This window comes from Lolium rigidum, chromosome 5 (assembly GCF_022539505.1).
Source record: "Lolium rigidum isolate FL_2022 chromosome 5, APGP_CSIRO_Lrig_0.1, whole genome shotgun sequence".
Lineage (NCBI taxonomy): Eukaryota > Viridiplantae > Streptophyta > Magnoliopsida > Poales > Poaceae > Lolium > Lolium rigidum.
The window spans coordinates 87027326-87099414 of NC_061512.1; the positions used below are offsets into that span (position 1 = coordinate 87027326).

At 42.6% G+C, this 72089-nt stretch overlaps 1 protein-coding gene and 1 long non-coding RNA gene across 3 annotated transcripts; both read left to right on the top strand.

Annotated features, from left to right (window-relative positions):
* The first annotated feature begins 18695 nt into the window (after positions 1–18695).
* On the top strand, positions 18696–41395 carry LOC124651824 (chromodomain-helicase-DNA-binding protein Mi-2 homolog). 2 transcript variants are annotated; one of them, XM_047190855.1, is made up of 21 exons: positions 18696–18948; positions 19117–19808; positions 20201–20426; positions 20547–20604; positions 20723–20871; positions 22534–22706; positions 22788–22930; positions 23037–23324; positions 28883–29023; positions 29556–29807; positions 29974–30114; positions 30187–30507; positions 30628–30801; positions 34312–35290; positions 35370–35458; positions 35749–35853; positions 35955–37079; positions 38314–38392; positions 38462–39036; positions 39137–39332; positions 40244–41395. In XM_047190855.1, the coding sequence occupies exons 2-21, from the start codon at positions 19154–19156 to the stop codon at positions 41056–41058; spliced, it is 6684 nt and encodes a 2227-aa protein (XP_047046811.1). In that variant the 5' UTR covers positions 18696–18948; positions 19117–19153; the 3' UTR covers positions 41059–41395. The 2 variants fall into 2 exon arrangements, with proteins under 2 accessions (XP_047046811.1, XP_047046810.1); XM_047190854.1 differs by having other exon boundaries at positions 38314–39036.
* Positions 41396–63037: 21642 nt separating this feature from the next.
* On the top strand, positions 63038–66200 carry LOC124654745. The gene is made up of 3 exons (XR_006988449.1): positions 63038–63129; positions 63737–64696; positions 65589–66200. It is a non-coding gene; the product is annotated as an uncharacterized LOC124654745 (long non-coding RNA).
* The last annotated feature ends 5889 nt before the right edge of the window (positions 66201–72089 follow it).

A 72089-nucleotide genomic window follows, 5' to 3' on the forward strand; every position in this document is an offset into this window, starting at 1 on the left:
TCTCACTAGATATAATTGAATATATCCCTTGTCCAGATTCTTCCTGGAATCCATTAGGGTTTGTCTCTGAACATTAGTTTCTTGTTCCAGTGCTATGAATTTTTTTTTTAGAATCTAATAATACTTGTCTCTGAACCATGGCTCCTACTTTGATTCATTGATTTCTTCCAACTATTATAATCTTGTTTCCTATCTCATTGAAGATTCAATGATTGGGACTTCTTCTTGTCCTGACAGTCTTAATTGAGGACTAATCGGATAACATTCTCCTATTTGATAAAATAGGTCTTTGTCTTTCCCTTACTACCAAATTGCAGTAATGGTACTTGGTAATGTACTTACCATGGGAATGGTTGTGATGGTTTATTTCCTAAAGAATGGATTAGACTCATTTAGTCCATCCAATCATGGTTTACAGTTGATAGCTATAACTATTTTGGGTTATTTAGGTTCCATGAAAGGAATCTTGCAAATTGACTTTAGTTTTGGTATAGTCAATCTCCTTTGGTCTTTGACCTTCTTGAGCTGTATTTGGTCTCTGATATTTCCTTCGTCCAACTTCTTTATCTTTGACTTACTTGAGCTTAAGTACTTCTGAGTAGATATTACTCACTTTCTCAAGTTATAGTCCACTTCTTACGTCCTCGAGGTATGAACCTCGGCTTCGGTCTGACTTCCTTCTGGAAGTATTGTTCATTAATCTTATGAAAATAAGATCGAACTTCCTCTCAGTTCAGACCTTCATCAACTATCTTGCTCAAAAGATTGAGTTATCGTACATACATCCCAATCTTTACTCTACCCCTTAGAGTTTTCTTATGGTCTTCAAATCCTTTTCTTCCAACCATTAGACTTATGGTTAGAATATTGGTCTGGGTATAGCTTGTGGTTTGTTCTTATTCTAAGGTCTCGCGAAGAATCTTTGTGGTGTATCCACTCAATTGTGGACATCCAATGTGAATCCTTCAACTAAATGATTATAGATCTAGCTATTTGGCTGACAAGATTTTTATTTGTTCACAAACTTTTGTTACAAATAATTAAGTCGTGGACTATTCGTAATACCAACTGATACCAGCTGTGGTTATTATACCAACTGTGGCTATTTGATATCTAAAAATGGATTCTATTATAGGTTCTGATCAACTGGACGAGACATCTCCTACTCCATCTCGCAGTATTGATCTTATACCAGTTGTGGTCTTCTGATATCAACTATGGTCTTCTTATGTCTGCTATGGTTTCATATATCATCTTCCTTCATTCAGGGTTTATTTTGCAAGAAAACCACTAGCTGGTACTATGAATATAGTATCCTAAGTGATTTCCCATGCATTCCCTCTTCTATGATGGCTATGGTTCTGCTTCAGCCTCCCCATAATCACCATATTTCTTACCTTCATGCTTCTCATGTACTAAAGTACTCCTCTATTGAGGTAAAGCATGAATGTTGATTGACACTTCCTTCAGAGTATTGTGGTTGCTTCCCACAACTTTGTTTCCTTTATCTGATGAACCTTCATCTTGTCTTCAAAATATACAGAATTCGTCACTTCCTCACACGTTTACCATTACCCTCTAGATCTATAGCACCAAGTAAGGACTTGATATTGCAACATACATTTGCATATCAAAGTCAAACTTCATGTATGGATCTAGTCAAACAATGAAAATCCAATAAAATCCAAGAAAATCCAGCTTTGTGCTTTTATAATACACATCATCATAAGCCTGGAATATGACTCGTTGAGTAAGACATCTCTAAACATCGGGCTCGATGGGTAGTATATAACACCACACAATATAGGTTTATATCGTGATACTTAGCACGAATATAGGGAACTCTACTATTTGTCTCAACATTTACCTTAATTGCCCATTTGCAATGAGATAAACTTGAAACAAAGTGGTCTAGGATAGTTAAGGTTAACCTAATTTTCTTTGGAAGTACTACTTAACTTAGTATTATACCATATATAAGTGCTATTGAGGACTATTTTGTATGATACCTCTAGTTCTAATATGGTTGCTCTGAATACATATTTATTAGGATATAGTTCCTATACTTCTAAGTGTTTCTACCATAAGCATATGGTCATGATGTGCTTGGCACACTTCCCATATTTTTGGAACACAATTCTTGCACTATTGTTTTGCACTTGGCTTCTTATTGTACTCCTCTTAATTAATTATGAGGTTCTAGTCCATCACATAATGATTCTCGGGTGAATCATATATGATTACTATCACTACTCTGTAAGTAGACATGTTTTATTTCCATCTCTCTTACTTACCTCTCATGATTGACTCATCCTGGTCTATACTACCTCATATAACTCATAGTTATCACTTACTATCAATTGTTTCACATGTCTAGATAATTTTACTTACTCATTACTTAACTGGTCTACATTTTCTATTAGGATATCTTAATTATCTTCATCAATTGATATAACTCCTATTACCAGTCTGTATAACTCTTACTTAACCATAACTTGTGTTGGTACACATCTTCCAATAGGATATCTTCCTTATGGTTGTATCCTCTCTTTGGGCTACCATATATTGTAGGGATTTCTATTTTCGTGCCCCTGCTTCGTTAGTTGTACTCAGTTTTCCCCAGCTCGTTAGTTTTTCCTCAGTTTTCCCCTCCCTCTAGTTTGAAACCCCTCGAAGATGCGGGTTGCCGTCGAGTCGAGGCCTTACCGTTACCGTGAGGTCGGTTCCTCGCCGACCGTCTCGTGCCGACGGGTGGATCCATCTACCGGCCGACGCGTGGGCCGTTTTATTTCTACGATTGTATACGCGGTGCTGCCAATGACAAATGGGGCCGCTCTATGGGGCTGCCGCAGCCAATGACCAGTGGGTCGTCTATTTATTTATAGAAAATTATATATTGCCGCTCTGTGGGGCCTCCGCGACCAATGACCGCTGTGGTCGTCTATTTTATTTAGAGAATATAATATAGAGCCGCTCCGTAGGGGTCGCCTCGGCCCATTTTCGCAGCTTAATCTAAAGTGACTCTTATGCTAAACATTGTGCATCCCGACGTTGACCTAGCGGTGGCGGCGAGCATAGCCGTTCGACCATGCCGATATCGGCATCGGCATCGGCATCGTTTGGAGGCGATGTGGTGCTCGAATAATAGTGGAAATGCGATATTATTTTTTACATGCATAATAAATAGCTAGATCTCTAAATCGATGCATATGAAGCTACATATATATTCTTGGTCATAATCCCCTTAATTATCTAAAGGGGATGGATGCATGGCTTCACGTCGTCGTCGCTTTCATCGTCAGTATCTTCGTCGTACGAGTAGTAGTACCTCCTGCACATTGTTCCGTCGAACACCTTCACTTGTGAGCACATCATCGCCTTCATATTTGAAGTGTACGAACCAGCCGAAATCCACACCGTGCGCGATGGCGAATTTCTCCCAGCCCTTGTCGAGGTACATCCGGCCTTGTCCAGTCAAATAGGACCTCCACGGTCCGGAGACGAGGACCGCGATCAGCTGCTCGCGAGATACACCTTAGCTGGCTCCTTGCCGTCAAGATAGTCCGCAAATTTTTTTGGGAGTTCCTGCAAAGAGATCGAGCGCCGATCGTTTGAAATTAGGGAACCCTTGAAATTAAAGGTTTTTTAGAACATGCCCATAATTAATCACATGCATCATATATGTGGGAACGCGTACGTACCTTCTTGACCAAAGGGTCTTCATAGACGACGATGAAGAACTCCTCTATGATCAATGGCAGTGTTGACGGTGGTGGTGGCAATGATGATGATCCACTTCCCTTCCCCTTCCCCTTCCCCTTCCGGTCCGCGTCCGAGACGTGGAAGCCATGGCAATGGATAAAGTGTATGTGAACGAAAAGAAGAGAGAGGGAGAACCTATTGACACAAGGGATGGCCGTGTGGGTGTTTATAAGGGAGAGATGACCGTTGTAGGGTTTACACAATAAAATAAGGAGGAGATGACCGTTGTGGGGGTTTATACACAATAAATTAAGGAGGAGACGACCGTTGTGGGGGTATAGTTTATCATTTTACCGTGAAAAGTAATGCCTAAAAGGAAAGTAATGGCTACAAGAAATCGGTGATGGTTTATCGTTTTTGCGTGAAAAGTAATGGGTACAAGAAATGGGTGATGGTGTATCATTTTTTGCGTGAAAAGTAATGGCTACACGAAATGGGTGATGGTGTATCATTTTTGTGCGTGAAAAGTAATGGCTACAACAAATCGGTGATGGTTTATCATTTTGGGATCATTTTTGTGCGTGAAAAGTAATGGCTACAACAAAATCGGTGATGGTTTATCATTTTTTGCGTGAAAAGTAATGGGTACACGAAATGGGTGATGGTGTATCATTTTTGTGCGTGAAAAGTAATGGCTACAAGAAATCGGTGATGGTTTATCGTTTTTTGCGTGAAAAGTAATGGGTACAAGAAATGGGTGATGGTGTATCATTTTTTGCGTGAAAAGTAATGGCTACAAGAAATGGGTGATGGTGTATCATTTTTTGCGTGAAAAGTAATGGCTACACGAAATGGGTGATGGTGTATCATTTTTGTGCGTGAAAAGTAATGGCTACAACAAATCGGTGATGGTTTATCATTTTTGTGCGTGAAAAGTAATGGCTACAACAAAATCGGTGATGGTTTATCATTTTTTGCGTGAAAAGTAATGGGTACACGAAATGGGTGATGGTGTATCATTTTTGTGCGTGAAAAGTAATGGCTACAACAAATCGGTGATGGTTTATCATTTTTTGCGTGAAAAGTAATGCCTAAAAAGAGTTTATAATTTAGCTCGTGAAAAATAATGCGAGAAAACCAAACTTTGCGTGAAGCTAACCGACGACGAGAGAGAGAGAGGGTGGTGGCCCCGACCGGAGAGAGAGATAGGGGTTATCCTGCCCGTTAGATCATACGATCAACGGTCGTCGGGCACGATCCGCGTGACATGGGCTAGACCAATCGGGGCAATGTTGGGCGTACGTGAGAGTTTGTGAAGGGAGAGGGCAAAGCCGAGTAGTATCAAGAAACCAAGGGCAAGTGAGTAGTAAACGAGACTAAGGGATTCAAATATGAGATTTAAAAAATGGAAAATGCGTGTTTTGTACAATGAAACCCATCTTGGCCTACCTCAAACTATTTGCAATACAAATCTACATGAGTGTGAAAATTATGGTCTCATTCGGACAAAGTATGTTTTGGGGAAAGCTGTTTTGGGTAGGGCTTATTATGGAAAACCATGCACCTTCATAGCTACTAGGTGATTTGAGAAGTGGCAATTTGTGGTGAAACTTGATTTATCTACGATTTATCTATGATTTGAGAAGTGGAAATTTGTGGTAAAGACTCCATGAGTAAGTGCCACTCCTTTTCGGAATTTTTTGCACATTAAATAACTCATTTAACTAGTTAATCCCATTTGTTGACTCTCCGTTGACCAGCCACTTGAGGGTAAAGCTGAGTATATTGCACTAGCCAGTATTAGCACTCAAGGTGAAAGCCGAGCATACAAAAAATGCTAGTATATGACTCGAGGGTATACATGAGTATATCTAAATTTCCGGGGTTAGACTCGAGGGACGCGTGTTGCGGTGCGAAGTGGAAGAAGTGCCATTGTTGACGCGTGTCGCGGTGCGGACGTGGAAGACGTGCCATTGTTGACTCGGGTCGCATTTAGGACGCGTAAGCCCCTCTCTCCCTCCCTCTCGCACACGGTACGTCTCATTATCGCTCACGCACGAAACCACCCCTCTCACGTCCCATCAACTTCTCCAAAAACCCCAACCGCCGTACGAGCCCTCCCCTGCCGGCGATGGAGAAGAAGAATGCGCCGGCGGCCATCGCCCCGAGCCCGTCGCCTCGAGCCCGTCGCCGCCGAGCCCGTCGCCGCCGAGCCCGTCGCCGCCGAGCCCGTCGCCGCCGAGCCCGTCGCCTCCGAGGGCGGCGCATCCGAGGCGGCGCATCCAAGCGAGGCGCCTCCGTGAACTCGGGCCGGTCTCACGGCTGACGGACCACTTCACAAGATCGGCGAATGCTTATTGGCCAAAGAGGAGTACGTGGACGGCTACTCCGCTATGAGGCAAGTCCGTAGAAATTGGCGCTCGGGTTTACCCGATCCCGACGTGCACACCGCACGAATGGATCATGCTACACCACGCCCTTCCACGCGCCGCTGAGTTCACCTTCCTCCATCTCGGCACATCCCGCTACGTCACCATAGATCTATCTGCAGGTTCGTGCAAGGTTCAAATTCCTCGGCTTTTCCCGTGGCGTCACCATAGATCTTATTTTCAATCTTAGTGCTGAATGTTATCTTTTCAATATATTTTAGATTCTACTTCCTCGGCTTTTCCCGTGGCGTCATCGTGCTTGCCCGGAAGAACCCACCGCACAAGATACGGCTGCTGAACCCACTCACAAAGAAATCGAACACGATGTTTGAGGCGCGAGATGCCATCCGTTTTTCGAAATCGATCGTCGTTATCAAATCCCCGACTATGGTCTTCGTTGCCACACATTACCCGCCGGAAATTGGTTGGGTCGATGAGAGCACTCCAACTAAGGATATAAATGAAGATGGGGATTGGGGAGAAGGAAGATTTTCGATCAAGAACCATGGTTTCCGTTGCATTACCCCGTTCAATGGTGAAGCGTATGCGATAGGCTGCGGACAATTTTGAGATCGGAAGAATAGTGTGCACCAATATACGGTTGCGGCAGCGCGCGAGCACCTTGTCAAGATGGAGACACTAATTTCATTTCCAGAACTTGGACGTCGAAGTTCTACCTTGTGGAGTCGGATGGTGATCTGTTGCTTGTGTTGTTGGTCGGCGCGGCTTTGGCGGGCAAACCATTGGTGTACCGTGTGGACACTCGGAGCCGCTCTCTCCATCCGGTCACTAACATTGGCGGTAATGCCTTCTTCGTGAATTATATCCGGTGTATCTCCGTCGACACCGAGTGTACCCGACACTTCAACTCTGGCAGACATCTACTACACGGATTTGGGTTATATCGGAGCGTACTCTCATGATACAAATGCACGGGATGAGTGGCCACTACGTGTGGATAGAATAGGATTCTACGGTTTGAGAAATGAACACGAGGCCATACCGTTTGGAGGATGTATTGGCCTCACACTGCGAGACGGAAGGAGTTCAATGAATATTTCCTTGGGGAATTGCACGAATGGAGCGACGGAGAAATATATGAGGAGGAATGAAGAACAAATTCATTCATCCTAATCTTCTTGTTGTCCATACATTGCGTGCGTGATCTTGTATATTTTTGCAGCTTAGTTTGTCGTGAACATTAACAATGTTATTGGCTGCTTTTGGCTGCTGTATGCGGTTTACCTATGTATTATACTTAGTTTTCCGATTATCTTCATGTGAATTTATCATATAATAGCTTCTAGATTTGCTACTAGATTTGCTGCCATATTGGGCAAAAAACGAGGGCCAAAAGGCATAAATAACCCCAGAGATTTGCTACTAGATTTGCTTGCCATATTGAAGAAAGACAGAAATAGAAGCTTCTCTAGATTTGATACTAATTTGGTGAAAAAGACGAGAGAGAGAAAGAGGGAAAAGGTGCTCTTAAAAATGCCAATTTGGGCCGAGAGAGACAAAACCCAGCTCCTGCTCACGTGCAACCAAACGCTTCTCGTCTCGTCCCACGCGGTCCCTTTCTACCAGCCCCACGCGACGCGGCCCCACACGACGCGGCCCCACGGACGACGCGGCGCAACACGTCGGCACGAACGTCCAAATAAACGGATTCCTTCCGTCTGAGCTCCTTCTGCGGGTCTTCAGACAAAGGCTAGGGTAAAACTGAGGAAAAACTAAGGGGCTGGGGAAAACTGAGCACAACTAAGGAACCGAGGGCACGAAAATAGAAATCCCTATATTGTATACCAACTGGGGTCTACTCATCTATTGTTTTAAGGACTTAATTGTGTACTACATGTTTGGGATTAGCTAACTATCTTTACTTAGGAAAGATAGGTAGGAAAGGTTGACTCAAGTGTGTCAGGATTATTCTCAAGTGAATATCCATCTCAAGTCATAAGAAGTATTTGGTTTAACTAAGATGACTTCCTATAGACACTACCAATCCTATAGGTCTCCTTTAAAGGGTTTTAATCCTAAGGTCAAAGCATTTGCTCCGATACCAACTGTGCTGACCCGGCATACCACTGCATGGTGTAGTATGCAAGTCTGATATAACACCAATGAAACACCGTTCCACTAGTATTATATCGCTCAGAGTGGTTCAACAGAAACATATGCGGGTCCAAGCCATGTCTATAGAATTACAACTCTGACTCTTTACAAAAGATTCACACAGCCTCCTACTTTACAATGAGGTAAAACTGCAACTAAACTCCAGAAGAACGACTCGTAGTCTAGATCTTATCACGAACTCTATTTGTAGAGTATTTATCTAGCTATAGAGGCTATGAATAGATTCTAGCTAAGTAGGAGCTAGGTTTAGGAAGCTAGTTCCATTCTATGGCTAAACTAGGTTTTCTCCTTGTTGGATGTGGTATCTGACTCATCTGACGAGGTCCTGTCTCTTGAAGTAGTTGTTGACTCTTCGGCCTTCGAGTTGCACTGTAGATCCTCCTTCGATGCCTCCATATCTAAGCAGGGGATTTAAGAGTGGGATGAGTACGAGCGTACTCAACAAGTTCATTATAGGAAAGAGGTGTTTAATGCACTAGCTACGGCATTAGACCGGAAAGTCTAATACCAATGCAGGTTTTCATAACCATTTCTTCAAAAGGTTGCTTTTATTCGGAAGAACTATGTCCGTCAGCCTTCACCGGTTTACTAGAACTTCATGGAGCTCCTTTCCGGCCGTGTTCGCAGCTTCCATATCCCGGAACGAGGAGTGACAGGTCACGGTTCTTTACACTCTGCAGAGGTGTGTTGCTTTACCCATAAGAGATCTTAACCTTGGTGCCAACCGAGTCTAGTTCTCGTCCACACTTCCTTTGGTGTGAGGCCCGGTATAAGGTCTAGCCAATCATGTTCCTCCGCTACCTCGAACACCCACCCTTTGTTGCATACCCCGACCCCGGGTCCTCGTCGGTCCTCTTATACCACTTAAGGATGGACCCCGACCACGACAACGAGTTTGGGACTCGTTAACCAAACTCCTTCGCCGGTAGCTGCAACCCATCATAGACCGCAATACCGTGGGGACTTTAGGCTTCCCCAGCCCACCGCTTGCACTTCGAGCGACAAGTGTCTACGGACTATGCCGTGGGGACTTAAGGCTTCCCCAGCCTACAGCTTGCCCTGACGGATACAAGTGTCTACGGTAAAGCGCATCCGTTGATGAACGAGAGGTGGAAACACTTTTGACTACTCCGTCCCACTCCGGATCTTATGGTTAACACGGATATTACGGCACAAGAATCACTGGCGACATTTGTTGTTTAATCCTAGATGGATACAAGCCCGTGCAATGGAACCTCCACCATATCAACACAATCCATGGTTCCATTGCCCACCACATAGTCATATTCATAGTTATGAAAGTAGTGGTTTTGATTTTTGTGCAATAGTGATAACCATAATACTTTGCAAGTAATTTGATAAAAATACTCAAATGATATGAGCAAGTGATGAATTTGCCTTTCTTGACTGCAAGATTATGCAGGCAAGGTCTTCGATACGCAATAACTCCAAATTCTGAAATAGCATCATCGTCCGGTAAGGACGATGTTTAAAAGATTGGCAAGGATGCATTAATGCATAAGTATGAGATGCAATCGCTCTAAGCGTGATCTAACCCCGATGATTTAGGATCAGTGAGTTGTAATGATTGGTTTATGGTATATTGCACTTTTAGAGTGATTCACATACCAGGTTTTTATTCAGGTGTGATTACTTGGTATTATTAACAGGTAGACAATAAAGAATAATAATTAGTTGAGCACACAAAGAATGATAATTGACATAATGTTATCAAGTAAAGAACAGTGGTCAGTTTTAGTACTAGATGGCATGGTTAATGATTAATTATCATATACTATAAAAGAATAACTTTTGAAGAACATGTTCTTTAATAAAGAACAAGTATGATAATTAAGTGGGTGGTTTTCTATGGTTGACTATGGCTGCATGTAGTTGCTGGAATAGGTATTAGATGGATCCCAACAAAGTTGGATTTATCAACACCTAGGGCTTGTAGGGTTAAGATAAGCCTAGGCAGCCTAAGCAATTCATTATACATGGTTGTTGTCAAGGTTGGTTTATCTTGCTAATGATAACTGGCTAGGGTTTATATGTCCTTATAAGCAGGGTTGAGGATGATTCCTTATTTTCTTCAAAAGAATAACTTTTGAAGAACATACTTCTTAAATAATAAGAAGTATATCAATTCGGTTGAGGTTGTTTAGGTATTAGCTATTTAATTCACTAAGTAAGAAATGGTGGTTTCCTAAATAGGATGTTTAATTATTAACTCACACTAAGAGGGTTTAGTGTGCAAGGGATATAATGATAAATATTAGGTATAGATGTTATTGGAGCTCATCACAATGGTGTGATGCTAGTTAAGGTTAATAAAGGATGAGATCCATGTGATAGGAACTAGGTTTGATTAAGATGAACACATGGGATGCTAATTAGTTGTGATAGGGTTCCCATATATTATGTGAATTTGAATAAGCATTTAGTTGCTAAATATGAATCTATGGTTACTAATGGAGTAACATGATCACATGTTACTTAGGGTTTATGTTTGGGAATAATTTAGGGTTCATATGAAGTAGTGGAGCTAAGGTTCCTAATTGAATTAGGGTTTTAGGGTTTCACATGAAATGATGAATTCTCGTTTTCCTACCATATGGAACTAGGGTTTTCTAATTACCCTAATAATTCTATGATTGATAACTTCAATTTAAAGTTGAAGTTATAATAATTTGGGAATAAAAATAATATTGAATTTGGCATTTTATTATTTTAAACAATTAATAATTAGGTAATTATTAATTAGAGTTTAATTCTCTTTAATAATGATTTACTAAGTTAACAAAATAAAGAAAATTAGTTTTAATGTTTTCTTTATTTGCTTACTGGTTTTATTTATTTTATAAATGTTTTCTTAATTTCTGAATTTTAATTGTATTTAAAATTAAAGGAAAGGACTTAATTAACATGTATTAAATAATTAAATTTTTATTGAAAATAAAAATTTCATATTATATTTTTATTGGATAGATCTTTCTTTTCTAAGAATTTTAATATCTGATTTTCATTTTTTCTGAGTTATTATGAATTTTACAAATTCATTTGAAGTTTCAGATATTATTGAGTTTGAATTAAAACAAAAGGAACTGCTAAATCTACCCGGGTTGGCTACCCTCAGGGACACTGACGAGTGGACCAGGGTCCACGTAAGCTGCCACGGGGGCGCCAATGTGGCGAGGAAGTGGCCGGCCGACGGCCGATCACCGGCGGCGACGTCGATTCGGGCCCCCGCGCCCATCCCGAGCAGCTGGGGAGACGCACGGCGTTGTGCTGAGCCAGAAGGGGGCGGCGCCGTGACCAAATGGTCGCCGGAGCCTTGCCGGCGGCAAGCCAGAGCGGCGGCGGACAGGGAACAACGACGAGGCGGCACTACGGGGCACAATCGAGCAGGCTAGGGACACTGCGAGATGTAGGAGCTCACCAGGAATCGGTAGAGCTGGACGGCGAGGTCTGGGAAGGTCCAGGTCGCCGGAATCGACCATCACCATCGTCGGATAGGAGGAGCTCACTGTGAGTGATTTCGACCTCGGAAGCTCGATTCCTTGATCAGGATGACCAAGTCAAGGGTGTAGATGACGATGGCATCCACGTCGAGTCGCGGGAAGCTCCAATTACCGGCGAGAAGAGTTGGTCGGAGAAGCTAGGGTTTCGTTTTTTCCGAGTATGAAGAAGATGAATGGGGAAATTTAGGGTTAGGGTTCTTGGCGGCGGCTCAGTGACCTTTATAGGCGCCAAGGAGCGGCGGCGAGTATCTTGGCGTGGCTGGTGGCCGGGAGGCTGCCACCGAGCCGCTTGCGGTGAACGAAGGAAGAGGATGACTCCTCCCGTGCGTGTTGACGATGCGAAGGGGTAAGTTGGGCTGGGCTGGGCTGGTTCGGCGATGGACCGGGCCGTGCCGGTGGGGCTCGTGCTTGGGCTGCGGTGGCTCGCAGACCGGGCTGCCACGACCAAATGAGGTCCGGTAAGCCCTCGCTCCATTTTTTTCTCTCGTTTTCTTTTTCTTCTTATTTTCTCGTTTTTGAATTCTGTTTTTAATTCAATTTTGAATGCTTTTGTATTTGCAGGTATTTCTTATTTGAACAATACAAGGATTAGCCTAAGATACCGCAAATACTTTAGTGGTGTATTAGAATGTGAATATAGGTATTATAACATTGGTTGAATTATTATAGTTAGGACTTGAATTTGAATACCCTTATGGACAAGAATTTGAATATTATCTTTGTAAATATTCAATTTGTTCTCCAATGATAACTTTTCTTACTTAGTGATATATAGAGTTTTCTTTGGTATCACCTGGCAAGGAACAATTTCAAAGTAACATATACTTATGGATTTCTTTTAAGAAGTGATTTAATGACATGATTTCAAGTGCTAGATTATTTCTAAGGACTTGATCTCATATTTGGAAATTTGGTTACTTGCATATGATTTTATGTGAGTACTTCTTTATTGAGGTCTTGTAGGTTTGATTACAACCCTATTTCAAGGCTAATACTTAACACCTTGAAATACCTAAAGTAGATGCTACTCTCAATATGGTTTGGTCTTGGTTATAATGATAAGTGGTTGATCACCACTTGTGGGTTTATTTATAGGACTTAGAATTAGATGTCTCTTATGTTCAATAATTAAGCATAGGTTTTAACTAGAGTGCAATTCTGGAGTTCTAATTATATTTACCTAATGGCAATTGGTTTGAATCTTAATTAGGGCATGGGTTTTATATTATGATTACCATAGTGATGTATAAACTAGGGTTGAGATATGATTCTAGTTTATAAGATTGGGGTGACATCATATTGCATTTGCTAGGGTTTATTCTCCCCTAACCAAGGTGATATGGTTACTTGCTTGATAGTTGAAGTTCTCCTTTAGTTACTAAGGACTTGAGAATTAGTTTTGTCTTCTCCCCAATAAAATTCTATTGCTATCATCAACTTATCTTTAAAGTAACTAAAGTGGTTATGGTTCCTTTTTTTATAGTTAACTTTGGTTATATTGGTGAAGGTTTTCTCACCATATGAATTATAGGCTTTAACTCTAAGTTTTTCTTATGTGCTAAAATCCTCTACTTCAAGTTCTTAGGGTTTATGATCACTACACAATTTATAGTGATCAAGGTTTGGCTTCCTAAAGTATTTCTAATGGAATGGTTTTCACTTCCATGATCAAGTGTTGTCTTGATCAACTAAGATATAACACTTCTATTTTACTTTCTAGGATGGGACTACTATGGTTGCCTCAATTAACTTGAGTGTAATACCATAGCTTAGGCTCTCTTATAAATGACTCGGTTATTCTAGGGTTTATGGTGTACTCCTAATATCTCCTTAGGTATCTAGGCTAAGGTTTCATCTCGTCTAGCTTAATTGAGTTGGCCTCTCCCTCACCTTATCAATTCAGGGTATGGTATTATTCCATGTGATATTAGGTTATCTCACCACTCCAAAGGGAAATGGTTTACAACCTAATACTTTAGCTCATTGGTTGTCCTTTATTCTTAAATAGGTAAGACTAAGATTGGTATGAATAGTCTCTCTCATTTGGAATTGTCTTGAATAATATCTTAGGGTTCCTCTTAAAGATGATTATTTGATTACATGGATGTATATCCAAGTTTTAGCTTAAGGTTTATCCTTGCTTCTCTAACAAATAACATAAAACTCTCACCTCTCTAGATTTGATGGATAATAATATGGAATGGAGAAGGATATATATTTATAGAGTTTATCTCCTTGTCTTGTTTCCATGAATGAAGTGAAATGGGTACCATGAGGTTTATGGTAAGATCAAGGATTAGTTTAGGACATGAAAGGGATAAGTCAATAATGGTTTCTCCATTTATTGTTACTTGATTTCCAATCAGATGTATGTTCATATGTTATGGTAAGGATTACCTTATTATGATCTGTTATGAGATCAAGCAATTGATCATTGATTCAAGTGTTGTTGTGTTAATTATTAGTTCCATTTGATCTAACCCCTTAGATCAAATCATCTCTACCCAAAATAAGGTTTTAACAAAGTCACATCGAGGTTTATAGCGCTTGACTTGATGAGCTACTCCAATTCCACCAAGGTCAAGTGAAACTTTAGTTACTGTGACTGTTTTACTTTAAAGCGCGAAAATTCCCCAGATTTTCTATGCATGAATGCAATGCACACATCTGTTTCCTCTATTTTTGTAACCCCAATACCTGGGATATTACATTTGTCTACAATAGATGTCACTTATTAATGCTCTTTTATTAATAGTTCAGGTATGGCCTTACTAATACGAGTCCCACTGAAAAGAATGTCTTGGGTAGGTTGGTATTTTGAATTTCTCTGTATCTTGATCTTGCATATTGGGACTTGCTCCTTGGGTTGCCCGTTGCCCCAGTCATGGGTTTCCCTCTCTACTATCTCAGATGTATCTTGAGTTCACTTCCATTTCCTGGACAAACACTTGCATGTCAGGTAATATGACTACTCTATTTTGTTTCTTTGTATAATTAATCGATTGTTATGCTTCATTTCCAATACTAAAAGCGATTGAAACATACGTCTTAATATCGATTATTCTGTTATGTGTGGCAACTCCTTGCTTTTGGCTCATTATGATCTTTATTTCCATCACAGACATCCAATTCCTATTAATGTATATTTGGTTACAGAGTGAGGTTGTGCTCTTCTTTCAGCTGTCTCCAGATATAGATTTACCTCTTCTTTTGTTTACAACCTCTTGGATGTGCAATCATGTCACATCATTTGCAAACATCGATCAACGGTACATGCCTGGACATAGTGTGCCAGCAGCGAGGAGTATCACCGCCGCGTCTGCGTCATTTGTTGTCCTCGGTATAGAGAATCTTTCTATGCAGCACCACTAGGTGTACCAATTGCTTATGTTGTTCTCCCTAGCGCCTTAAACCATGGTCAATGGTGCACTAAGATGGTAAACTGCAGGAGCATACTTGGGCTAAGGAATTGAGATTTTCTTCAGTATATGGCTAGACTATCCTTTTGCACTGTGCTTAAAGTATTTTCTCAGTTTTGAGTTAATTAGCATTCTTACATTCTTCAGTTTTTTATTTCTTTCTTTGTAGATTGCAGCCCTCCTCTGTGCAATAATTCCCTGGAGGCAAAGGTTGAATTTCCTCTGTCATTTCATGGTGTAACCAAGATTTTGATTTAGCTCATTATTTTGTGCTTGAGACAATTTTATTATCAAACCAAACTGCTGAATGCATGCTTGTCTAAAATGTCGCATACCCAACTAACTCCGTATGAAAATAAGAAAAGTCAATATCAAGTGGCATCCTGAAAACAATCGGAAGGAAAGAATTATGGTCTCTGCTGGTGAGGGTGGTCCATAGTTCTGCATTTTTGAAACTTCAAACTTGGATGCTCCTCTATTCTGTTTCAGGATGTGTAAACTTATCCAGAGTTATAATCACCGATCTTTATTGTACTGAGGAAAGGGGAGATAATGTAGTTGAATATGTTCCTAATTATATAAAAGTAATTTTGTTGACAAACCTACTACTATCTATTTTCATCTGCCTTTTCTTATCCTGGACTGGGCTTCATTTCACAGTGGGTTGATATGAAAATCCATAACTGCATATTGGATAATTCATTTCCGTTTTCGTATTCTTTAAATAGGTAAACACACCAAGGATATTGACATATTGTAGTGCTGCTCACGTGTGGCATAGCAGCAGCGGTGGGACGAGTTTACTTGTGCTAGGACTGAACAATGAAGAGGTTGCTGGATTCAACCTTTGCAACTACGGCTTGAGCGCAGCCAAATGCATTCTATTTTCTGGACCTTTCCTTCATAAATTGAGCATTATGATCAATTCATTCACAAGGTAATTGGTAAATTCTGCCATCCTAGAGGTCCAAGAAAAAGTTTGGTATGGTTGTCACTTCGAATTTATCTTTAATGTATTATCTTAATCAAATAATCATAAACGGAATAATTTACAAAACTATCCTGTGCTGGTGTCTATGTTCTCTTATGCACATCCAAGAGTATTTGGTAACCTCGTCGATTGTTATCACCCCTATAAAAAATTGTACCAATGTAAAGATATATATGTACAGAATAAAATAAGAAAAGAGGGGCACTTACATCCGTAGTAAGTAGATGAGATCATGAGAGAGGTAGGCCTAGCTTCAGGACGATGCTTTTGCGGTAAAAATGAAAAGGCCAATAGCAATGTTATTAGCTTCGGGATGATGCTTATGGGGTAAAAATGAAAAGGCCAGTAGTCAATTTTGTCCAGAAGTAGCATTCATTGCTGACAAATCTGAACCAAGTTTGAATTATATATATTAACAAATATGAGTTTTCAAACTTTGTCGGTACATTAGGAAAGATAACTTCAGTTGGAATAATCCCTGAAAGATCACAGTGAAGTAGAGAATAAATACATATTCCCACCTCAATGCACCTGCCAATTTCAGGTACCGCGTACCACCCCCTCTCTTCCTCATCTAGACATGTCGTAGTGCTGGACCTATTAACTCTGAAACACCTCGTGTATGAAAACCATGTGTATGTAGGAGCTATGTGCTTTTGATTTAGATCTGAGCAATCGTTGGTATGTGTAATATATTTCCCTATGTTATCAATGTTTGCTTGTCAAATGTGTAATCTATTTTATCCATTGTGTGCTTCTGGTAAAAATACAAATACTCAATTATTCCAATAAAAATTTGCTAGGGTGTGAAATGATCTGATGCCTGGATTATATAATTTTACCTGCTGCTCCATATATACTCTGTAATTTCATAGTAGGAGAATCTCTCTGCTTTTGGGATGTTGTAGACTGTTCTTTCAACATTGAATTTCCATTCTGATATATGTGATTGCCTTCTCATATGATTCACAGTCGTATCATGCAGGTTGTTGAGGTTCTAACAATTTTCATGCTTGGGGTGATGCTGAAGCCCAACCACAAGTACATGACTCACGTGGCTGAGACAAAATAGTGGCCATCATCACGTTCTACCCGTCAATTCACCGTCGTTAGTCTACTTATGGGAGTCTTTCAGTGTGTAGAAGTCCTATGGACAGTTTGGTGGACACAAATAGGATACACTTAATGATTATAAAAATACTGCAAGATTATAGCTACAATGAGGTTGACTGCAAAAATGGACTCGTGAGAAAACTCTGCTGCTCATCTAACTCAGCTGACTAATCACTGATTTACATTGATGCTTAATATAGCATTTTACGAATTATGAAAGATGGGGTCATGGGAGAGAAAGCTTTTTTGCTGTCAAACATGTCTTCGTTTTTCTGAACAAATACTGAATACTATTATATTGTATTTTGGAGTGGTCTTCTTTGTAACGTTCACGATTAGGGGTTTAGGTTTAAATATGTAGGTGCCTCCTTGGAGATGCATATAGAGATGAGAATGAACACAATAAATGAATGTTAATTGCTATAATTTATTCTCTCCTTTTTCCTGGTTGTATAAAAACGTTTGAATTTTTTCATCATGTTTTGTAAGACATGAGAAAATTATTATTACTTTTTCATTTATACACGAGTTTTACGGGATCGTGCGCTAAGGCGCACTTTAAAATCTAGTGAGCATAATCACCCCTATGATAAGATGCAATAACATATTCTTCATGGGATCTACATTGAAATTCAAAGTGTCTACAATGTTGTCTAGAGTTTTTATAATAATGGTAGTCAAGCAATTCATTAGCAATATAATTTAGAAGTCTCAAGAAATATTCTAATCTTTTCCCTCTTCTGATTCTCTATGTTTCTTAGCAATCTCAGCAGCATTCAAGTACATAAACAAAGTGTGATTGATATTCATACTTGTGCTCATAACATGAGTATTTTTTGGTATTTTCCATTTTTTAAAATAAAGATACTAAAAGTAAACTAGCAATGCAAGCAAGAATAGAAGCCTAACGCTACGCTCCCGGCAACGACACCAGAAAAGTATCTTGATAACCTTCAAGTGAAGGGGATCACCGCAATACAATTCAATAGGTATTTGAGTGTCGAACCCACGAGCAGATGAATGTAATATCTATTCAATAAGTTTAAAGGTCCCCATAGTTATAACCCCGGTTGACCGGTCGCTGTTGGAAAACGTCGCCGCGCATTGTGATCACGCGCATCGGATGGCCACAGAGCGAGTACTCGTGGTTTTGCCAAATTATCCGAGTACTTTTTAGCACTTGGGTTTCAGCAATACAAGTTCATTGAAAAATGACTAACTTTAACTAGCGAAAACTTTGATTCATTTTACTTTTCATTCAATATTTATTATTTATCACGGAATTTGGTAAGATTTGTTGCAGGGTTTCCAAAAATAAATAGAGTTGCTCCTGCCGGCCGGAGTACATGTGAAACTTTAGGCAGGGAGGATCAGATCCCCTTCCTCTTCTTCTCCGCCCAACCCGACTCACGGCTGCTCAACTCTCTCCGTCTCCGTGTACCACCCCTGTGCTGTGCCCTAGGGCTGCAGCGGTGCTTTTTAGCTTAGGGCATCACCGTTGGCGCCTCACCCCGCCGGCCGCCGCACGTCGATCCCTCCGCTCCGCCTCTTGCGCCGCTACCGCCGTCCCGTTCTACCCCATATCTCGTCCCTGCTGCTACCGCACCGTCCCCAATCTCGGACATAGGTTTTTTCAGGTATGAGGTTTGATTAAACCCCACTAATCTTCACCTACCTTAGCAGCACGGCGCATCCTCAATGCGCCCCAAACCAAGTTACACTGCTTAAGCTTCGCGAAATTCAACTAATTCTCTGTTTGGTACCACCCATCGGCCAATTTCTTACCTCCGTTTGCGTTAATCCAGGTACCCTACCCTAATGCGTTGATTTCTACTGGAGCGGATGGCCCATACCCGGTCAGGAGGGGCGAACAACGATGGAGCAGGGGACACTGGTGCTGCTGCTGCTGCTGCTCCCAGCACAAGGAAAGCCGGTGCCGCTGACGCTGCCAAAGCAAAAGACTCCAATTCTGCCGCCACCTCTAGCTCATCTGCTGCCACTGCAAGGGAGTCCAGAAGCTCGTCTGCGCGCGAAACAAGTGATGCACAGCAGCCAAACCTCAGGAGGTCGAATCGAGAAACAAGGGGAAAGAATCCTAATTTACTAACCACTGCCAGTCCTGCCTCCACACCCCAGAAATCTTCTACAAGGAGCAGGAGCAGCGGCAGCACACCTGAAACCCTAGAATCGTCACCAAAGAAGCTAAAAGGAGTAGCAGGGTCGACAGGGAAGGCTAGTACCACAAGAATGTCCGACAGAGTAAACAAGACAAGGGCTTCAGCTTCTACTGCTTCAAATGATTCAAATGGAATGTCTAGTCCAGTGGCTACCCCTCATAAGACCGCAAAAAGACAAACTGATGAACATAACTCAATGAACAATAAGCATGATGCTACCGAAAGCGGTACCAGGCCATCGAAGAAGCAGAAAAGGCTAACCGCAAAGAGCTATACAAAGCTCTTCAGGCCATCATCTGAAGAAAAGGAAAAATCCCCAGGTACCGGATTTCCCTGTGATTTTGAACTCATGTTTTGCTTGACAGTCGTTTCATTATAATACTTAGTCTGTCTGATGCAAACAGCCATCTCCGAGACTTTGCTGTTTGCCGTATATGATGTAGGTTCATCTTAGATAGCTGATGCTGTAAAGCTTGACATGTTCTTGTGACATGCTTAGTTAAGATGAAGTGTTATTAGCCTTCTGCATGCTCTAAAATTTTTGCATTATGACATTTCAGTCAAAACACTCTTGTTCAAATAGTTACTTAACATTTCAACAGACTTATAGCTTGTTATCAGTTAAATTTTAGTCATATCAATTCTTTTGGTCCTAATGCATTCATCTGCTTATCTATCTTCGGCGATGTATTCCCTTCTACTACTCTCAAAGGCGATGAAGGAAATGCTTTTGAGGTGCACATGGAAGACAATGGTTCTCTTTTGGGGTATGAAGAAAGTGGCGGACATGAAAAAGATAACCAGGCAGGTTATACTTCTGGCCTGTGTGAAGCTTCCAATGTGATACTGGATACACATATGACTACTGATCTGTGCTCACAAAATAATGTGGCTGAAAGCAGTCCTGCAATGGAAGAGCCAACCGATGATTATTCAAAGTAATTCTCTAAGCCTTGCAGAAATGATTATTTAACTTAGCTACATCAGTGCTACCTTTATGTCACTGGGCATGCGTTTGGTAGCTCAAACTGATTCCGTGATCACCTCTTGCTTTGCAGCAAAAACTTTGTACCAGAACCACGAAGTAGTCCTAACTCTACTATCCATTCCAAAGAGGTAGACTTGTAATGTTCTCACAGCAATTTTCTATGCCACTTGAGTGTCGGTTCATCTTTCTGTTTTGGGGGAATAGAATTAATAATTGGAACATAATGTTCGTGGCATCCTGCTCTAGGCCAAGAAGGCAATTGAAGAACATATTTCCATTGAGATTCAAGAGGCTTGTACTTCCAAGCAAGATGAAGTTACCCAATATGATGAAAGCGATTGCGACAAGCACATGTGTGATGTTTGCAGAAGTATGGAAACCCCAGAAATTCTTAAGTAAGTAAAGATACATTATACTAATATATATCTCACTCATCCTTTTTGTTTACCAGTTCCTTTTAGGCTGTGTTTGTTTGGGCTTCTACTTCCGCTTTTGGAGCTTTTGGGGCTGAAAAGCAGAAGCCCAAACAAACACCACAAAGTGGAAAAGCGCTGGCAAAAAGCGCTGTGGCAATGCACTGGATAATCCATCGCGAGCGAAAGCAGCCTGGGAGGTGCTTCCCGAGCTTTCCCCCGCTTCCTGGGTTGAAAATGACCGAAATGACCTCTGCACTTCCTACAAATTACGGGAAAACTGCCATCCCAATCCCAGTCCCGGCCGACACGCCCTGCTCATTTCCCCCTCCTCGTTCTATTCCATGGCAGACAGTTAGGGTTAGCCACCGCCGCCGTCCCCCGCCCCCGCCGCCGTCCAAGGCCTCCTCCCCGCGCCATTTCCGCCTACGCCGCTTGCAAGCTCGTCTCCCCCGCCCCATTCACGGCCTCCTACAGCTCGTGGGACCGCGCAGCGGCGGCGTGGCCGACCAGGAGGACGAGCACGCGGTGCAGGAGCGCCACGAGCGCACGGTGCAGGAGCTAGAGAGAGAGAGAGGAGCGTGACGCAGGGGAGCTGGAGGGAGGCAGGGTTGGCCGCCGGCAGGGCAGGCGGGTCTGGCCGGCGCGCTGGGTTCATGCGGCGAGAGCTGGCACAGCGTTTCTGGATGCAAGATTCCAGGCTTCCAGCTAGTCAACGAAGCAGAGCTTTTTTTTATTATTCCTTTTCTCTTTTACGCGTTAGCACGTGAGTATAACGGTACCATGATAGTATAATTGGCAGTATATTGTTTGGCTGTACCACAATAAATTCTAACCAAACACTTCAAATTTATTTTGATACAAAAACTGTGTCTCAAATTATTTTAGCGAAAATTGGTTAATTGAGGCAATTTTGCTCTTAAACATAGTAATTATATTTAAAACAGTCAAAAATAGCTAATCTGTTTCAAATCAGCACTTAAACAACATCTTTAGCAATCAGGGTCATTGCAGACATTTCACACCTACATTCAACAGGAGCAGAGCTATAAAAAGCACTACTACCAAACATCAAATCTCTGATTCCAACAACTGCTTTTTCACAGCCCACCAGCTACAGCTGCTTCTCAAAAGCTGCAGCCCAAACAAACAGACTCTTAGTAGCGGAGATGGGACTAGCGTCAAATCAGAACATGATCATGCAACAATTTTTTAGCAGCTTTTGTGCTGATTCATTTCTCCAGGTTGCCAATTGATGGACCAATGCATCACTTTCATTTAGTTTAGGGGATCATGTTCATTTAGACACCCTTGCTAAGGATTCTGCAATGATGTTCAGTTAAATTCTTTATTCTTCAGTGTAGAAAACATGTAGTGATTGTACTACTGTCGAAAGAGGAGGGAGGGGTCTTGAACAAGTATTAGGTGTAATAACATGATTTTTTTATATGTATAATCTATCTAATTGGCGCAGTTGGGAGCTGAATAGGGCTGTAGGGCATGAGAGGAGGGAGGGAGTGCACATGTGGCTGTTGGACTTGAGTAGAGAAGTGGCCCAGTGGGGCATCTTTCCCTTGGTTCCCCTTTTACTTAATTTGTAAGGTCTCAGTATCTAAGCCTGTTTTTATGCCAATTTTCTTACAGGTCTTGTGATAGAAATAGCTGTAAAAGAAAGTACCATGTTTCTTGTTTGGGTCTTCCCATGGAATGTGTCTCCCCAGGTATATGGTGGTGCAGTATATGCACTAAAGACAGACTTCTGTCTGGTGTATATTCAGTCAGTGAGGGAATTGAATCTTTGTGGGATGTCAAGGAGGGTATGCTAAACCTGAAACACCTACCATTCCATCTTGAATTATCTCCATTTTTCTGTTAACACCATTGTTTTTCCACTCTAGGAGTGCAGAACTGCAAACAATATTTTGTGAAGTACAAGAATTTAGCTCATGTACATAATCGGTGGATCCCAGAAAGTGATATAATTGCCGCAGGAGGTCATAATCTCGTCTCTAAATTTACTAAGAAAATTCAAAAAGAAAAGGTTGTTACTCTTGTGATATTTATGTTTGTAAGAGGGAGCTGCTAGCTCTGCATAAGTGCTAAAGTACGCCTGCTGATGTGTTCCTTTTTTTAATGTGGTTTCTTAGACAATAATGTGGAGGCAGGAATGGGTGGAACCACACCGGTTGTTGAAGAAACGATCACTTATGCCTCAAAAAGAAGCTGAAGAATTTTTTCATTCAGTTGGTAATAAATTGGTATTTTGTAATGTCGAATGGCTAGTAAAATGGAAGGATCTTGGTTATGAGCATGTGACATGGGAACTCGAGACTTCATCATTTTTGTGTACGCCTGAGGCTGAGGAACTCAAAAGAAGCTATGAGATCCGCCGGGAGGCTGCAAGAAAAGCTTCTGACACTGCAAAAATAAACAAGGTATTCTTAAAGGGTAGTTATGCATATTAACTGACATACCATTACTTTATAGAACAAGGACTATGCTAGTAACCTGTACATTTTGACTTTTTGGCTATATATGCACGATTAAATATAGCTCTGTCTTAATCTACTTGACATAACATTCATAAAATCTAACCCTGATAACATAAACATTATTTGTTGCATCTTCTATTCACTGGCTTTACGTTACCAAGATGGCCATTCGTGACTACAGTGGTGGACGCACAAAAATACCCCAGGGTGGGCACACACCTCTATTTTTCTAATTTTTACTGCTCACGTGTGATAAAAATATGCTGAAATGACTAAATATAAAACGCTTTCTAAAAATTCAGGGTGGGCCATGGCCCACCCAGCCACCCTTCTTCGTACGCCCCTGGTGACTAGTGACAATTCAAAAGTTAAAATTTTAACAATTTGTTTTTTTTGCGAAAATTCCACCGATCTATTAATAATGATCAACTGTAGTCCAGAGAACCTTGGAGACTACAGACCTATCTCACTTCTCAACTCCTGCCTGAAGCTTCTAACTAAGCTCCTCGCCGACCGCCTTCAAAAGGTGATTCTCAACATCGTCCATCAAAACCAATATGGCTTCATCAGAAGTAGGACAATCCAGGACTGCCTCGCCTGGAGCTTTGAATTTCTTCATCAATGTCATCAATCCAGAAGAGAGATCATCATCCTCAAACTTGATTTCACCAAAGCTTTTGACATGATTGAGCATGATGCGGTCCTAGCTATGCTAAAACACTATGGTTTTGATGACCTTTTTATTGGATGGATCAACTCAATTCTTTCTTCAGGCACCTCTTCAGTCCTACTTAACGGCGTTCCAGGGAAAATTTTTCATTGCCGTAGGGGTTTAAGACAAGGAGACCCCCTCTCACCTCTACTTTATGTCACCACGGCGGATCTTCTCCAAACAATCATCAACAAAGCCTGCCAGCTTAACCTACTACACCACCCCATCCCGCCGGTCAATGGAGACTTCCCTATAATCCAATATGCAGACGATACCCTCCTTATTATGCAAGCCTGCTCCCGCCAACTTCTTTTTCTTAAAGGCATCCTAGAAGCCTTTGCACAATCAACAGGCCTTAGGGTTAATTTCGCGAGGTCATGTCTCCTCCCCATTAATCTCGCTAATGAGAAAGCGACTCATCTGGCAGGTCTTTTTGGCTGCAAGCTCGAGTCCTTCCCTTTCACTTACCTTGGACTACCGCTTGGCCTAACCAGACCCCGTATTAGAGACCTTGGTCCCCTCTACTCAAGGATCAACCATCGCCTTACAGCCACTGCCTCTTTTCTTTCCCTTGATGGACGAATCATGGTGGCTAAGGCTATCCTTAGCTCTCTGCCCACCTTCTATCTCTGCACTCTTAAGTTAGCTGATGGAGCTATTGGAATTGTGGATAAAGCCAGGAGAATTGGCGTTTGGGGCAAACTGGAAAATTCCAATAAACCTAAATCCTTGGCGGCATGGGACCTTGTCTGTAGGCCAAAATCCAAAGGGGGTCTTGGTATCACAAATCTAGCTGCCCACAATGAGGCCCTACTTATCAAATTCTTACACAAATTCTTCAATAAGGAAAACATTCCTTGGGTCCATTTGATTTGGAGGAGTTACAACAACTCTTCTCCACAAAGCACCAACATCTCTAGCTCTTTTTGGTGGAGAGACATTGTCAAACTCTGCTCAAAGTTTAAAAGCATTGCCTCCTGCTCCATTGCATCTGGCGATACTGCACTCTTTTGGAGCGATAATTGGACTTCAGATCTCCCAATGATAAGGTTCCCAAGGCTCCATTCCTTTGCTATTAACAAACTTGCCTCAGTAAAGAACATCCTGGACCTGAGCGACCCCATTGATGCTTTCCACCTTCCTTTATCAAACCAAGCTTTTGAGGAATTCCATGAATTTAACCACCTCATTGAACAAACAAGGTCTGCTCGGAATGCGGATGGTAATGATATTTGGTCTTATAGCTGGGGAAATCATTTCTCTGCCAGCAAGTTTTACAAATTGAACTTTGAGCACATTCAAGCTCCAACTTTCTCTCCCTGGATCTGGAAATCTAAATGCACACCAAAGATAAAAACTTTCTTCTGGCTCCTTGCCAATGACCGACTAAACACGAAGGATATGCTCATAAGGAAAAACTACAATTTCGAAGACAATGGGCTATGTCAAATTTGTGACAACAGATTGTTGGAAACCAGGGATCATCTTTTCTGGAGCTGTACTTTCAGTAGGCAATGTTGGGCAAAAATTAACATCATGATCAATGACAGCCTTGAACTCCCTCAGATGATTACAGCAGCTAGATGCAACTTTAGAAAACCTTTCTTCTTTGAAGTTTTTGCCACAGCTTGCTGGAATATTTGGAAGCGTAGGAATGGTCTTATCTTTGATAATGAAGCACCTTCTGTTAGAGCTTGGACCTTTTCTTTCAAAAGGGACCTCTTCCTGCTTTCTTACAGAATGAAGGATGATCTCAAATCCTCCCTTTTAGCCTGGCTAGACGATCTGTAGTTCCTTTGGGCTATGCCCTGGGCTAAGCCCTTTTGTACATTCCTTACCTCTATCTTGTACATATATTTCTTTTTTTAATAAAATTTACTGTCGGGGCCTCCCCTACAGTTTTCAGCTCAAAAAAAATGATCAACTGTAGTACAAATAGCCCAAAAAGTAATAAAAATTAAAAATAGGTAATTGGACCACCTAGCGAGACTACAGACACTAGCGTGAGCCAAAGGCACGCCGCTGTCCTCGACCCTCCATCACCGGAGCCGAGCAGAGCTTGTCGTGGTAGAGCTTGTTGTAATAGTTAGACAAGAAGTCGCCGTGCTAAGGCCCCAAAGGACAAGTGCACCAGAGCAGCAGCCATCACCAATGATGACAACCATAGATCGGAAGAGTCTGACATGAAACCACGCCAACAAACACGAAAACCGACTGGATCCCAGGAGATTTGCCAGGCACATGACTCCACGCCCTCCGCCAGCACACTAGACGCACCACCAGAGCGAGGATACGGCGGGGAGGACCTTATTCTGACTTCAGGATGTAGCCTCCGCCTCACCATCCTGAAAAAGAAACTAAAAAACAACCTAAAAAAGAACCGTTGGCGAGGGGCCGTGGTCCGCCACACCTCCAAGGCCCCAAGGCCACTGGAAACGGAGTGAACCGCCGGCGAGGGAACGGAACCCTAGATGGCTAGAGCCTTTCTTTCCTTCCGTTTTTCCAATCCTGATTCGAGGGTCGCTTTCCGGACCGCCTCTCCTGGCTGTGCTCATGTACCGGTTCGGCATTGTTTAACAATTTGTTTATTAACTGTTGAAATCCTTGGAATTTAATTTTCTATACAGTATCTGCATATTGACCTTATGTTTCTCATTCTATGTTGCCACTTCTTTGCCTTCAATGGGTATAATCCATTCTTTCACTTTAAGCAACAAATGTAGTTCTGAATTGCGTTTTGTATTAGTTTACTCGTAAGCCATACGTGTACGGTGACACAAATACAGAGATATAATATCTGACATAAACAGAATGTATGGATATGGCGTATTTAGATGAAAATATTGAGAGAGCTTCTAGCCTTGTAGTTACCATGTCCTATACCTAACTATGAATAACCATATCAAATATAGCCACTGGACATGACACAATAAATCACTAGACTACAACTTATACTATGCACTAACCACAGAACATGTCACCAAGTTATGTGGATGAGGTAGATGCATTTGGAAGCGAAAGAGAGGAGATGTGGGAGAGCTGCACATGATGAGGGACGAGGAGGCGACAACATTTGGAGGCAGATGAGTTCTAGGGTCAGTGGCATTGTATTTGCATTGGGCTCTTACCAGGTCTCATTTTTAGTTGCTTTGGGGCTTTGGTCTGTGCACTATTGGCGAAATATTGGGAATCCAGTTATTTTCTAGAATAACCCCCTCCCTCCGCCCCCGATGCTTCCAGATACCTGTATGGCCTGTGGGTGGAGTATTGGGTAACATAATTGCATTTAGTTTTTGAGTAAAATGCAACTGAAGGTCCTAAAACTATTTCCTGTGTGTCGAGCTAGCCCCAATAATATTGAAGTGCACACATGGGGGCTATAAGCGCAATGCACAATTAGTGAAGTCACTACAGGTCCTACCATATGCCAAAACAGGTCTGATGCATGCATGCTGGGTTGACCACTTACATGTAGGCTGAGTGTCCACGTTGGCTAACTGATGGGTGGGAAAACTAAGTAAAAAATGACCTTGAAAGTTCTGTCTCTCATTTCACGGTCCTTATTTAATTCCCAGCCTGAGTTGTCTAGTGATTCGAAGGATCTCAGCTAATCGGTGATTCTAGGGCTAGAGTTCCTGTGAGCGGCGAGGGATGACAGCAAGGAGGGACATCACTGTACACGGTAGTACGGCCTGCAGAAGAGCTTTGAGATTGAAACAATCGCAGACGTGAAGCAGTGGTGGATGTAACCCGGAAATTTGCCAATTCGGTGAATGTGAACAATGATGCCGACTGACATCATGCCCTAGAGAAGCAGCTCATGCAGCTCCTTGGTGTTGTCAGGCGTGGCACTTCCAGACGCCCGTGGCGACTGCGTTCGTCGAACTGGTCGGCGACGATGGTGGAGATGTTGGGCTTCATGCTGAGGGAGAATGAAGACCTAATGGGGTTGTTTCACAAATAATCCTGTCATCTGGTATTCTACGGCGGCTGCCATGCTGACTTGCGGTTGGTCAAAGTGCCACAGGAGTGAGCCAGTTGGGCTCAATAGAACCTCCTATGAATCGCTTATTGCACTTCTAGGATTAGGTATGAAGTTTTTAAGTATTAGCACTAGCTGGAACCCTTCAAACTGAATTAGGACCTCCGTTGCGGACATGGTGTTTGACTCCTGGGAATCTGATTCGTAAGGATCAGAAAAGAAAAGAAATCAAAGAAATCTGATTTGTTGACGTTGTACACGATTTTTATCTTTCACATTTCTGCAGAGTTTCATGAAAAAAGACATACGCTTTGTCATAGAAAAACATTTTAAAAGCGGTGCTGCAAAAAAAGCATTTTTTGGAGCACCTATTTTTTTCACAGGTCGCAACAAATATTCCTTATTCCTGAATATTTATGTGTGGGCATGGACATGGTGTACATGTTAAGTTTTTCAGAACTTTTTGACAATTGGAATACCCTTCTTATTTTGGTAGGAGCACGTTCTCCAGGAGCTGTTCTGAATTACCGCTCCGCTGCATTACTCTTAATTTTTATGCTTGTACCTTCTCTGTTATCATTCTGATTACTGGCATTGTGTGTTAATTTGGGTAGGATAAGGGTTCAAACTCCAAACGCTTAGGATAGGGCACTTGCCCTCATCTGGCTGCGGCAGGGCCCAAGCCTTGTCGTGGTGGTGAGGCTTTGAGAACTCACCTAAAAAATCTGAAATTCTGAACTAAAACCATGTGTTGCTTTAAATTCAAGAATTTCGAGTGAAATTAAACCATGTCTCTTGTCTTCACAGGTTAAGCAATGCCCATTTCAGAAACTTCTGAAGCTGCCAGATGGGTACCCTCCTGGTTCAGACAACCTTCATTTGAGTTCGCTTAATCAGCTCCGTGAGTTCTGGCACAATTGTCATGGCGCTATCTTAGTCGATGATAAGGTATATCTATATCGTAATATATTAGAACCTGCCCCAAAAATATGTTTCTTGTGCATCTTCCACTTAAGTTCTCACTTACTATTAAAAAATAAGTAGAACTTAGCTCTCACTGAAAATGTGTTTTTTTTTGCTTCAATTTATTTTTCCTACTCATTTCTTTTTGTTGAGGATGCTATTATATCCTTATTGTCTTAGAGACACTGGCATGACTGAATTCTATTTTTTTTTTGCGGTGGACTGAATTCTACCCCCTCCTTCCCACAATATAAGATGTTTTGGCAAGCTATAAAAATGCTTGCCAAAATGTCTTATATTGCGGGGCGGAGCCGCGGCGGGAGTAGTTAGAGTAGGGTAATTTGCCTTCACTTTCTGACCCTGAATATATTGCGGAAGTAAATTTTTTATCCGTATACACAACAGTTTTAATTGCCAATTCAAACTATTTACTAGTCCACTTTTCAAGTGGTTTTAGAGTTGTTCAATATTGAAAAGTTTTCCCTCCCTTGAAGTTTAACAATCATCTATTATACAGGAGCGTGTAATTAAGACCATTCTTTTCGCTATGTCCATATTGCCTGATGTATGCCGTCCACTTCTCATTGTGTCCACTTCCGCTTCTCTCGCATTGTGGGAGGCTAAGTTCAACCGTTTGGCACCATCCATCAATGTAGTTGTGTATAATGGGGAGAAAGGCGTGCGCAAAACAATTCAAGATTTGGAGTTCTATGAGAAGGATTCTGTGATGTTGCAAGTTCTCTTGTCCCACCCTGATGCTATCATAGAGGTAACAGTATTCTGTTACTCTCAGCTCATGTAGCTTACTGTAAAGGCATGATTAAGATAACTTTGTTTCTTACTTTCTTGAACATTACGTAGTCCTCAAATTTAGCTATCATCTTTCTGTATATATAAACCTTTTACTTTCCTGTATTTTTCCCGCTATAACACAGGACATCGAAACCATGAAATGCATTGGTTGGGAGGCGGTCATAGTTGATGATTGTCAAAGCTCAAGAGTTTTAAAATGCCTCGAACAACTTACCTGTCTTCACACTGATTTTAGGATGGTTCTCTTGAGTTCTCCACTTAAGGTGCTGTCAACATTTTCCCCTGTAAAATGTCTGTTCTATAAATAGCCTGTGTTAACTCTGGTTGTTTCGCAGGAAAATATTCTTGATTACATCAACCTACTATCTTTCCTCAACTCTGAAGGAAATGATATTTCTAGCATTTTAAATGTTGATTTATCTATTGACACACCTGGTACCATAGAGATGCTGAAATCAAAACTCAAACTTCATGTTGCATTTGAGCGCAAAGCGGACTCGTCAAAATTTGTGGAGTATTGGGTTCCTGCTCGCCTTTCAAGGGTGCAGCTAGAAATTTACTGTCATATCTTACTATCAAACTCACCAGCGCTTCAATCACATTCAAGAACTGATAGTGTTGGTGCTCTTCGTGACATTCTTATATCCCTCCGAAAGGTTAGCTTTTGAGATTTCTGAGCATAGTACTTATTTATTTTCACAGTACGGCATCAGCTGAATCTTCAACGATACTCATTGTGCCATAGCGCTGTCTTACTAATCTTACCATGCAAACAGTGCTGTGACCACCCTTATCTAGTAGATGAAACGCTGCAAGTCTCACTTATCAAGGGCCATCCAGTAACTGATATCCTAGATATTGGAGTGCATGCAAGTGGGAAGCTACTGCTTCTTGACAAAATGCTCCGAGAAATCAGGGAAAAAGGGCTGAGAGTTATTATTCTTTCCCAGGTGAGCTTTTTGTGGTGCCATGCCTGAAATAAGATGTTTTACTTTCAGCTTTTTTCTTGGCACAGTTTATGCATAATCTGTTATGGGTGAATCATTACTACTTTTATCCAAAGAGTTTGCAACCCTTAGTATTTTTAGTTTTTTACCTTTCTGAAGGTTCCATTGATTTATTTTTGGCAACTCAAGCATCCATTGATGATTTCCTTCACTTCCCAGTTTGTCACTGTTATGCACAATTGTTATCGACTTCGTACGAAAAGTTTCAAGCTGTCTGTGTTTTTTGCTGTGCACATCATGTCAAATCGTGAAGCATATAACATTTGAGACATCTGACTTGCCTCAGTTGCAAAATCAATAGCTGCATAAAGAATTGAGCCAAGGAGTTTTTAGACATTGTTTATATATAAACCATAGTTACGGAATTCGCTAGAATGAGCTTCAGACCTGATCCTGATCGATCGATCTAGATCAGCGTTCGAGATTGCTCAGATTGGTCAGAGTATGCACCCAGAGTCATCGGTCTGCAAACAGAAAAATAAAACCATTCTCCCCAGGCGCTAGGACCATGCACATGAGAACAACGACGGTGGCAATGGCCTGGTGGATGGCCCGTCTTTTTTTGCGCGGTAGCAGTTCCTCCTGCTCGCTGTGGATGCAAGCACAGAGGACAGGCTCCACTCTATCTACCGGGAGCATGAGCAGGAGGGCTTATACCTATTTCATACCGGAAATGGCGGTTTTGCGAACCCAATCTCCAGTTCGCGAACCACAGATGTATACATATAGCGAACCCGATATGTAGGATGTAGCGAGTTGCAAACCGCGAGTTCAAATTGCAAATCGGGTGCCTATGGGATAAACACCAAGAAAACTCTCCAGTGGCAGCACAGTTGACACTTTGTGGTCTCCAATGTATACCCCATGTTCAAACCAGCGTCCATCTTTTCTTCTAGATGTCCCTTCAGTGTGAACTGTTGGAACTAATTTAGCATTCAGTTGGAGCCGGGCGATGGGTGTCAAAGACATGGTACTGCTGGTTTCTCAGGGTCTATATTCTTAGACATCTTCACCATGGTCTGCTGGCTTATCCTGAAACAATTGAACACACGAATTTTGACACTAGCCCCTATTGTTAGATCCTGGCTCATCTTGAAAGAAATCCATGTTCAATCCTTTGGATTCAAGGAGACGTCTCTGATCCTCTTTAGGGGCTTGTCTGGCTCTTGCTACCACCTAGGCTCTTGCCAGTTGTCTTTTCTTGCTTGAACTTATCCTGTCCCCTTACAGTTTTTCTCTAAAGAAGGCATCATTTTGCTTCCATTTCCTCCTTTTGACGTACAAGTCTATGAATGCATTGTTACCTGCAGAAAACTCACAACTTACTTCATTTTAGAAAAAAAAACAGACCAGGAAAAATGCCTGTGCGTTGCAACAGGAGATACATTGTTAAAATTGTCATGACAGCAAAAGTGGGCAAGGAAGAAATCAGGAAAAGATTATGTGTCCGTTTACCTCCTCGCCACGTCCTAGTCAACGATGTGACGACGCATACGCCATTGCTAAGATCCACCGTTACCTCCATGCTCCATATGTTGATCCATCTCTATAATTAACTTTTTTTTATATATTCTCCTCGGGTTGCTGTGGATTCTAAATTGCAAAATACATTCACTTTTATCATCGGAGAACTCATAGTTGAATCAACCACCAGTTAATCAGAAGAATTTCTTTTGTCTTAGAAAGTTGATTGATGAGCATCTATTGCATTTCTTGTCGTATACTATTATTCCATCGAGTATGGTAAGAAAGCAGGTCCGAAGATGAAGAAACATAACAGTACTATTTACCGAAAAGTTAGTAGCTTTTTTATAGCAATGTGCATGTGCTACTTACAACAAAGACAGAAAAATGTCACGGTTAGCTTTTTAATGTGAATGTTAAACATTACTTATAAGATCACAAAATGATGATGTCACATATCTCCGTGAGCTCTAACAAATGATGATCCTGAAGTTGTTGATAGTTTGTGCCATCTGGTACACGGGAAGTGTTGCCCACAATACTGCAGTACATGGAGAAAAATGTGCATGAGACTCGATGCTTCTCTGAATGGGCAACCTAGTAAATTTCGAGATTGCAACAGTGTACTTACTTGGGCGAAGACAGAAACAAACCAATTGAAGACTTGGTTCGAAATTCTCGGCGACAGCCTAGTAAGTTTCGAGATCAGAAGGCTTACGGCTATGAGTACAAGCTTGAGGCCGGGACCAGGATTAGATCGGCAGGCTGACCTGGACGCTAGCTCAACTCCACCGCGGAGGCCATCTGCTTGTTTGCTGTGCGTGTTGGCCGTCTTCATCCTCACTGATTCTTCACTGGTGGAGGAGCTGGCGGTGCTTCCTGATTCACAACATTGGTGGTTGCTTGCTGGCAAGCTTGACATCTCGTGAGTCAACTAATCCCCCTTTCAGTCAGTTTTGCGCCGGGATCTCGGGGCAGAGGCAATATCAGGGCGGAACCAAGAGGCCATGTAGGGGCATGGAGGAGGCGCCAGGACGGGGATTGAAGGGGGCTGCGCGTGGGGACTCGGAATAGATTGAGGATGCTCCAGGGATTGCAAGCCAAGGGAACTGCGGGTCGCTGGCCTTGTCAGTGCACTGGCTTGATATCCTCTCTTCTGCGCCGGCATGGTCAGCATCACACTCTCAATCGCCGCCCTTCGCTCCCATGATCACATCTGACCAAACAATGGTGCTACTGCCTGTTGTTTCCTAGTTGGCTTGTCGATATCCGGTGAACTTGACGTATATAAAGCGGCGAGATTCCATATAATGGAGCGAGGTGAGACTATTAAACCCAAATTGTACAAGCGTGGCCACATGCGGCGCGATGCAGCTAGCAAAGACGCGATGCTTACCTCGGCTTTGATTTGATGCGTGCAGCCCATAAAATTCAGAGGCCCCAGTTCGGTAAGGCATTGGCTGGGCTGGGGGGGGGGGCGTTATTTCTAGCGATTATTACATGGTTTGTCCCAAGTTGGGTTGTTGATCGAGCAAACAACGTACGGGTGGAGCTAGCGATCGATCGATACCACGAAAATGCCTAGAAAAACAGATGAAAACATGAACTGAAGGACAAAGAGAGAAACCGTAGCTCCTTCATTATTAGGTATAGATATACAACTGCACATACAAAAATTAATGTACAATGCACATATTTTATTGTACTAATATTGTACTGCAACATTATAATATTATTTCTTTTGTACAATGCACACATTCGATTTATGTTTTGGAACAAAGAGAACACATGTTCTAACATATTGTACATGTGATCCTTTTCAAGCATGCTTGTGTGAAACCATATTCCCTTTTTAATTGCTGACATGTGTATCCTTATTAAGCTCATTGTTAGGAGAATATTTGATTTATCATCATTAGAATTCAATATGATCTTCTGTGGTTTCCCAAGCTACCAGTCCAATAAGATGTTACTTTCTTCATTGTGCAGTCTGGTGGTGGGGCTGGCAACCCAATGGGTGACATTTTGGATGATTTTTTCCGTCAAAGATTCGGTCTTGAGTCATATGAACGTGTGGAGCGTGGTTTGCATGACCGAAAGAAACAGAGTGCAATGAGTATGTTCAATGACAAGGCTAAGGGTCGTTTTATTTTCTTGATTGATAGTCGTGCATGTCTCCCAAGCATTAAACTATCATCGGTTGATGTCATCATCATATATTGTAGTGATTGGAATCCCACAAATGACTTGAGAGTCCTCAAGAAGATCAGCATAGAGTCACAATCTGAACATGTGCCCATTTTTCGTTTGTATTCTTCTTGTACGGTGGAGGAAAAGGCTCTTATACTTGCAAAGCATGATCATACTGTTGATAGCAATATCCAGAATATAACTCCTATCTCAAGGCATTCTCTTCTTAGTTGGGGTGCATCAGTTCTCTTCAGTAGACTCGAGGAGCTAAAAAACAATGAGTACTTAAGTAAAGATTCTGATGCCGAAAAACTGTTCATGGACAAAGTAATTTTGGAGTGCTTAACAAAGTTATCCACTGAAGTTGATGCCAGCAGTAAAATGAACGATGCAGCCATATCACAAGCTTATCTGCGTGGTCCTTCTTATTCTAGCGATATTGCTGTAGTAGGTGAGAGAGAGGGCATATCTGCACCTGATGGTGATCTGCCAAAGTTCTGTACTTTCTGGGTAAATTTGCTAGATGGAAAGTCTCCTCGATGGCAATATATAACTGAGCCAGGACAACGATGCCGTAGAAAGATACAAAACATGGAAGAAGGGAAAATACCTGCCAGTGAAACTGATGAAGCCAGTATGAAACGTAGAAAAATTGCTGAAACCTTGGATTCATCTGCTAATGTTTTAGTTGGCAAAGACAAGGACTCCATGTTGCCTGAAATCAAGACGATATCTAGTTCTCAGCAAATATCAGTTGATGACACATGGCAGGAACAAGGTATTACTACTGTAACAGTAATTAACAGATCTGTTTTCGGTGTGAATAATGCATTGGTCTAATTCTGTCCTTTTTGTAGGGGTGGAAAACCTTCAGGGCACACAAAAAGGTCTTCATGTCCAGTTGAAGCCAGAGCTGTCAAAACTATATAAACTGTTGGAACTACCGGTATGGCTAAACATAATAGCTTATTGTTCTCTTGATTCGTTCTCTTTTTTATTTACTAATTTTGGCAAAATATTCAAGGTGGCTACTAGTAGCAAATATTTCTTTGGCCTCAAGAAGCATTTGCTTTATTTCTTGCCATGTCACACGCACCTAGTTATAGTTTCCGCCGAGTTGGATCCAGTTTTAACTTGTTAAAGCTTGCTTTAGTTCTTGCCGTGTCATCTTCAATCCATTGATGGTTACATTGTGCAGTTGTATGCATTCTCTGATCGTATGGTCATATTATGCAGGGGTGTGTTATATGCTTATGTGAGGAACTTCTTGAGTATACATTGAAGAATCACCAAGTCAGTCAGGAGCCGAAGGGCATATTGCATGCGTTCAACATTGCACTGGTTAGAGAAGAACCTCCTGTAATTTTTTACTTCATGTTCAGTGTTTAATGTTACCGTTCTTTTTCATGATTGTTTTCCTTCATTTCATGCTTTTACTTCAGTGCTGGCGTGCTGCTTCTCTCTTAAAGCACAAGGTTAGTCGTAGAGAATCACTGGCACTTGCTGCGAAACACCTGAACTATGAGTGCAATGAAGATCTTGCTGAGTTTGTTTATGAGAAGCTAAGGATCCTAAAGAAGAAGTTTTCACGTAGAGTAGGCGAAACGAGCAAGCATAATCGATCAACTTTAGTAAAGAGCATATCACCAAACCAGCAGGAGACCTCAGTTAAATTGGCAAATAATGAATCAATCCCTAACCAGGTAACATATGTTGATGACAATTTACAAAAAAGATCAAGTCAAGAGAATCCACATGATTCATTGATTGAGACAATTGTACCAAGAGAGAAGGAATTTCCGTCTGTTCCAGAATTTCATGAAAAACAACATTTATCGAAGGATGTACTTGTTAACAGAATCACAGAGAAAAAAATTAATTTAGTTAACATGGTTTTCTCCTTGAGGGAAAAGAGTATCCATGATAAACAAGCAAACGAGGTTGCAGCGTTCACCATGAAAAAGCATAAGGGAGTGTTGAAACTAAGGGAAGCATGTAAAATAGTTGTGGAGCATCTTCGTAGGTCTTACGCGGGCCCAGATGACAGAGATGCTAAAATAAAGCTAATAGTTGAATGGTTCACTATGCTCCTATATGCGTTTCTGGAGCACATCAGGTATCAGCGTGAGAAGCTTGACTTGCAGCAATCAGCAGTGTGGGTAAAGGAGTTGCTCTTGAAGGGAAAATATCTTCAAGAGGCGAAACTTGGCCAACTAGACCATACTTTTGATCAAGACATTTCTTTACCAGATTCAGGTTTTGTTATGGAGGAGTTCAACCACTTCAGTTGCTGTGTTGATACCGCTACTTTGGCAAACTGTCAGCAGTCGATGGAAATTACATTGGTCCGAAGTGCGATTTCATCTGAAGTTGTCAATCCAGGAGCTGCGAGAGATGAGTCTGCTGAAACTTTTATCCAGACTGAAAGAAGGCAGGAATCAGAAGATAATGGTTTGACAGAGAAGAGGGTCAACAATAGTTCTGATTACATTGACTCACGAGGGGCGTCTCTGGCTGTTCAACACACATCTAGTTCTAATCCTGCAATTGAAAGTTGCATCAATCAGGTATGGCATGGATAGTTGCACATACCTTGAAAATGTTAATTTCTTGCTTGTACGATGTGTTATGTTCCCTCTCTGCTCTGTCTCTTCTCTTCTCTTCTCTGTTCTCTCTTGAGTAGAAGCAAAGAGTGAAGAACTAGAATTACAGAGGAGACACGGTAGTTTCATGCAACGGATGCCTTCTTCTTTTATTAGCTTTTGTAGCAATGGATGCTACACTACTACAGAACTTAGCAGTCCATGCTTTGTTCCTTTCTTACATGGGAGGGGTAGTACCCCTATTTATACTTGTACATGACCCTTTAGATTGTTGCCATGTGGCACAATCCAAACCCTACACCATCCTTCTAGAATACTCTACAAACTCTAGAATCTACTCCCTCCGTCCTCAAATAAGTGGACATCTAGCTCTAAACTTTGTCCACAAAAGAGTGTACTCCTATCTTCCCAATGCACTTTAATTGCTTCTCTCTCATTGCACGGAAATCAAACCTAATAATATTAAGCACATATTCTTCTTGTTTTCTACACGCACTTCGCTTATTGGAGGTCAAAGAATTAAAGAGGAGAGATGCATGTTCCCAATGTATTTTTTACTCCACTTCATAATTTGTCTTGAAAACACGCGTGTACACTTATTTGTGGATGGAGGGAGTAGATATTTCATACTACTCCTAAATATCTTACTCTAGAACATTCCTAATCTAGAGTTCTCCTTACATACCTTGGATACTTCTAGACATGCCTACACAACCTATGTGCACTAGTTCTAGAGTTCTCCCTACATGCCCTGGATACTATCTATTCAGTACACAACCTATATGCACTGGTCACTCACACAAGACACAACTCATGCGCCTTGTTCACACACAGAAAGCATACGACCTATGTGTGCTATTCACAGTACAGCCTGCACACAACCTATGTGCAGATCACACCATGACAAGATTACCTTCAGGCTAACACAATGTTCTTATTGTGATACTATGAGGTCTTATATTTAGCATTGGAGTGGCATCACAATTAGCTTTAAGAACTCTATGCAGCATGTCACCTCTTGTAGTGAACACTCGCTTGAGTCATGATGTGCTCGTCTACTTGAATGTTCTTCCAGATAGTCTGCATGTTTTAATACTTCATTACGTATGGTTGACTTAATATTCCTTTTGGCCATGTTTATTGCATCCAATATGGTATAGAATAACAACTAATCATATGTACTGGTAACATATACCAGGATTCTTCAACTGGTGATCATAGAAGCTCGGAACATGTCGAGGGAGAGACTGATGTGAGTTTGCAACCATTACTGGGAGGTATAGACCATCATTTAGGAGATGCTGAAATGGAAGTTAACACCTGTAATAGCGACAGTACTCTTGCAGATCCACCTGACTTGGAACCACAAACTGTGGCTCATGTGTCTAGCCAGGCTTCCGAACAAATGTCCAAAGAAGTTGAAACTTGGAAAAATCTTGTGATGCAGCCAGGCCAATCAAGTGTAGCGCCAGCACAACTTTTGCAAAGAGAGGCTGAACAAGTAGGTCTTTCTGGTGAAGCACCAGCTCAGATATTGCAACCTGAAATGCAACCATCAGTGTCTAGGGAGGTTGATACTCAGACAGATCTGATAATTCAGTCAGCCCAACCAAGTATGGTGCTAGCTCAACTTTCAGAAGAAGTAGAACAAGCAGCCCTTTCTCGTGTACCATCAGCTCAGCATTTGCTATCTGGAATGCAGCCATCAATTCCAGCATCCAGTATTCTGCTTGAAAGAACACACCCTGATCAGAGTCAGCAAAGTAATCAACCTGAGGATGCACCGGGTTCTTCAGCACAACTCTTTTCGGTGGCATCAATGATGTTTAATTATCCACCAGTTGGTGATGAACCATTGAAAAATGAGTTGCACAGATTAAGGTTGTACATTGACTCGCTTAATAAAACCCACGAACTGAAGGTTTGCTATTTCTTCTAGCTCATGTATATCTTGGTTGTGATTTTCTTATAGGAGTTTGGGATTCATCATGTTTTCATTTTTTTTTCTCAATTATGGGTAGCAATCACAACTTCGGACTGAGTGTAGCCAAGAAATAGAGAAGGTTAAACAAAAGTATGATTTGTTACTTCAAGAGCAAGATTCCACTCATCTTCAGCAAAGAAAGACACTAGATGGTTTGTGTGAGAAAGTTCTCCTCAACCAGTCACTAGCTGACGATTTTCGGGCGAAATTCATATCTTCTTCTGGAGCACAAGGTATAGTGAATAAGCAATCACATCTTAGTCACCAAATCAATATTGCTGACATTATTAATGTTAAATTTGAAACATCCGTATGTGCCAATTTTCTATTTTAACTAATCTTTCCTTGTTGCATGAAATTTGCATTCAAGTTGTCCAGATTTTCCATAATATGCCATTTTTTTATTCCCCAGTGTTTGGAGTTAGGGCTAGTATTATGTGTATTCCCTTTTTGGTTGATTTCTATAATTACTGTTGCATATGATTTCTTAATTCCAATGTTGTTCGAATGGTTGTCATGCTATTCATAATGTTTTTTTACATGGAACACATTTATGCCATTAATTAGCAGGCACAGCCAAATCGCTGGCCACACCAGCACATTAACATAGTTTGGCAGGTCATCCATCCACACATGGCTAGATGCCTGAGCACTTTCCTCTATTGCTGCTAGAGCATGGGCCACTTTATTACAGACTCTAGGAATATAAGAAAAGCAAACTGACGAAAAGATCAAATTGACAAAATGCAAAATGTCTCTGTAAACTACTCCCTCCGGACCAAGATCAAGAGTTGTCGATTGGACCTCTCGGACTAGGTTCTTGGCATCACTTTCGATGTCTATTCGTGTCATGCCCCAAGCCGCTGCTTGGTGGAGAGCAGCCGCACATGCCTGCGCCTCTGCGCTCGCTGCACTGGCCACATGCTGCATCTTCCCGCGCCTGCACCACTGACGTGTCTGTACTGGTCCCTGGCGACAAGACCCCATCTGCCTGTCTTGTCTGCTGCTGAGAAGCTGGCGTCAACATTGATCTTAATTCATAATGTTGGATAGGCTTGTACTTGATAATAAAAAATAGTACTACAGCATTAATTAAATTGATTCTTAAAAAAACATTGTCTCTAATACTCGTTTTTATCTGCAGGTAGAGCCCACAGCCCTACGAATCACCAGATACCACAGGTCTCTCATCAAGTTCCTATGAGGCCTTCAGCAGTTGTGTCGTCGTCAGTTGCTCGACCACCAGTGCCGATACATCATGTTCAACCATTACAGGCTGATCGACCATCATCGGCGCAGGTGTCTCGTTCATCATCGCCATCTTTACAAGTGCCCCGGCCTCGTCCCTCCATACCAGGCAACATTGTCAGATCAACATCAGTTCCTTTTAGTCACACACCAGTTCTGCCACGGGGAAGCTTTGGACTACAGAGTGAACTAGCACGTGCTCCTGCTCCTCATCTTCAGCGACGGTTGCTTCCACTGGTGCATTCTTTGGCCCCTGCAAATCAGCAGCAGCTTCCAACTAGGCTGGAGGGCAGTACATCTGCAAGGACACAGTCAATCCCTGTGACCCCAGTACATATAAGACAGCCATCACCATCAAGCTTGCACCCAGGTCCAAACCCAGTTGTACCGGCACCCTTGGGCCCATCAAGTTCACGACAGGTTCCGTCAAGTTCACATCCGACACGCCTGCCATCGCCAGTATCTTCAGTTCCAAATCCAGCTCTGCAATTAACATCACCACCAGGTTTCACTAGAGCATCTAGCGTGTCCCCAGCCACATCGGATGCGCCGCCGAGTAGGAGAGTTGGGCCTTCCGCATCAGGCACGCTGCAGTCAGATTCTGATTCCATATCGTTGGATGAATGGCTTACAGGAAGTCTTGGGTTGAGCAGTAACCCTCGAGGCTCGGCGGCTCCTAAAAATGTGGTATGCTTGTCTGATGATGAATGAAAGCAATGGAGGTAGGGACTAGACTAACAAGTAGAGTTAGCCCCCTTGAACACCTAGACAATCTGACCTGGGATGGCCTGTTAACCAATTGATATGGCTGTTTGGTCGATAGTATGTTCACGTGCTGTTTTGCCAAACCCTGTCCTGTACGTACGTGCATGGTAATGACAGTCAACAGACTGCTGCACGTTTAGTTTGTACGTGCACATGACTGGCTTCTTGGTATGGCTTTCTGTTGAAGCCTGGTAATGATGTACACATGTCATGTTAGTAATGTGATCGCAACTTTTGCTTTTCTGGTTTTGCTATTGGCACAAAGTCCCTATGGAATTGTGAAGCGATAGAGTTTTGTAGAACTTGGAGTAAACTGCGTTACCTGCGTTACCTGACTAATCCATATGATATCGGGAAACACAGAATTTGCCCCTACGAACACTCTAGCATTTTGGTTTTGAACATCTGGTCGATAAGGAAATGATGCATGATTCAAATCGAGCAACAATAGATGTATGAATTCCGGGCTTGCAACTTGCATTCTTGTAAGTACCCATGGACCCTCTGGATCAATCAAATGAAATACTCCCTCCGGTTTAAAATAATTTCGTAAATGGATGTATCTACATACTAAAACATATCTAGAAGGACATTCATTTTAAACCGGAGGGAGTAATGTTTCCAACGTGATTTTTTTTTTGGAGTTTTGGTTCAATCGATTGAGCTAGAGAGGGTCATCCATCAGGGTTTGGAGTCTGCCCCGGATTTTTCAATAATGCGGAATTGAAGGGCTGGTTGCTAAACTGGGATCGACAAAAGTAAAGATGACCAAAACGATGAGGAATGGCGTAAGAGAAACTGTAGCCGCAGGAAATGCAGAGGGTGCTGTGTGGATATTTGGAGTACCCAAAATCTTCCAGGCGCAGCTGCATTGAATTGACGCTCAAGCGCTCATTTCACACGACAACCGACCAACAACCCCGTCTAGTCTGCCCACTCACCACGGTTGCCACTTGCCAGGCCATGGCCCGCACCGCGCCACCAGCCACGATGTGTTTGGTAGCTTTGGCTCGCATGTGGTGCGAAACTTTTGGCCTGAGTTACCTATGGCTGGTGATCTATGTATTACCCTTCGGGTAACTACTATTGTGCTACCTCTTACGGCTCAACCGGGGGCCTATGAAGACCATTTACCGACTAAGGTGGGCCGCTATGTCGGTTCCAACGGAGGATTCTTGAAGGATAAGGCAAGAAGATGAAGAAAACAAGAAAAGTTTAGATATAGAACTCTTTGTAATGTCGAACTCGGACATAACTCTTGAGACACTGCCGCCCAAAAGGTTCAAACCTACTCCTACTGATGCTGCTAAATATGACGGGCAGCAGGAGCCGAGATCCTGGATAGATGATTATTTACAAACTGTGATCTAGCATAAAGGAAATCAAATAGCTGCAATGCAATGCTTGCAGCTCTACCTGAAGGATTCGGCACGGGCTTGGTTGAGAGGTTTGCTAAAGGGTTCCATCAAATCATGGGAGGATCTAGTTGATGCTTTCGTCAAAAAATTTCAGGCAACGTATAAGAGACCTGTTGGAATCGAGGAATTGCGTCATTGCCAGCAAAAACCAAAAGAGTCGATGCGCACGTACATTGGTCGATTTACTAAACTCTTGAACGCTGCCGAAGATGTCTCTGTCGATAGAGAAATTGACGCCTTCAGTGATGGTATTCGACGAGAACCCTATATCGAGGAGCTTGGGCGAAAGAAACCAAAAACTATCACCAAATTGATAGAAATCGCCAATAGCTGGGCTGATGGTGAAGATAACATAAGAAAGCCTCGCCCGCGCAGCGACGATGAAGATGATGATCAGCCAAGACATGACTCGGGTAATCGAAGAGATCGCCGAAAGAAAAGGAAAGAACGCGGATACGATGATACCAACATGGTAGCCGTCGGATATTCTGATTGACGCGATGATCGGCATGATGACAGACGCGATGATCGACATGACAACAATCGTAGTAATTCAGGAAATCGCGGCAACTACAAAGGACGACCTTCAAGGGTCCCAGAACTACCTTTTGCTGAGCAGATAAATGCTCCCTGATATCTACATGCATACATTGATCCCAAGGATGATAAGAAGAAGTCGAGTCATCTGCTCAGGGATTGTCGATAGTTCATTGAGATGCAAAAGTTTATCGAACAACAACAGCAGCCGAATCTTCCGCCACAACCACCAGCACCTCAGCACCAAGTTCAGCAAGTGCAAACTCGTAACCCTAACGAGTTCTTTGCTCCACCAAGGGGACACATGAGCATGATCCATAAAACTGGTGTTTCACGAAGAGAGATGAAGAAGCTCACCCAAGAAATCAACCTCGTAGAAAGTACCATGGCAAATATCCCAGAATATATTGAATGGTCATCACAGAGCATCCTGTTTAGCAGAGCGGATCACCCGATGACCATCCCAAAGCCAGGTCATGCTGCCCTGGTAGTTGAGGCGCAAATAGGAGGATACAATATGAGCAAAGTGTTCATGGATGGTGGAAGTGGATTAAATCTGATATTCGCGAGCACAGTAAAAAATATGGGATTACAATGAGGATGCTAGAAGAATCTGATACATGTTTTCACTACATCTCCCCACTCTACCAGCGTACTCTCTTGGCAAGGTTTACTTGAATGTTGTCTTTGGGAAACCCGACAACTTCAGGAAGGAAAAAATAGAGTTCGAGGTAGTTAATTGGGAATCACAGTACCATGCTATACTCGGAAGACCAACCTATGCTAAGTTCATGGCTGTGCCGCATTATGCGTATCTCAAACTCAAGATGACAGGCAACAATGGAACTAACATCACAGTCTATGGAAGTTTTTCACGCTCGGATAACTGTGATCGCGAGTTTCAGAGGATTGCTGTTAAGTTCGGAATAAAACAGAAGTCATCGACTTCCCTTCTAAGCAATTGGCACTTCAAGATAAAGAAGACGACAACATCAAGAAATTGAAAAAGAAACCAGATGATCTTGCATTGAGAGTTTCAGGATTGGGACCTTCAGCAATCGATAATAAAGTCTCCGCCAAAGACAATAATGCTCTGGCACTTGCTGCAAGTACTTCCGAAAAAATCATCGACACCTCCAGAGTCACCGGCTCCCTAGACAAGACCGAAGATAAGAAGGACCCTCCTCTCACTTAAAGAAGACGAGCAACAATTACACACCTCTATTTCTTTTTCTTTTAGAAGCTTTCTTTCAATAAGTCTTTTTTAGCCATATCGTCCTTAGTTTACTTTATTAATAAAGACTTAAGTTTCGTTTATCTGACTTACTGAAGTAATTCGGAACACCAGAACAAGTTCATCAAGACCTTTTCGCATACTACCGCGAACATTGGGTTGTCAAAAATTATACCCGAAATTGCCATCTAAAAGCCTCTGAAAATACGAGTGCTGCAATGGAAGGTAATATAAACGGGAGTTATATCATTATCCTTTGCTAAAAAGCCTCAGGACTACGCGAGTTCTGCAGATAGCAAGGATAAAATTATATACTTACAAACAAGACCCATGCCGGTACTTTAAACTACAAAAGTACTAAAGAGCAACGAAGTCACTGGTAGGCTTAGTTCCATCGATTCGCTCGGAGGCTGCCGCCAAAACATACATTATCGGTTGAAGCGGGGTTGCAAATTACTACGGGTTCAGCGAATCTGCAACAAGAGCTGATCACTCAAAAATTCTCCTCCGATAACTTACATACAATGGCATCAACAATGCCCGGGGAGCATTAAAAAATGCCCTTTGAACAAATAACAATGTGTCAACGGCACCTGGAGAAGAACTCGTGTTTTGCTGAGCATAACAATACACGATAAAAATTACATCATACACATACTGCACCCGAACAATCAGATGCAGAAAAATATCGAGTGTATAAGTATCATTAATCTAATAAGATTTTGAATGTTCTCAGGATCGTCCTTCTGGGTTTTCTACTTCATCGCCCACCTTCGAACTATCTAACAACCTTTCAATTGCAATGGCAGCGGGAATTTTCACCTTGGCAAAGAGATGTCCCACGTTACCATCGGCATTTGCAATAGCCATTAAATTTGCGGAAGGATGTCTCGAGAGAACAAGAGCAAAAGCAGTTTCGGCTCCAGCGATAAGTTGTGAATGAATTAGACTCTAGATCTTCTTGACATTGCCGAACTTTGACATCAAAGTCAACAAAGTCGAAGGAATCTCATTCAAGGGAAACATTGTCTTCCATATAACCCTCAAACCAGTGTAGCACTTATGAAAGAACCGGTGCACTTGTTGCACCCGATCTTGGAACTTTGCAACAATGGCAGCTTTTGATTGGTTCCTCCAGAAGACTTCATCAAAGGTTGCCAGGTTCGTTAAAGCATTTACACGTTCATGGATCTTCAGCTGCAGTCCTCGGAGCTTCTTCATCCTTCAGCTTGTTCTTTAGCCGTTCAAGCTCTACCTTCAGAGAATCTGCGTTCTGGCAGGCTTCAGTAGCCATTTTTACTGCATTATCAAGCTTTGAAGAAGTAGATTCAACTTTTTTTTGGAGTCGAATCTTATCAACTTCAAGAGAAGTGTATTGAGAGGCAAAAGCCTCCAAATTAGTAATGACCGTCTGAAAATCCTATAAAAGGAGAAGAAGAAAGAAGCATCTATTAACAACAATAGTATTCTTGTCAAAAGTCTACGTCCAGATGTAATCAGCCAAATATAGGCTCGGGGGCTATTAGAGGAAGGACGTCGTTAGAAAGCGGAGAAAACTTACAGGCCTTCTAGAAGGAGGAACAGAAGATGTATTGGCAGATGTAGAAGGAAGCTCTTTCCCTTTAGAAAGGGAAGAATCTATCGAAAGTTGAGTTGCTGGGGCTGCCGCTGGAGCCGATGCTTTCGAAGCTGCCGGAATTGGCTTGCCGGAGCTTGTTTCAGCTTTCTTCGAAGGAGGCTCTATGAAGCCCTCGTCACTATAAATCACACAAGACCAATCAAGATAAGTACTATAATACGAGACACTACTAAAGTGGCGGAAGAGACTTATAGGTCGAACAAATCATCCTCGTCTGCGAAGCCGCCAGATGGTCTTTTCGAAGATTGCAAGTTGGCCTTCTCCGTAGCTGCATCAACAAAGGCAGCATGATCAACATCATCGTCGTGATTTGACTCCTCCGTATCACTTATATCATCAACAAAAGATCTAGGGTCTGTGGAAAGAGCTTTGGGTTTCGCAGAATCATTGTCTTCGTCTTTGGGGTCTGCATTTTCTTCAGTACGAGACTCCATGGGAATGGAAGAATCTCTTTCTTCAAGGTTGTCATCCGATATATTTGGGAACCACTCAGGAGCTAATGGGACATGTCGAAGGAAATAAAGGTCTTAATAAAAAGAAAAGAGTGCGTCACGAAGTACAATAGTTATTATAAGAAGTTATCTCATTTGGCGGATGGTTGGAATCGAAGGGTGACTGGGGAGATAGAAGTGGGATTGAATCATCTTGACTGAAGTGAGTCAGGCGCCTAACTTCATCTAGCAATTCTTTCTCGGACAGTTCAACAACGTTTACTCTGGTTTCATCCATGGGGCCCGAATATAACCACATCGGGTGGGCCTGGACATGACTGGTTGGATTCGACGCTTCAAGAAAACGGCAACTATCTCAGTACCCATCATAGTTTGGCCGTCAGATTCTTTGATTCGAAGAATTCTATCAAATAACTTGTCGACTGCTGGTTTTTCTTCGGGTGACAGGATATTTTTCTAAGATCTTTTGGGCACGGCCTCAAGAACGTCGAGAAACTTCGGCAGACGCATTTTGGCTACTGTTGAATCTTTGATGTAGAACCATTTCAACCTCCATCCTTGAACAGACTCATTGGGAAGTTGAAGTAGTTCACCTCCTCGCGAACAACAAATCCAACTCCGCCAGTGACGAAAGAACCGCTACTACAGTTATAACGTTTTACGAAGAAGATCTTCTTCCATAAACTGAAGTGAGGCTCAATGCCCAGAAAGGCCTCACATAGAGTAATGAAAATAACAAGGTGAAGGATCGAATTGGGGGTCAATTGCCATAGCTGAATCTCGTAAACATGAAGAAGACGCCGGAGGAACTCGTGGGCAGGAAGAGAAAGCCCACGGTATAGAAAGGACATGAACATCACGGTAAAACCGGTAGGAGGATTGGGGCATGAAGCCGAACCTGGAAGGATGACGTTCCCCTCGTCAGCCGAGATTATGCATGGCTACGAGCCTTTTTCTCGCCGCGCTTGGTCGTTGTGGAAGCGGGCCAGTCACCGGGCGCAGGCCCCGCGATGGGCGCCTCCGGTACGGGTGGCACAGCCGCTGGAGCAGAAACTTCTGATGTGTTCTTTTTGGGCGCGCCGGATGCGGTTTTGGCAGCAGTACTGCTGGTCGCGGCGCTGGTGGCGGTCGTGAGGTTCCTCTTCTTCACCATCGTCGGAAGAATCAGAGGAAGATTCAAGAATAGTGGTGGAGGCGCAGCGGCTTTGAGGAAGAAGGGTCGTAGAAAGGGAGAATGGAAAGAGTAAATTTCGCTCTTCACGGTTATAGAGTAAAAGTTATCAAAGGGGATCTGGAATTAGGTCACCACGTGTCGTAGCATCTATTTTACCGAGGGACATCTCCTCCACTACGCGCGGAAATCGAGGAGGCGTCTTGGTCAATGTGCAAAGACTAGTCATTTCTTAAACTGACCGCACAGAAGTAGGGTGGGCCCGTCAGGTCATGTCCTGTCAATCGAACCACCGCAGCAGCGATGTCACTGATGATGTCATGGGAAGTATGAGCGTTTGAACAAAGTATCATAAGAGAACATTCGAAGGAAATTGAAACAATCGAGTTGCTTGACTTGAGTCTACACACACGGTTGCAAGCATCCGTGCCCAAACTCGGGGGCTACTCCCATCGGGAGCGCTGGACGCGCACCCGATAAAAATTGTGTACTCGAGGACTTCGCACAATCCAGGATCATGCCAGGGGACTTGATTCTGAGTAGGGTAACATTGTTTTGCCGTCGGCAGTTAACCAGCATCGATTTATCGAGTAAAGCTGGGCACGTTACTCAGCATCCTTTACGTAACCTTACTCGAAGGTATTGAAGACTCGATATAAAAAATATCGGGTGACCATGACAGTTTGCGGAAAACTTCGGCAGTACAAAAACATTCGAGTAGTACAACTTGAGTCTACACACGGTTGCAAGCATCCGTGCCTAGACTCGGGGGGCTACTCCCATCGGGAGCGCTGAACGCGCACCCGATACAAAAGGCGTTATTATCTCGAAGGAGTCAAGATCTTCCAGCAGTTATGAGCGTTCGACAGAAGACAATTCTAGTCCCTGCCCGAAGCTTGTTCGTCCAGTCACTCGGGGGCTACTGATGTGGGCATTACACTTCGGGTAACTAGTATTGTGTTACCTCTTACGACCCAACCGGGGGCCCATGAAGACCATCTACCGACTAAGGTGAGCCGCTATGTCGGTTCCAACGGAGGATTCTTGGAGGACAAGGCAAGAAGACGAAGAAAACAAGGAAAGTTTAGATATAGAACTCTTTGTAATCTAGTCGAATCCGGACAGAACCCTTGAGACCTGGCCCCCAATATAAGCGCCAGGAGAGGGTCTGCAGAGGGACACACAATCAATCTAGCCATAACCACCATAAGTCGAGAGTTAGGTCATACACAACCCTAGCTTTCTGTCGAGTCTTTAGTCGAAGCCTTCGGCTACCCCATTGTAAACCGATATTCTCAATAATCAAGATCAGACAAGCAGGAAGTAAAGGTTTTACCTCATCGAGGGCCCCGCTGGGTAAATCTCTCTCCCCGTTTGTTTGGTATCCGATGTCTCGTGTCAGCCTGCAGGATTCCATCAACCCTAAGCCCCTCAAGGTGGGCATTGCCGAGGAGCACCCTCGGCAGCTGGTTTTAATGATTCACTGATGTTGGATAAGTTCACCGGTGTGTACCCTAAGAGGTGGCCGATTAACGTCACGCTCTAGCTTACTCATCTGAAAGTGTTTGAAGTTAGTAAGGGCATACCTGAAGGAACTATACCCGAAGAGGATCAGAAAAAGTTCAATAAAGCTAATACTCTTCTTGTTGGATGCGTTCTGAGTGATCTTATTGATCATCTGTGATGTGTACATGCACATAATAGACGGGTAAGAGCTCTGAGATGCACTAAATGCTAAATTTGGTGCAACCGTTGCAGGCAGTGAACCGTATATCATGGAGTGCTCCCATGACTTCAAGATGGTGAATAACCGTTATGTAGTTGAACAAGCTCATAAGATACAATGCATTAGGAAAGAGCTCAAACTTCTTAAGTGTGCATTACCTGATAAGTTTGTGGCTGGATGCATTATTGAGAAGTTGCCCCTTTCATAGGGTAACTTTGCCACAATTCTCAAACACAAGAGACATGAGACAAGAGGCAGAAAACAATATTACACTATATATATGCTTTAAGATTGGTACTTAACCTTACCCCAGCGCTAGCTATCATCGCCGTCCATATGCTTTAAGATTGGTACTTCTTTTCTCTTACTAGTTTCTAGTGTAACCCATAGAAAATGATTGAAAGGGGATTTCTCTCTCCTTATTGCTGCCGCATGTGCATGTGTTGTGCAGGGTTTTTGGAATCTAGTTACTCTTTCAGTACTCGTTATGATGATAGAGTTCGGATTGAATTCAAATTTCACCTATTTCTAATAAAGTGGTGTGCAGAAGGTTGGGCCAAGAAACGTGCAGCCTAATTCAAACCAAAGCGTACATGCCAATGGTGTCTGACTTTTGTTTGGCTGTAGCAGGCCTATCTGTCCGAGCTGTTTCCTATTGTGGAATATTTTCGTTCAAATTGATCTGGCTTCTCGGTTGGTTAGCTAGCTCAGGTTGGATTGAGTAGGAATTGCAGCAATCCTGATGCGGCCCCGTACCTGAAAACAAGTAACTGAAGCGCTCTGTACCACAAGCACAATAAGAGCCTGACCTTGACCAAGGCAAAGGTGAGCTAGCTGCACGTTGTAAATTAATAGCACGCGCCAATCGATCGGACCAGCGAGTTAGTGAGCTGAACGGATTTGTTTTGGTGGCGCGTAGTTTGTGGGCAGCACATAGAATGAATTTCGTAGTATGCCCGATGCCGCGAGTCACCTAGCCGGCTGAAATTGTAAGTACCTATTATAATTTTCCGGTACCGTCAACATAATCATCTCGTACCTTGATGTATTTACACTCCGTTCCATTGGCAAAAGAATCGGTACCTATCCAAATTTTTAGCCTCACAATTTTTATTTTATTTCTTTAGTCATAATTGGCAAAAGAATCGGTACCTATTCAAATTTTCCTGTACCACCAACATAATTATCCCACTAATATAACATTAGGTACTTAGTAATTAGAGGTTTAGATTGATCGATAAGCACCTACGCCAAGATCAGCCGCACCTTTATTGTAAGCCTATCGGTACCTCGAATAAATTTCAACGCTATTCGACATGCTACCGGTTCTAAGTTCTGACACCTACTTTAAGATTATGTCGTACCTCGCTGACGGATCATTAGGTACTTAGGGTTTATAGTCTTGAAAATGTTGTACAAGCACCAACGTCGATGCTTTGTTACAGGGCTATTACTACATGTAAAAGAAAGTACTTAAGGTCACTGTGAGTCGTACCCCACCAATATAACATTCGGTACTTAGTAATTCCGGGGTTTGTATCGCTCTACAGGCACCTACGCCGAGGTCAGCCGCACCTTTGTTACAAGCCTATCGCTACCTTGATTATATTTCAACGCTAATTGGCAGTGCTACCGGTTCTAAGTTCTAACGGTAAAATAGAACCCTCGTGCATCAGCACCTACCTTAGGATTATGTCGTGCCCCGCTAACAAATCATTCGGTACTTAGTATTTAGAGTTTTAAAAATGGTGTACAAACACCTAGGTCTATCTAAGTCGTACCTTTATTACAGGGCTATTAGTACCCATACAAAAAGCACCTAATGTCAATGTGAGTCGTACCCCGCTAATACAACATTCGGTACTTAGTAATTATGGGTTTGGATCACTCAACAAGCACCTACACCGAGGTCAGCCGCACCTTCGTTTTAAAGCTATCTGTACATTGAATATATTTCAAGGCTAATCGGCGGGGCTACCGGTTCTAAGTTGTAGCGGTAAATCGAATCACTCGTTCATCAGCACCTAAGTTATGATTTAGAGTCTTGAAAAATATTGTGCAAGCACCAACGTCTATGCTTTATTACAGGGCTATTATTACCCGTACAAAAAAGCACCTAAGGTCAATGTGAGTCGTACCCCGCCAATATAACATTCGGTACTTAGTAATTTAGGGATTTGTATCGCTCTACAGGCATCTATGCCGAGGTCAGCCGCACCTTTGTTACAAGCCTATCGGTACCTTGATTATATTTCAACGCTAATTGGCTGTGCTACCGGTTCTAAGTTCTAACGGAAATCGGAACACCCGTACATCAGCACCTACCTTAGGATTATGCCGTACCCCGTCGCTAGATCATTCGGTACTTAGGATTCAATGTATTGAAAAAATGTTGTACAAGCACCTACGTCACGGGTAAGTAGTACCTTTATTACTGGGCTTTTAGTACCCATACAAAAAGCACCTCAAGTCAATGTAACATTCGGTACTTATTAATTAGGGATTTGGATTGCTCGACAAGTACCTACGCCGAGGTCATGCGCACCTTCACCATAAGTTTATCGGTACCTTGAATATATATCAATGCTAATTGCCAGGGCTACCGGTTCTAGGTTCTATCGAAAATCGGAACACTCGTACATCAGCACCTACCTTAGGATTATGTCGTACCCCGCTGACATATTATTTGGTACTTAGAATTTTGGGTCTTCAAAATGTTATACAAGCACCTACACCTAGGTAAGTCACAAGAGTTTGCCATGGACAGAATACAAGTCTGATCATGCTTTCACTTGAATTTTACATCTGTAGAACATAGGAACTTAGAACCTTCATTTTTAACGGAAGATATAATACAAAATATACCACAAACATGCTGGCTCTTTAAACTTCAACTAAAAGTACAGTTAACTTCCACTCTAGCGTTGTGGTATGCATTCAAGACTGCCATGACAGATCTCTCTAGGTTCACCTTTTCCACAACTCTTTGGACACAGACCATATCCATAGCTTTCCTAGCATTTTGGCAAACAATTGGACATCCTCAACACCAAGGATGCTAAACTTAAAGAACTTGCATATTGCAAACCTATGTTTCGTCAACAAGTCAACAGTTAGCATACATGCTATTTCACAGCAAGGGATCTGAATTTTACCAGTACAAAACGCTGGGAAGTTCTCTGCTCACAACCAGCAGTAACCTACTAACCTTGCAACATATAATACAAGCATAAATGACAGGAGCTAAGGAAATATAATAACTTTGGGGTCATTCTGGAGGTCAAAAAACCTGAGTGACGAGATAATATTCACAACAATGTACACTAGAGCATGTTGTTTAGCCACAACAACAAAGGGGGATCAAATCTTGTTTTCCTCCCTAACATATCAACCATCGAGTTAATTTTTAACCTCCGGCATGACAGTCGGAGGCCAGTCTCCATTCCCTGCCTCCAGATTGACGGAGTTGAATTAGCACCTCCGCCAAGCTGTCAGATGATGGTGACGCCACAGCAGGTGCAGACTCTATCTGGCCTTCGAAGATGCCAGATGGATCTGCTGCCATTATGCCTGATGACCTTGGTGCTCAATATATGTGTCCTTCCATATGAAGAACCTGCATGGTGAGAACTCCTGCAGAGAAAGGAAAAAATATCATGACACTTTCATATGACAAGACCTAAACCTTAACAGTATTACTGATTTAACATCAGGAAAGACAGAAGTCAATGCATATGTTGGATGGTGATATAAAACCCTCAAAACTGGAGGGTGGTTGTTCAGGTAATGTGATATCTCTTCGCCTTGACTGCTACTAACACTAACTACGATAACACAATGCAATAATGATTATGTGCCGGTGCCGAATAACTTACTTGACAAGGTCTAGAGTTCAATTATATGGAAAAAATAACCCGATGCAGACCCTAATTCCGTATATGTGGTGACATACAAACACCGATTGCTTAAATTAACAAGGGGTATATTCCCACCATTTATATTTCTTGGTCGAACACCATTGTTTGAGTGCTTTTACAAAAAATCAGATTTAAATCACGTTTTTGCTGAACCTGAAACACTTCTACCCAACTGCCATAATTGATGACAGATAGGACCTGGACATTATTATGAACGGGAATCCCTTCTAAGACTACACAGTCAAACATGGAAAAGCTCTGGAGGACAACTTCGAGACTACATGAGACCAAACATGTATGCCATGTACATGCAGAGTTCAGAAGACACTACTAGGGAATGAACAAGAAAATATGATATACAGTAGGGAGTACTAACTACTGATAGCACGAACTAACAGACTATATGATCAAATAGGTTGACAAATCGCCATTGGGTCTGGAGAAAGGCATGAACATTACACGTCTGATAGATCAGCGACTTACGCTTAGGTTCCTGCAGCACTTGAAGTACTAATTTCCAGCGTTCCTTCCGTTCTCGCACCCCCCATGTCAATGAGATGCACCGCACCGTGGACAGGGCGCCATCGGAAGACCCCTTCCATAGGACGCATCTTGAGTACTCCCCGCGGTGTTCCAATCGCTGGCCATGAACGAGCACGCCGATAAATGATGGTGCCTGCCAGGAATAAAGAATTGCAATCAATATAGATGGTCTACCGAAAATCGTCAATAAATTAGATTAACGCTGACAAATAATTAGATACCGAAGGTGTGAAATAAACTGCAGGAGAAGTGGCAAAAGGATTCAGTGGTAACCTTTGATTTTGCTTTGAAAAAAAAGGCTGGGGACTCAACTTCTTCCATGGCGATGTTTCGACGCCTCCGGGACCGACTCCTGCCGCAGGAATGAGCACGGCTATTGTTAGTCGTCTCTGGCGGGACGGACGGCCGGTAAACGGAGGGAGGCCACCACCGGAACCCGCACGATGCAGGGGAACTGCAGAGCGCCGCCGGCCACCGGGGTCGAGGGATTGAGGCGTGGCGGGGAGGGAGGAGGGCCCGAGAGGGGGAGGTGGACGCTTCGCGAAACGGCAAGCCGCCGCCGGAATCCGCTCGATGCAGGGACCTGCGGGGCGCCGCCGGCCGCCGCCGGAATCCGCTCGATGTAGGGACCTGCGGGGCGCCGCCGGCCGCCGGGAAGTGGAGGGATGGAGTCCAGAATCTCTCCTTGGATGCGTGGGGTAGGTGGGGGGGGGGGGAAGGCTGGCCGACACCGGGATCTGGGCGAAGCCGAGATCTGCGGGGTCGACACCGGCCACCGGGAAGGAATGCAGGTGCGAGGAGGGAGGGGGCTCTGGTTGAGACGGGAAGAACCTGCCACGAGGTAGATGCCATGTGCTCTAGACAAAATGGTACGAGTAGGAGTAGATGCCAAACCCAACGTAATAGGAAGCGACGAGTCCAACGAGTCTCCGCTCGGCAGAGCACACAGTCTGGCCGGTCTGCTGGAAAGCCAGCTACGCACCAGAGCATCGGGGCACTAAAAACGAATCAGCCCATTTAGGTAAAAGAAATGCCCATTCTTAGCACTGATCTTGGCGCATAATGGATGGCAACGATAGCTAGCGCTGCAGTTTGGTTACATACGAAAACTTTTGTCGGGGCAGAATATTATTCTGCTCCCCGCCCGGCCCGCCCACCCACGTATGACGTATCGGCAGTACCTCTACCGGCCTGCGCGTCCGCTCCAGGTTCCAACCGCCCGCGCGCCAGGCAACGTAAAATTACGTCGCTCACTCATGCGCGCTCAGTCCGGTTCGTCCGCTCGACTTTTCCACTACGTAATATTTCATTGGTGCAGCGTAAGAATCCTTGCATGCCACAAGGAAAGATACCAAGCCAACCCGTGTATCCAACATCTATGTAAGAGAAAAAACCTTAGCTAATAAAATCTGCTTACGAACAAAAGAATATGGTCTGACTAACTGAAGTTGTACTCCATCGCAAGAAATTAGGCCAACCAGTTGAGGCAACCTAAAAATTTGATAAAAGTCCAGATTACACCTAAATAACGCGAAGAAATTTTCGAGGCAACTTAAAAAAATTGATTAAAAGGATTACACTATAATAAATGTACGCAAAACTAACTGACAGGTTCTGATGTGCCAATGAGAAAAAAGGACGGCCTGTTTACACAATGTAAGATTTACGTGCCTCAGTAGGTAAGAACTTCATGCAAACAATACATATGTCAACATGCACGCATGTCTCTAGGTATTTCACGAATAGCCTCATGTGCCCATAGAATAAAGTGCATATCGAAAATAAATGAAATATGTGAACGTAATTACAGTCAGTGCGAATTATCTAGTTACATCAACAACTCCAGTACACTATGCCTTGATGTTGTATTTCCATCCTACTAGGTGTCTCGGCGCTGAAGACCAGAACATGCGGTGCAGCTCTACATTTCCATGTGTACCCCAGGAGAAGGACACATCCCAGTTCCTCTTAATGTTTTGAACATTACTGGCTGTCCTGAAAAATGGGGTCAGAATTAGCATATGATTCAAGAAACTGAACATAATTTGCAACCAAAGAATTCCTTTGGCAAAAATTGATTCAGTACGAAGGTGACATGGCCTTTAAGAAGATATGAATGTTCATTGTCACATCATCATCCGTATATTTACGATGATGTAGAGACTAGTTGGACCCTGTAAGCCTACATTCGGATTCAGGATAACTATATACTCTGCCTACCAAACATTAACAAACAAAAAAAATAAAACAAAGAGGAATTAGCCACATTCAGAGTATATAGAGTTGCATCCTGGAGTCATGAACATGGATGGGAGAACACTTTTTGAGTATACCGTGGTTGTGGGCATTAGTCAGCTACACCTATCCTTGATATTTTTTCGGCATGACTAGGGGACTTTGCAAGAGAAAAAACTTCTTTGATTCACAGGAACATAAAAACACAAGATTTTTGTTTAATGTATCAGGGTTCCCTGAACTGGAAGAGTGTTCTACAATATTGCAGGGTTAAATACATAAGTTGTTCTTTAGTACTTTTCGTGTTAGTATCTTCGGCCATAAATGATTACGACACAATATGTTGCCGGGAATGATAATATATCAATTCAAAAATTGGAGGCAGATAAATTCATTTGGCATAGAATTTTTACTTACCCACTCATCGCAGTCCGGCCCCACCAAGTGGTGAAGCTTCTCGCATCGGTCGCTGCTGTGCCAGCCACCCACCACACCATGACGCCTCTCGCAGCGCCACTTTCCTTGATGTTGCCGTCAGCCAACGAGTCACCGACGGCTGTCAAAAGTTCCCGCAACATCGATGCGATGCTACCGTCGGCCGACAAGGCCAACTACAGCTGTCGCGTGCCTGCACCCTCGCCGTTGAAAGCTCTCGACGCCTGCCTTCAAAACAGCATGCGGCTACCGATCCCAATTAGAACAGAAAATGCCGAGTCGGTAGTTCCCAAACCGAGCCCCCCACAACGAGAAAGAAATTAACTGTCCCAAGCAACGTAAAAGAAGCGAGAGGATATTATGTCGGCCAGTGATGCGAGTACAATTGGTACCTAAATCACACCGAGCAGGTGCGATGGAGCTGACAAGGGCGACTAGCTGGGTCAAGCAACGTAAAGTAAGCGAAAGGAAATTATGTCGGCCGGCCAGTGATGCGAGCACGGTTGGTACACTAAACCACATCGAGCATATGTGATGGAGCGGACAAGGGGGGCTAACTGGGTCATTCGATGCCCTGGTGACTTAATTGCACTTCGTGTAAAAAATAATGCAATGGCTGATAAAAACAGGTCTGCTCTATTACCGATCTTTTCTGCTCTCCTGCGTAGGCTAGTGTGGCATTACTCTATCTCCCTTGCTAGCTGTCTATGGGCATTTGTAATCTGAACTTTTTAATGTTCCGAGTCAGCTTCGAGTGAATGCAACAAGCTATGGGGTATCTCCTCCCTGCCCCACCCCCTAAGACCTCAAAAAAAATGGTCCATAGGTAAGTGAAAAATGTTGGATTGGTTAATTTGAATGGTCTACAGCTTATGAAAGGGGGTAATGCCTTTAAAAGCAATTGGTGAAGAAAGAAATATGAATAGGTAATGAATAAATATCTATGCAGTTGTACCTTGATGCCTCAATAGGAGGTAAAAATAATCTCAAACATCACTAGCAACCAATGCTTGAATAGTACTCACTGTCAACAAAAGAAGACCTGAGAATGGAAATCATTGCATACTGGAAATGCTTAAGTTTCTAATCCATGGAAAATAATAATGGGTAATTAGAACCCTCTAGTACAGGATGAATCCATTTTCCAAAGCTAAACATAAACACAACAATTGGTGGGTCTGTACTATTATGTCAACTTCAAAGAACAGGACATAATTACCAGCAACATGTTTTACCTTCTTGCTAGTTCTGATTGAAAAATTGACCATAAAGGAACGGGCGGCCACTGCACTTTCCGTGGGGATTTTTCCCTTTCCGTGCAGTGAAAACATAATTATACAGGTTGCTTTATTCAAGAATAGCATGCAATTTGTCATCAATTTAATTCCTCAAAGAGTGTGCAGTGACAAAGTAATTGTAAAGATAACTTACTAAAGAATTTGCACCATATTTGCGTCAATGACTAAATCAGCAGCACTAATCGATGTATAAAATATATGCAAACACAAGCATCATGTAATATGCTGGTGCTATCTATCATTCTACTGTAAAAGGGGCAACATAACAAATAAGGTGTGAGGAAGATGGTGTTGCACCGCTGCCTCCAAACGGAATCACCATAACAGAATACACTAGCAGAAGCAAAGCAACCTCCAAGAGTACCCTCGCACTGGAAAAGATAGAACAGGCAAATTTTATTCAGTGTGGCTGCTAGTACTAGCGGCTAAACCAACTAATTCAGTGCGGATCGATGTAATTGTGGACGCGTTATTCGTCTGCACATACAACGGATGCAGTTTGCCGGAGAAGAGGTCGCATGGATCGTACCGGAAAATTTTAGACTGAACGGAAGATGAACGCGGACCGAGTTCGTGAGACGCCGCTCGCCGGGCTGCCGCAGTATGACCGGCGAAAGGCAGCACAGCACTTGTGGTAGAGAAAGGAGAAGATGGGGGCGATGCCGATGCCGCCCGCAGCTACGACCCGCTTGCTCACCATGCCGCCGATTCGGCCGGCCGGCCACGGCGTCGCCGACTCCAGCGAGAGCGCAGAACCAACCCCCTACTCGCCTGGCTCCCGATTCAGCCGGAGCTACCCCGCCGCCGCCGCCGCCGCCAGACGCGAAACCGGTCGCCGCCGCGCCTCAATTCCGATCTCCAAACCGCTCATCGCTGGACGCTCTGGATTAGAAAAAGGCAAGAAAAAATTTCAGGTAGGGCTGCGTAGTGGGCTAGCTCCCAAACAAAAGGGGAATTTTACTTTTTGCCCTTGTTTTCTTTGAACTTCTATCTTTTGCCCTCTTTTACATTGTACTAGGTTTTTTGCCCCACATTACTTTGCCGCTTGATTATTTGACCCTGACAGCCCATGCCTACGTGGGATGACAGATTTACCCCCTGGCCGTTTGACTGAATGGAGGCTCTCTCGTTTTGTTCGCTCGCACGCACATGAGCATCTCCATGTCCCCTTTCAGTTCGAACAGAGCACCATGGCTGTGGAACAGACGCACGGTCTTGCCGTCCCCGTCGCATCACCATCCCCATCTCAGGCGCTGCCTACCATCACCAGCCCGAGTGGTAGCCGATGCCCACATCTTGACCAAGAAGAGCACATCAAATTGGTGGTGCCCGGCCATGGTGAGCCCATAGGTGATCCAGTTCGATGGGAGCGCGGCTGCGGAGGTCGCCCGCAGGAGCATGGAGAAGACCGCGACGGCCTCCCGGAAACGGCGCGCGCCTGGAGAGTAGCCAGTCCGTTGGTGGCCGCGAGGAGGCCGGAGTCGCGGAGCGCATTGATTTGTAGACCGAGCGGGAGGTGGGACGGGGCGACGCGGACGAATAAGCGCGAGCAGGCAGTAGGTGCATGGCGCAGCCGTTGCCGGCGCCGGCGTCGGAGGAGCGCGAGCAGGCGGCCGGCGGCGGCTTGAAGGGGCGGAGGAATATGATGCGTGCAATCAGATGCAATCAGGGGCAGTTCTGTCTTGGATATTTTTCAAAGATCTCAATAGAAAAGAAAATAATTCAAAAGGGCAAATCATAAACTTACCAAAGTAAAGTGTGGCAAATATGTAAGGTCAAAGTAAAGAAGGGCAAATTGTAGAAGTACCAAGTAAAGGGGGGCAAAAAATAAATTCCCCCACAAACAAAACCGCCGGAGTTTATAAAATGCAAAAGAAAATTACGACGTGATGCGGTACAGCGGTGGGTTGCCAAGCACATGCGGAGGTTCGGTGCAAACGCTACACGATCCGGCTCGGTTGAACCGACCCGGGTGCAGAATTACTTATTCTGCACCTAGGATGTCTAATAGAGTTTCTATATATATATATAGAACCCAACTATTCTCGAACCCCCTTAAGAGGGGTTCTAGAATAGCTATTCTCGAACCCCCTATTCCCGCTTTAGTTTCTACCGACCGAACCGACCCCGACCCCATACACGGAAGAAACCGAACCGGGTCGTCACCCCACCCGACCCGACCTTATCTTCCTCTCCCGACCTTTTCCCCCATCCCCTACATTCCCGGTGGCCGGCGGCGCCCACAGTTCCCCTGCCGCGCGCCCCCACCCTGTCCTCTCCGGCGCGCCCCCACGCTGTCCTCTTCGGCTCGCCGCCCGACCCCATCCCCACCGGCGGGCGGCCCTCACCTACCCTTCTTCCCCGGCCCGCCGCCCGACCCCATCCCCTCCGGCGCACCTTCCCCACAAGCGGGCGGCGCCGTCACCTACTCCTCTTCCCCGACGCGCTGCCCCAAGCTTTCCTCAAGATCCAAACTCCTCCCCTCTCTGCCGCTGCTTGCGTCGCCCGCCATCCGATCCGCGAGCAGCGAGCCAAACCGGAGTGCGCGAGTGATCTCGCTGGAGCCCGTCTAGCCGTCCCGCTTGGGGCGGCGCCGCCCATCGGGGACCCGTGCTCCGGCTTCTCTCGTCGCGCCGGTAAGTAATCCCGTGGTCGATTGTCCGATGAACCATGTGTGCTTGATTTGTTCCTCGGCGGGTGGCTTCAGTTACATACAAATCCGGTGCATTTTTGCTTCGTGGGATCGTTACTTTGGTCCTTAGGGCTAGGACAAAGTGATTTCATCAGAAGTTCTTGGGTGGATACTGTTAGCAAACTGGAGATGCAGGTGCAGCTTCAGGGTGGCTTCTTGTATTTTGTACGGGCAGAGGAAGATTTGTGAACCAACTAAGTCTGTGATGAAATGTACAGCCTTCTAACTGAAATTGTTAGGATCCTTCTTGTTTTGTTTCAGTAGCCGGTGTCTATGGGTGTGATGAAAACTGTAGACTAGGAAATTTAAAGCAAAAAATAGGGACTCTACTGTCACTGAAGTTGTTAGGATCTTTCCTGTTCTTAGGCTTCAGAAGAAGAAACAAAGAGATGTCAGAGATGGTTGTGGCCTCACCTACTGGATTGGGAGAGATGCAGGTGAGATACCAGTCGGCGCCCGCGCAACCTGCCTGCTAGTCAGAGAAGGAAGTTGAAAGAGTGGGAGGGACTGACCTGGGGCGCCGCTCAGGTTCCCCTTCGAGGAGATGCAATGAAGAGGTTGCTTCTGCAGCACTTCATTTCATTTGCATTGTGCGGTTCAGTTGTCCTGCAGTCGAAGTTCTTTTTCCTTCTCTGAAGAATTTCAGTTTACCACACGAGTCCATGGAGAGTGACCACGGGAATCCACCGCGCCGCTCCTGGGAGTCTATACCACGCGCATGATTTTCGAGGACTAGAGTAGGTCCGCGTGTACTCGGTACTTCACGGCGTACCGACATACGTCAGCAGTGGCCATCACCGGCAGGCACTCCTTCAATGGCCCGTATGGTGAACAACAAGCATATTAGTAGCCACCCATGTGATATTTCCTGTGATCGATGGCGATGGGGATTTAATCTTGGTGCCCATTGATTTCTTATGTCTGAGTTGGTGCTTGGTAGTTCATTCTTAATTTCTAGGAAGCTCGTACTGTCTGTGTTGGTGGTTTCAGTTAGATTTGCATAGCAAAAAGGAATAAAACATCATGCAATGCGGTTGAGAAGATCTCTTTAATTCGCCAGGTAATCCAGTCCCCCTCACTTTTTATTCCCAGCACAAGTTCATTATTTTTGGGGCAGTTCATTTTCTACGATGCATAGTTTCAGTTAAAAAGCAAAATACAGTAAAAAGACAGAGAAGTACAGTGCAGTTCCAAAGTCCACTTTATTTCTAGGAGAGGTTTAATTAGTCCCGTGTTGGGACTTCAATTAATGTTGGCACCTTTCCGTGAGGAAAAATAGATCACATTTATCTTTCATGAAGTTTGACTTTTGATTAGAAAAATCAAATTGTTTTGTTTGCTTAGTTCATAGATTTAAAAATTTGTATCGCACTAACCTATTAAGCAAAATCACTCTGTAGGTTTGAAAAAATAAGTTCACTTGTTAAGCGTCAACGGTTCGTTTACTTAAATCCTGAAGTTCACTCTATAAAAAAACATATGTACTTGACGTATAAAGCAATTGAAGTTCTCTTACTAGAATCGAAAATTGTAATAAGCAAATAGAACCTCACCCCGCAAAAAATACAGCGATTCGATTGCTAGCTTGTCCGAAGTTCAGTTTTTGAAACTCTTGACCAGGCAACCTCGCACTTTCTTCCTCTCTGCAAGTTCACGGTAGGGCATCGGCAGCACTTCAAAGTGTCCTTCGTATCCACCTTTTTCAGATTTGTTTGACATAGTTTTGTCTAGGCCATATGTTATTATTAGGAAGATACAATTATGGCACAACTTAATTGACTTAGAGTTAGCATTTCATGGTCAGAACTTTCTTTTAATAAACAAGGAAATATATTTCAGAAGTTCAGAACTTCAAAATATCCAAGTCCAGTTCAACTAATTCTAGCAGTTCATCTATTCTTTTACACGAAGTTCTGACATGGGAGCAATGCAGTTTGTGTGCATCTACGCCTCTCCAGGTTCTGCCTCAAAAACCGATCACAATTGGATGTATTCATGCTTGCGCTCCCATGGGAAGTTGACTGTTGTACCGACCACGGTTCCCCAATGGCACAATTTCTGGAGCAGTTTAGTTTAATTTTTTGTGTGGTTCAGTTGTTCCTGCGGTCGAAGTTCTTTTGCATATCTGAAGAATTTGTGAACATTTGTTGTTTTCACAGTTGTGATGTTGCAAACTTCTGAACATTTTAGCCATAAACTACTTTGTGTTGTAGTCACCCAATCTCAGCAATAAAATTGATAGGATTCATATCATTACCTTTGCGATTTGTCACAACAAAGGGTCCTACTGTGATTATATTAACATAGCCTATCCTCTCCTTGTGAGCATTAAACAGAATGGAAAACATACAAATTTTATTATTCTGAAGTAGTGACTTTACTATTGCCATAAATCGGCGTAGTAAGGAAGTTCGCTTCTATTTTGTGTGGACTTACGTTTATATATCTTCAATAGTTCAGTTTTCCTATTTCACGTATTGCCTTGGTTCTTTGACTATCTAGTTCTTCATAGCAACTTGGATTTTATTGGCACTTTTTAAAGCATAATGACTTAACAGTCTGAAATTGTTGAAAAAGTTCTTATATGCTTATTAATTATTGGCAGGTTTACCTTGATCAGGATGCCATCTCTATCTAGCGACTGTGGTGCAGTTCACATCTGACACTGGTGCAGTTCACTATTAGCCATGGGTCGGTTCAGTTTGTTGTTGTTTGCACAAGTAAGCTCCCTCCTTTGAACTCCTATGATGTGTGTGTCACTGGGAAACTCACTTTACTTTTTTAGGCGATTTTGCTTTGTCGGAAGTTCAGTAAGAGATTGTTTGATGTTTCAGTTTTTCTTAGATTGTGATCTGTTGTTATGCTTGCGCCTCCCCGTTGGCTAGCACCTCCCTGTGGTAACCACCGTGCTGAGTTGGGAAGTCCACTGTGAGCATCCTGGGAGTTAACCTAACACGGTTTAGATATTGGTGTTGTCGAGCGGAGAATGCAGTAGGATTTATTGTAGCAGCGCAAGGCCTTTCCAGCGGTAGGGGTTCTTACTGTAGGTGCTAAAACTAAATTAATTTTTGGGTTGCAAGGTTCACTTCTGCTTGAGAAATTTATATTTTTTCAGTACGTTCACTTTGTTGATATAGGAAGTTCTGCACAAAAAACATTGCAAGATGCAGATATAGAAACCAAACAATGTGCAAAATTTATTTTTCATCATCGGAAGTTCAATTCTTCTTATTTGTGGAGTTAACTTCTCCTAATTGGTGATGTATATGATAGTAGAAGTCTTAAGTATAGTGCAAGTATGAAGAATAATTAGAATTTTGATGGCAGTGCACTTGATTGTTCCCTGGCACTTCACTCAAGTCAACTCAGGAAGTCCACCCACCACCGCCCCGAGAGTCCACTGCTTCAACTAAGGCAGTTGAGAGTCTCCTGTGCCCAGGTCAACTTTCTACTCCCGGTGCTGATCAATATGAATTGTGGTTGCTACTTTGGTTTTCTTATGCGCATATAGTACTAAGTGAATTGAGTTTCTTCTGCACATAATAGTTGTATGGTGCACATAATAGCTCCGTGTTAGCCGGCGAACATTGCTGTCTCAGGTTCGTTTACTCTTGTGAGTAAGTTCATTTTCTGGGCAAGTTCATTTTATTACTGAAGTTCACTTTCTCTCTCCATTGAAGTAAGGCTTTATATTGTCATGAAGTTCAGTTTATCCACGTATAAGTTGAAGGTTTATTGACCACCGGTATTTGTATGAACTCTGATTAAAAATACTTCAAAATAGCAGTTTGCATGATTATTTGAAGCAATTCACTAATGGTGAGGTTCACTTCAAATCCAAAGCTTTAATGTGTAGTCAACTACTTCCATGTAATTTTTATTCTGTGCAATTATTGAGAAGAAGAGAGATGCGAGATTGATGGAACATTAATTGAAACAGGGGAACACATTTAGAAAAAATTGGTCCGCCGGTCTGTGAAGTTCACTATGTTTGGACGGAAAAGTTCATTTCTATGTTCATTTGTCGTTTTTGTCTAGTGGTCTGTAACTTTTTTCCATCATGTGCAATGTTGAATGTGAGAGATTAACCGGATGCAAAAAAAAAAATGATTATTAGGAAGATTGCTTTAGTGCGACATGAAGTTTGGTCTCCCAGGTGCGTGGCTGTGGACTCCTATGAGCGCCGCCGTGGTCCCCTAGGCAGACCACTACCAGTTAACTTCACTCACATCATGGAAGCAATAATGTGTCAGGAGTCCATGGCTTCGGCGAGTCTCTCATGCCCAGGTCAGCCTGCTCCTCACACTGTGGACTATGGTTGATAGGCTGGTTGCTACTATGCAAAATGCTATTGCTTCATGTGATTTTATTCTTGGTTTTACTTGCTTTTTTATCTACAGCATTGAGCGGTTCACATGTTAATTGTGAGCAGCTCAATTAGGCCAAAATAGGGAGTTCACTTCCTGTTAAAAAAAGATAGCAGAAAATGCCATGCGGTCACTTGTTAGTTTTAGGAAGTTCATTCATTCGGTTTAGACAGTGCACTTGCCATTTATTTCCATAACATTAAAATTTTAATGGAAGTTCTGGTCCATTGTTGGCAAAGTTCATCCCAAGTTAATTTCATCCCTAATAACTGAAGTACACTCAGCAAACTACGACAGTTCATTGTCAATATGTTTCAACTAGCGAAATGTAGACCGATCAACTCATCTTGGCCAATGAAACATTGAGAACAGTTGTCATATGTTTACTCATAAATCTGGGAAATTGTAGTTCCTCTAATATGTTAGAAATTAGTACCTGATGTGGTCAGGTCCAGTTTCTATTCTGGCAGCCATACAAGTTTACCTCGTCCACACATGAAGTTTACCAATTTTTAAATGGAAGTTCACTTTGTCCAATAGTTAAAGCCCACATCAAAAAGTTTATCATAAAAAACATTGTTGCGGCAGGGGACGCTGCCTCCCCTGATAAACATAGCTTCATTTTCTTTAACTGAATCCACACATGGTATTATTAGGATATAATTGAACTGAATACCTAGTGATAGCAAGTAGAAACATGTTGTGGTCTTTGTATTTATTTTATGTCTCTTCTAGTCCTGACCATAGCCTTCCCCTACTGATCCAAGTATAATCATTACACTGATACAAGAACACTTTACCTTTTGTTCCAGGAACAACACTTGGAGCTCCCTTAAGATGGCGTTTGGTGTACCTTTGAAGCCATGGTCCTAAGCTTCTCCAAACCACCCCGTTCCCTGCCTCACTGGTCTCACTCCTGTACTCGTCTGGTTGACCGTGCCTTCCACCGATGGGAGTTCACAAAGCCGCGTGTAGGAGTTCATTGGCACCAGCACTTTCGGGCTCATACGCGCACCTCGCCAATGACATGGCTGCCATCCCAAGCTCTCGGCCTTACACAACGGGGGCGGCTCACAGACAACAACGAGTCCAGGCTCATTACACAGCAGCAGCCCCCCAGCAGCATACCAATGATGAGGCAGCACACTGCATATTTTTACAAGTAGCGGACAATCCTATATGCGCACAACTAGTACCTGATGTGGTTAGCTTCAGTTTTTTTATATTTTGGCTCTTGCCTAGAAAGTTCTGTAACACACCCTAATTGATTCTCTCTGTAATTGAATATTTGCATCAATCGGTTCATCGGCTTCAAATAGAAAAAGAAGTTCACCTCGTCCCCATATGAAGTTAGCTTATTTTTATTTTGGAAGTTTGTTTTGTATACTGATATTTTGTATTTTGTGATGCTGCTAGCTATTTGTTTCAACGAATTATTCTGTGAAGTTCCTCTTTATTTGTTAGGAACTTTGGTTTGCATGTATGTGAAGATCCCTTATTATTAAGATTTTTGTAGAATTTGTTTCTGGAAGCTCACTTTATATATGTGTGAAAGTTCAGTATGTACGTATGTCAGTTTACGCTTTGTACTACGCATCCTGGTACCATGTGCTTCATATGAAAATATCTAATGTAAAGCACATGTATCCTTTTCCTATAAATGTTAAAAAACAAATGAAGTTCACTGTTTAGGCTTCCGCTGTTTGATATACAAAACATCGAAGTCCACCAAGAGAAAATAGAACAAAAACAGAGAAGTTAGATAATTCCATACATTAGTATATTTTGAACTGGACTTTTTTGGAAATATTCTATATGAAAATTTGCACTTTTTTCATAACTTTCTAGCGATGTATCATTTGTATCATAGTTTGAAAACTATCACACAAACTGAAAGCAAAATCGATAATTTACATACTCCGTCAACGAGTTCACTAGCATGTCCTGAGAAGTTCACTCTCATATTCAGGGTAGTTCAACTAGTCTGCATTTTCTAGGCGGAAATCATATGCATGAAAATCGTGTGTACAGCCTCCGGTTTCCCAAATTGACCGCCACCCCATGCAATTGGAAATGATATGACTCTACTCATACTCCACGGTGCTGACATGCCACACCTAACCAATCTAAGTGAGACAATTTTAAAATGTTTCGAGTCGGCGTTGCATCCGATTGTGGGTATTTTTGATATTAATTTTAAACAGTTTGGAATTTGGAAAAATGTTCAACATGAAAAAGTTTCTCTTAATCAATATCTATCCAACCACATATCATTTGCAATAATCTGACAAGCGGTTAAAAATTACAACCTAAGAAACCGTTGAAAAAACGTGAAGTTTGGAAAATGGGAACAATCGTTTTCAAATCTGCTCTTAAACCGTGACGAATTTGGGAAAATGTTCAACATGAAAAGGTTTCTTCTAGTTAATAGCTTTCCAACGACATATCACTTCCATCAATCCGACAAACGGTTTAAAAACTAGAGCCAAACAAGTTTAGTAAAATCGAGAAATCCGTGAAAACATTGTTTCGTATATTTAAAATTAGTTTTAAATCATGCAGAATTTCGAAAAAAATAATAAACAAAAAAGATGCGCAATTTGTATATCTTTCCAGCGCCATATTATATGCGTCATTCCGATAAGTGGTTCGAAAATTGGCCGCAAAACACTGTCCGCCAAAACATGAAATTTTGGTGTTCCGTCAGGAAGTTCACTTCCCTGCAGCGGAAAGTTCACTTACCTCCGTACGGGAATTTACTCCCCGTATAGAAGTTCATATCTGAAACGGAAGTTCACTCCTTACAACGTTGAGGTCCGTCTGGAAGTTCAGATGCAGATAAGGGGAAGTTCAGATGCGACGGTAGTTCGCTATATTTTCTGAAGTTCACTTCAAACTAGACTAAAGTTTCAGAAGTTCGCCCTGTACAATATTGAAGTCCGTTGGGAAGTTCAGATTCAGGGAAGAAGAAGTTCACATCCACATAAGTTCGCTATAATTTTATTACATGCCTGAAACTTTTATACCACGATCGGAAGTTCACTAACAGATATAAAGGAAGTTCACTTCTATATTCGAGCACCTCATACACTCTGTTTTTCTGGACGGAAATCATACGCATAGAAATCGTCCGTACAACCACCGATTGCGCAAATCGACCAACTCAACGTACAATTAGCACTAATATAACTCTACTAATACTCCAACATATCGCAATGCCACACCTAATCAATCTAGATGAGCCAATTTCGAAATGTTCTTGTGTCGACATTATCTTCACTTTTATGTATTTCTGAAATTAAACTAAAACCATTTAGAATTTGGAAAAACATTCAACATGAAAAAGATTCGTCTAATCAATATCTTTTCAACGCAATATCATTTGGAAAATTCCGATAAGTGGTTCGGAAATAAGCCCCAAAAACAGTTCGAAAAACCGAGAAGTTAGAAAAACGTAATCACGTATTTTCATATCTGCTCTTAAACTATAAATTTTTTAGAAAAGTGTTCTTCATGAAAAAGGTGCGCCTAGTCAGCACCTTTCCAACGGCATATCATACGCATCATTCCGATAAACGGTTTGAAAACTGGAACCCCAAAACTGTACAAAAATAGAGAAATCCGCGAAAACGTTGTTTTGTATATTTCAAATTAGTTTTAATCAATATATAATTTGGGAAAACAATGAACACGAAAAAGTTGCGAAATTTCAGTGCGAATCCAACGGTATATTATACGCATCAATCCGATAAGCGGTTTGAAAATCATCATGAAAATACTGTCCGCACGAACATGCAATTCTGGTATTCCGTCGAGAAGTTCACTAGGAAAACACGCGGAAGTTCAGAAAGGGTTCGAGAATAGTTATTCTCGAACCGGTTCGAGAATAGCAGACCTATATATATATATATATATATATATTCTGAGCACCGAGTTGAACTTTCCTGAGCACAGGGTTGAACTTCCTGGATAACAGGGGTTGGAGCTACTGATTTTACATCGATTTTTTCAACCGTTTGCCTGAATTGTGAAAATGATATACCGTTGAATAGATAATGAAAAACCGTAACTTTTTCATGTTTACACTTTTCTCAGATTCTTCACGGTTTAAATTTAATTTTGAAAATATGAAACATTTCTATGTGGCCACAAAACGAACTTTTACTCCGATTTTCGAACCTCTTATCCAAATGGAGAAAATGATATACCGTGGGATAGATATTGCAATTTCGCATATTTTTCATGTTTTGAGTTTTCTCAAATTCTGAACAGTTTTTGAATAAGTTTGAAAATACTGAAATCCGGACGTATTAAAAAAACAGGCGAATGGTAATTTTGATAAACAATTTCAACCGTTTGTCTGAATTGTGCAAATGATATACCGTTGGATAGGTAATTGAAAACCGCAACTTCTTTATATTTACACTTTTCATAGATTTTGCACGGTTTAAATTTAATTTTGAATATACGGAACGTTCCTATATGGCCAGAAAACGAACTTTTACTCCGATTTTCGAACCCCTTCTCCAAATGGTGCAAATGATATACCGTTGGATAGATAATGAAATTTCGCAAAATTTTCATGTTTTAAGTTTTTTAAAATTTGGCATAGTTTTTGAATAATTTTGAAAATACTGTAATCTGAACGTATTAAAAAAGGACGAACGATAATTTCTATCAATTTTTTCAACCGTTTGTCGGAATGATGCAGATGATATGTCGTTGAAAAGCTACAGAGAAACCCCAACTTTTTCATGCTAGCTTTTTCAAATTCCACGCGGATTGAATTTCGAAAAGCAGAGCATTGAACTGTCCACTAACATGCTGAAAGTGCATGGAGCCCCCATGTGTGGTTTTGGTAATTAATGACAATCCTTATGGACTAATGTTTGCATTGCGTTATATTTGTAGGAGTTATTCATAGGCAATGCTTGAACCATATGTTGGCTTCAAGATTGCAATAAGAAGCAAATGAAGAAGATCAAGTGTCAAGTATGTCTTGAAGATGAAGATGAAGTGAGCTGTCAAGGTTAACTTCAAGACATCAACGAAAGGAAGTGCAAGTTCAAGATGAGCCAACTTGAAGAGATCATATGCTTTAAGCTTGCCATGAAGAAATGAAGTGCAAGTTCAAGATGAGCCATCTTGAAGAGATCCTTTGCTTGACTCTTGCCATCCATATGGTGATCATGGATATGTGAAGATGCGCCGAGGAAGAAGCTCTCCCATGGTGGATTATGGGGGAGCAATCCACAAGACTTCGTCAAGCAAGCACAATCAAGAAAGGCGTTCCATCTTGTTGAGGTCAAGATCGTCATCATCGAGCTCAAGTGAAATGCGCAAGTATAAGGTTTGCTCTTGATATGGTTTCTTTCTCACCGGTCTCATAGTGTAGTTGGAGACCGGTTTATAGTTTAGTTGCCTAACTATCAAGAGGGCTCTCGAGTGAGTAACTCGATCGTATCGTTCGGAGAGAGCTCAAACCTTTGCATCCTTGCATCATCTTTCTTGGTTGTTATTTGGATCTTATCCATGTGATGTTTTAGAGCTTGTGCTTATTCTCATGACAAGCTCTAGTTCATCGAAAACAGATTTCGCATAGATCACTTGTTGCGTTTTCGAGTTTGGTGATTTTCTCGGTTTCTCATGTTGAGGTGTCGCACCTCTCAATATAATAGAAAATCACCCCACTAGTTTCCATTTTTGTTGGGTATGCTCTTGTCGTCCTCTTTCCAACAAAATTGGTTTCACTCTATTCGGAGCTACCAATCTTAAGTTTTGTATTTTACAAGGTAGCAGGTCTATATCACCAGGCCGAATTTTCCGGGCCGGATATTTGCAAAATATCCAGCCCCTGAAAATCGGCTAAGGACTTTTGGCGAAGTGGCTCAGTGATACCCTGGATAGGGGCCGGATTTTTGGCCGGACTTTTGCCCGGATATTTCAGGGGGGGCGGATTATCCGGCTCTAACTTACACCGGATAATCCGGCCCTCGAGTTGTCCCAACGGATCGATTTTCTTGGGGGGTATAAATACCCCCCTTCTTCCTCCTTGGGCTGGTGCTTTCTCTCACTCTCTCTCTCCTCCATTGTTGAACTAGAGAAGCTTGCTCTATCTCTCAATCCCTCCATGATTCTTGCCCCCATTTGAGGGAAAAGAGAGAGGAGATCTAGATCTACATCTTGACCAATCAAATCCCTCTCTTTGTGAGTGGAATCCACTAGATCTAGATTTTGGAGAAATTTGGTGTTCCTCCTCTTATTTGTTCTTCCTCTCTTATTCCCCCAATAGCTTTTGTAGCTTTGTTGGAATTTGAGAGAGAAGGACTTGAGCATCTTTGTGGTGTTCTTGCCATTGCATTTGGTGCATAGGTTTGGGTTCTCCACGGTGATTCGTGGAAGTGAAAGCAAGAAGGTTGTTACTCTTGGGTCTTTGGACCCTAGACGGCTTAGTGGACTTTGTGGCGTCTTAGTGGTGTTCTTGGGGACTCCAATTAAGTTGTGGAGATTCTTCAAGGGCAAGGCCTTTGTGGCAATTTATTGGGAGCCTCCAATTAAGTTGTGGAGATAGCCCCAAGCTTTGTGCGGGTTCGGTGACCTTCCTAAGGTCCCATAGTGGATCAAGGACATCCCTTTTGGTGGGAATTCTTGAGGAGAATACGGTGGCCCTCGTGCATTTGGAGTGACTTGTCCTCCACACCGCTCCAACGGAGAGTAGCACTCGCAAGAGTGTGAACTTCGGGATACATCGGCGTCTCCCGCGTGCCTCGGTTATCTCTATAGCCGAGCTCTTTACTTATGCACTTTACCTTGTGATAGCCATCGTGCTTGAAGTCATATATATCTTGCTATCACATAAGTTGTTTGTATTGCTTAGCATAAGTTGTTGGTGCACATAGGTGAACCATTGCTTAGAATAAGTTGTTAGTGCACATAGGTGAACCATAGTATATAGGCTTTGTGCTTGACAAAGTAAATGCTAGTTTTATTCCGCATTTGTTAAGCCCATCTCGTAAAAGTTTTAAGCCTCCTATTCACCCCCCCCCCTCTAGGCGACATCCGTGTGCTTTCACATGCGCTTGCACTCCTCGTGCTATAAGCTTGAACTGCCCGACGTGGTTTTTGGAGTGACGGCCCCAAATGATTTTCCCGCAATTTTCAAATGAAAAATTCAAACAAAGAGAATGATATAACACTGGAAAGGTGTCAACAAGGCGCATCTTTTATGTATCGAACATTTGTCCCAAATCCGTACGGTTTAAAAGTAATTTCAAAGTTTTAAAATCATATTTTCGGTGTTATTTGCGAGATGA

Excerpts from the sequence above, each read along its gene's own strand:
- LOC124651824 (XM_047190854.1), top strand. The coding sequence starts at position 19,154 with ATGGCCCATACCCGGTCAGGAGGGGCGAACAACGATGGAGCAGGGGAC. Across the intron at positions 22,931-23,036 it reads AGAAAATTCAAAAAGAAAAG|ACAATAATGTGGAGGCAGGA; the intron begins GTTGTTACTCTT and ends GTGGTTTCTTAG. Across the intron at positions 23,325-28,882 it reads ACACTGCAAAAATAAACAAG|GTTAAGCAATGCCCATTTCA; the intron begins GTATTCTTAAAG and ends TTGTCTTCACAG.